Source organism: Calonectris borealis, chromosome 3 (assembly GCF_964195595.1).
Source record: "Calonectris borealis chromosome 3, bCalBor7.hap1.2, whole genome shotgun sequence".
Classification (NCBI taxonomy): domain Eukaryota; kingdom Metazoa; phylum Chordata; class Aves; order Procellariiformes; family Procellariidae; genus Calonectris; species Calonectris borealis.
The window spans coordinates 42,588,633-42,660,721 of record NC_134314.1 but is presented as its reverse complement, the minus strand read 5'-3'; the positions used below and the strand labels follow the sequence as shown (position 1 = coordinate 42,660,721).

At 38.7% G+C, this 72,089-nt stretch overlaps 1 protein-coding gene across 12 annotated transcripts; it reads left to right on the top strand.

Moving 5' to 3' along the window:
• The first annotated feature begins 23,315 nt into the window (after positions 1 to 23,315).
• Positions 23,316 to 71,678, top strand: MAP3K7 (mitogen-activated protein kinase kinase kinase 7). Of its 12 annotated transcripts, XM_075145505.1 has the most exons (18): positions 23,316 to 23,553; positions 34,496 to 34,606; positions 35,886 to 35,951; positions 36,876 to 36,921; positions 37,590 to 37,728; positions 38,862 to 38,986; positions 42,538 to 42,666; positions 44,922 to 45,052; positions 45,458 to 45,539; positions 46,747 to 46,898; positions 47,546 to 47,705; positions 50,277 to 50,357; positions 56,787 to 56,854; positions 62,497 to 62,605; positions 64,953 to 65,039; positions 65,861 to 65,922; positions 66,471 to 66,586; positions 68,612 to 71,678. In XM_075145505.1, the coding sequence occupies exons 1-18, from the start codon at positions 23,464 to 23,466 to the stop codon at positions 68,790 to 68,792; spliced, it is 1,935 nt and encodes a 644-aa protein (XP_075001606.1). In that variant the 5' UTR covers positions 23,316 to 23,463; the 3' UTR covers positions 68,793 to 71,678. The 12 variants fall into 12 exon arrangements, with proteins under 12 accessions (XP_075001606.1, XP_075001601.1, XP_075001597.1 ...); XM_075145494.1 differs by lacking the exon at positions 64,953 to 65,039 and having other exon boundaries at positions 23,318 to 23,553; positions 56,790 to 56,854; XM_075145493.1 differs by lacking the exon at positions 64,953 to 65,039 and having other exon boundaries at positions 23,318 to 23,553.
• The last annotated feature ends 411 nt before the right edge of the window (positions 71,679 to 72,089 follow it).

Sequence of the window (72,089 nt, the reverse complement as noted above, 5' to 3'; positions counted from 1 at the left end):
CAGATGTGAAGACCAAGCAGGAAAGGCAGGATTTGCGTGAGCCTTGCCAGGCATTTGAGCTGAGCTTTGTTACAGGGTTGAAGATTTTGTGTTCCCCGTATGGTGATAAGCTCACACAAGCAGCAGTGAAGGCACTGGAATATATCTGCTCTTCTTGTTTCCTTGATACTATATGTCCCTTCCCATTAGACATGAGAGGATCCCACTTCCAGCTTAGGATGCATGAGTGAGAACAAGGACAGAAAGATAAGAGAATTGTGCAAAGCCTCATGCCTCTGGTTTTTATTACCCTTGTCATCTATCAAGAGACTGACTGCTTCTCTTGCTTTTGCTTTTTTTTTTTTTTCCCCCCCTCCAGCATATTTGTAAATGTTATTTACTTATTGTCACTAGCTCCTTTGGGCTGTCTACTTTAATTTTATATCACAAATTGTGACCGGCAGCATTTTGTTGCTGCTGCTTTCTTTATTAATTTGTATCTTACTGCTCCAGCAACAATAAACAGTCTTCAGCCCTCCCATAATTTGTGCTCCATTTTGGACCAAAATCTCACAGGAATATTTATAGTATTCCAACCCCAGCAGGGTTAGAAAGAAGGAACTGTGGATGTCACTATGGCATACCCATACTTCCGATTCACATCCTGGTCCCTTTTACATATAGGAAAAAATTATGCAAGAATATCGTTATCAGCACTACCACATTTCTCTTTGCATCACTAAGCATCACCATTGGCCTGTTACTAAAAGATACTTACATTTTGCTAGCATTTAGAGTCTCCAGATATACAATAAAAATAATGCTTCACCCTTAAAGCACTTTAGACCCAAATTTTTTTCTGAGTCTTGAGCAGTTCAGAAAGTCTTTCTTGAGACAATTTTGCATACAAAATTTCTGCCATCAGAGTTAATATTCTACTCATGTGGATGGTCTCGCCAAGTTTCCCTAGAGTCAACGTGTCAGTGTTTTATGTGCCACTGAATTTGCTACTTTTTATCTGTGAGTATTGTAATGGAATTAGAGGCTTGACTCTTTCCTCGTCTATTTAATACTCCCTTTCTGACAGTCATCATTCTCAATTCTCTTAATTTGGACCATCACACTGTCTCCAACCAGACTGTAAACCTGAATGTGATGGTCTGATTATTAAAAATTTTTGAAATCGTCTTCTCTTCCACACTTGATCTTCTTTAAATACCCATGTCTCGCCATAAATAAAATTTGTAAAAACAATTCTTAGTCCAGTCTTTGTGCAATAATGCTAATAAAAGCAATAAAAAGTATTTCTTCTGTCACGACAAACTTGTTTGTGCGTGCAGCGTAGGTATTTAACTACATTACGGGACATTTAATCCTGTTTCTTACTAGGGATGATGCAGAAGCTATATCCTATGAAGGGAAGTTCTCCAGACAGATTTGGCTATGGGGATCCCCAGAAGCCACATGGTATTGCAGCAGTTCTGGGTTTCTATTCTTTTTCACTAGCATCAATTGCGACTGCTGCCTCTACAGTACAATATATTACATTAAAATGTAAAACAGATATAACTGATATAACCGAGGGGAATAAGAGGAAGGAAGAAAGGCCAGAAATCTCTGATATTTACCAGGATGCATTAACTTGTTTTCAAATGTGTTTAATTCCTATAGGCTTGAGTTACCATGTTTTAAAGCACCACTCGTTTTCTTAAAGGTATTAGTCAGGGTACAGGAGCTGTGAGATAAAAATAAGGTTGGATAAATCTATGTCTGTGTCTCAGATCAACATCCATTACGCAAGAAGCTGCCTGTCATTGTGCCATCACTGTTGATCCCCGAGTGCAAGGATTCATGGCATTATCACAGCTTCCTTCTCTAGACCTAAATGCTGGCTTCACCACCATTTGTTTTTTTATTATTATATAGTAGGAAAATTGAATGACTCACACTGCCCACACACACTGGCTCATGCATTTGTACGCAGCGGTCAGTGCCAAGGGTTGTCTAAACGATACACAGAGCAATGCTTTGAAAATTCACATTCAAATAAGATCCTCCTCTCATTTCTAAATTACTGTTCTTCCTACTTGCAAATGCATATGAGGCATCCACACTAGGAAATAAGCTTTTTTGCTATACCAGGTCTGATTGTTCAAGTGAGGACTTTTTTTTCCCCATCACATCATCAATTTAAAGAGAAATATATGCCTCTCTGTAGGATTTGTTGCTCTAGAAATATATAGTGAAAACATCATAAAAAGGCTATTAATGATTATTGTTTAATTCTTAAGGGTTTTAGAGTAATTTCTGTAAAACGCTATTACATTTTTATTGAACTTGTTCAGGATTTTTAATAGATTTTAAGGCTAGAAGGAACTACTGAATCATTTAATCTGACCTCCTGTATTGCTCATAAAATAGCATCCAGTTAGTCCTGTCTTGAGCCCATTGCATTTGAGTAACACACATCATTCAGTTTCAGCTCATTCATTCTAAGGGATCCCTGGGTAGAGTTGCCTTTCAAAAAATATGGATGGAAGTCACATTTGAATTGGAAAGAAAGAAATCCTGGCTCTCCTCTCCCAAAGAGAAAAAAATAAAAAGATGAGAAACAAAATTCCTGTAAAGTACTGCAAAATGGGGGAATATTGATTACTGAGATTCCTCTTAATAATAATAAATAAAGCTATAAATAGTCATCTGTTGTCCCCTAAGCCTAAACAGCCTGTCCCCTGGCCTGGACTAATTTTAGTGACCTAATTAAGTCACTAATTTTGAAACTTCCAGGTCTCAATACCTCTTGTATGTTTGAGGTATCTACTTTGGTATAAAACAAATTGCATCCCAGAAGTGCCTAGTTTTCTTCATTAATTAATGAAGGAAGGTGATTAGCTCAGCTACAGACAGCTGCATTTGGGCAGATGTGTCTCATTCACAATGGCTTGGTATTTAGTTGTCAAAAGAAACAAAAATTAGAAGACCATTACGTAGCATTTCTCTGCTTCACATAAAGCTTGGAGGATCTTCAATATAGCGAGTATGAGATCCTGGGGTAAGATGCAAATGTAACCTGTTAAAGGGTCTGACAGGTATTGCTGTCCTGCCTAGAAGAGAAAGTCATCATGAGGAATAGGCTAAAATAGTTGCTTATTTCAGGGTTAGAAGCACCTAACAAGTACTAACGAGAAAAACGCTTGTCCGTCAACAGACTTCTTAAAAACAGAGTTCTGCAAGAAACAATTCTCTCTCAAGGCCTTGTCAGCATCTACGTGCAGCCACGAAATGGTGGGATCAGACGATATGGACTAAAAAGCCAACAATCCAGGGACGACACGCAACATGCCCAGCCTTCATTATCCCCCACTTTTGCTCAAATCACAGCTGCTCGAGTGATGGCTGAGCCCACTGACTGTATCCCCAAACTGGTAATGAGCCACACATCACCGTAAAGTATAAAAGATGCCATACGTGGCCACACCTTTGCTATTGTTAAGGAAAAAGCTGGGGAGAAGGGGAGGGTGAATATACTGGCACCATCACATGAGCCAAAAGTAGCTCATATTTGAAAAATGACTGGACAACCTGGAACTTGAGAGACACAGAGGTTATGCTGGAGGCTCTGCAGCACACTTCAAAAAGTTTGTAGTCACTGTGCAACATCCTTTCTTTGACACTGCATGCCCACAGTGTTTAATTTAGGTTTGGATTTCTCACTCACACCAAGCTCCCGAGGAGCCGTATCCATCGATAATGCTTTCTTTTATCTCTGATTGGTTAAAAGACTCCATCCTAAGTCCATCTTAGTTATATATGCCATCATTAACTCCCATCTGGATTGTAACAGTGCATTTTATTTGAACATGAAGCAACCAGAGCTTCAGAAACACCTACTAGCTGATTACAGTGAACAAATCATATTACCTTCTCCACTGACTCCGCAAAATATTGAATTAAGCTCAAGATTGCAGTGTTTATATCCAAAGTACTCCCCAGACTTCAGAAAGTTCTGTCACAATGGAGCCTCACAGTGTAAAAAGAAAAGTTATTTGACGGAGAAAGAACTGTCTTGTGGTCTAATCTGTGGCTACTGAATCCCACAGAGCATCTCACCGCCTCCTCCAAGGTGCATTTTATACCTATGTAAAAAATTAAAGATTCTACAAAAAACAAAGCTCATGAGCACTCACCCCTCTTCTCCAGGGTGAACTGGGAAAACAAACCCCAAGTAACAAACATTACTCATGGCAGTAAATACAGAGCACCCAAACATTAAGGTTTTAATGTTACTACAGTGGACACATTCTAGCCATCTCTGATAAAAATCATCATGTTCAGATGGATTAATAATCTTAGAAATTACAATAATTCTTATGCTTTTGCTACATATTATTCAGCTATTCTTTTCCTGACTTTTATTGCAGTTCTAGCTATGGGATGGACCAGAGAAAGCATACGCAAAGTAATCCCTTCTTCCCATAATGAAATAAAAAGGCAATATATACGAACTTGCTTCTATCAAATGTCATAATTCTTCAGGCAGACACATGAAGGGCAGGTTTTGCCCAGTTTACCTCTGCTCAGGAAGGACTCACCTCTCCCCTTTCTCTGCCCAACCACTCCTGAGGTTTATTACTAACTGAAAGGTTGTATCTGTAACAATATTATTTTTCTACAAGGTAGTGCCCACCAGGAATTACAGATTAAATAGTGTTCTAGCTTAGACAATTGTTAACGCACACCACATGAATTCCTTCCTACCAGCTTCAATGATTCTGCCCGAGTGTTTACAGAGCCTGTTTCACAAAAGCATTTACTTGCTTTGCAAGACTTTTGCATATAGGCAACTGAGGCGGGGGGCGGGGGGGGAAAGAGAGAGAAAAAATAATTTGCCCCACACAGAAGGATGAATAAAGACGTAAAAATTTTACTGTCTGTAGGGGACTGGTACTAGTTGTGAATAGCGGCTTTTGGGAGATGTCAGGGATTTGCAGGATCCTTTCCCCCAAAACAGATTCTATGCTCTCCTCTTGTATTTTGACCACCTTTAGGAGAGCATTAGCTCCGAAGACTGGATTTCACATTGGTGAGCGACGAGAGTCAAGGCAGAGCTCTCTGAGTGACTCTCCGATGGGGAGGGGGAAAGGGGGACCCGACACCCCTCAGAGCACAGCAGCCATTAACAGCGCTTCGCAAGGAGCCGTGGCAGGGGAAGAGCAAGCACTGCTCCTGAAACTAAATACATCAATGTCGGTGTCGTCCTTGCTAGCTCAGATGCATAGCTTTCAGCTGGTATATTTATTATTAATTATTATTAAATTTATTTATTTAAGTGTGCTTTGCATAGATAGACACATTGTCAGTCACCAAGGACTTAATATCTAAATTAGTTAGGACAAACAAACACAAGATGAAACAACACTGTAGCAAAGAGCGTGTGAGGGGATTACTAATGAAGATAGAAAGAGAGAAGTAATTGTTTCAAGTGGTGGGTTATTTAAGTGAGTCTTTAAAGAAGAACCCATGGATTTTAAAACCAGCCAACACAATCATTACGATAGTCTAGGCCAATCATTTCATACAATGCAAAAAGCAGGCTGTAATGTAAAAATGGACATTCACTGAAATATTTCAACCTAGGTCTTGAACCCACCTCACAGGTGGGACTCAATTCCAAGTCTTACCGCCTATTTCCCTGATTTTTTTGCTTCCTGATGAATGGAAAAAAACATTCAGAAAATGAGGACAAAGAGGTTTTCCTGATACAGGAGCCGAAGGGATGCAGATAGTGAAGAAGCAAGGAGAAGGGAGAAGGCAAGGGCACAAACAGAGCAAGAAGGGGACGGCCCAAATGGGCCATTCAGAGGGAATCGCAGTATGCGCACTTGGGTGAGAAACGTGCAGGTTGTTCCTAGGGTATATAGCCTCAAGGATTTTAGTGAGCTTACTATTAAAAGGGCTGGAGGAAGAAAGCCAGTTGCAGAATTAATAATATATGTTTAGAGCAGCTGAAAAGGATAATAACTGTATCAGCAAAGCACCACTAGATAAAGAGAGGAGGAATGAGTAGGGCATGAAAGCCAAATGAGATCTAAAATGTCTTTGGCTCTTTAATAAAGTAAGTCTTTTATCTGAGGTCTTTTTCATTTCTTTTGTCCAGATAGAACAGACCAGCAATTTATATCATTTATTAGATAAACCAGAATCCATTCTTCAGTTGGTGACTAGAATATATGTTTGAATTCTTCCAAAAAATGATAAAGCAGTAGAGGAGGAAAATACACGGACTTCCAAGCTTTGAGGGTCAGGTACTTCACACTAGAGCATCATGTAGACATACCTGGCAAAATTAACTGACAAAGAAATTACAGGAGAATAAGAGACTTTCCAAAGGTCATTTTCTTGGATCTATTACATCTTAAGAGCATTCTTAAAAGATTTCTTACAATCCTGATCCTGCAGTCCCCTTTGGTGGTCATCTCAAATTGGCAACCCTTAATTTTCTTTCCATAACACCAAAGCGGTGCTTCAGTACAGGTTCCCTAAAGACCAAAAGGGCTCATAAAACACTGGGGTTTCTGGTTGCTTTACATCAGAGTGAGCAGATGTTTCAGAGTGCATGTGAGCTAAGTCTGGCCTGTGAAGGGGTGAGTCCAGCTTAACAGTTTTCTTAGGCTTCAGAGAAGGAGCATTTAGGAACAGAAACCAAAGCTGGAAGCCACAGGGCAAATATGTTCAGTGTCTGCTACTCTTTGTGTGATATTCCTCTGCTTTCAGAAGTATGATTCTTCAAATTGTCTTGTTTGGCTTCAATTCAATCTCTGAAGTGCATTTTTATAACAAAGAAATACTGTTACCGGGATCCAGTGTCATGGGAAACAAGATTCCCAGTTTATAGGGCATACACTCACCTCCCTTTCCTGCTTGTAGCACATAGCTCACTTTTCCCCCTGCAAAGATGACTTGTGGCACCGACAGCAAATTCTGACATGGAAAAATGATGTTGGAGAAGTGTTTAATCTCCTTTCACCTGTTTTTTATGAACTCTAAGTCCTGGAAACAAGAACCATACCCATGTTACTAAATATCCCTACCAGCAATCCTATCTACGTACTCCTGGCAAACCACTTCAGTGTGATTCCTTCAAGCGTATTTCTCCCATCCTGCAGTCTCAAGAGCCTGCCTAAGACACATGCTTATTCTTCTTTGTTAGATCTCACGCAAACACATTTGAGACATTGGTCCCAGGTCCAGAACACTTCCCCAGGGCATTGGATATATTTTTCTCTCAGGTAGAATTAATACTCTTAATTATCTCCATCAAGAAAAAATGGAAATCTAAAAGAACCCACAGAAAGCATTATTTTAAGCATGCACATTCGCAGGAAAGTCCCAGGATTCAGGGGACTTCTTTGTAATGGGGGAAAATAGTAGGAAGAAAGAAGCCTTTATCAACAATAATAGATGGAAATTGTCCAAAAGCAGAGCCAAAAGCTGAAGATGCTGTTAGGTCATTTTCCAGGTAGGGTGTACAGGCATTTAATAGACCATAGCTTTATGCTTTGAGAAGATGTAATCATAGAGAAATTCTCTGCTCGGGATCTGATGCCCAAATAAAAGGTTCCCATTTGTAGTGTGTACAGAATGTCTGAGTAGAAGTGTCTAGTGTCGCTCTTCCTATGCCGCTCTCATGCTACCTCCAGCATAATAATATGACCATAATAGTGACAACAGACCCCAGAGATCTCCTTTGCAAACATTACTTGCCAGGGGACTAGTAGCCCTTCAGCTCTTCTTTCAGTCCCTGTCTGCTGTTCCCATACCTCCCGCTTCCTCACCTCAGTGTCAGGAAGTCACGTATTCCTAAAAAGAGGAGTATCTTCTGTCCTGTTTTCACCTCAGCAGGACCAGCTCTATCCTCTGACCTAGAAGCCATGAAGGGCAGGCTGTGGACCTTGGCAAACAAGGCCTGCTAGACTGCTCGTGGACTCAAGGCATTCACTCTGCCTCAATAAAGGATTGTGTGGTGCCACATGGAGGCACCCCCTTAATTCCGGACCTGCCTGGAGTCTCTATCACTTGCCTGAAGCATGTTGTAGTCCCTGGCCCACCATGAAGCACAAGAACCTGGAGTGGGATGCTATTTGAAAGGAAGGTTTGAAAGATAATAGCCACACTCAGCTCTCAAATGTATTTCTTCCACTCACAAAAAATATATAGAAATCCCATAGAAAACTAAATACCTTATTTTTGAAAAAACTATTAGGTGTCACTAAATAAGGCACAAATCACTGTTTCTAATATCATATTTTTTAAAATAACAGTCAAATGCGAGCCTCCAAATGCAGTAAAAAGCTTCATTTTATATAACTGGACACCGTTTTGATGTCCCCCCCTGCTTTTAACTATAGATTGTGCATGATGCTTCATACTTGTACGACCAGCATCTGTAGAGTAACTGCTTTTTCAAGGTGTATCCATGTACATCAGGTGAATAGAAACAGACCACACACAGAAAAATAATATATGTAAAAGCTAGATCATAAAAGTAGGAGTTCACATTTCTGAAACTGAGCAGCCCCAAACCTGCCTGAGTGGATGCTCATCTTGGAGCACAAGCATGACTCCGTGGATCCTAGTGGCTACATTGATACTGGTGAATAAAGTGGACCAGAGCCTGTTCTCTGGTCTTGAGACCTATAATTATTGCACGGCACATACCAATATAGCTTAACTCTCTTCCCCGTAAAGCACAGGCTACAGTCAAACCCTGATAATCTCTGTCTAGGGGAGTACTTGCTATCCTGGCTCAAAGCCCTGCCAAGGACTATGCTGACCATTTAACAGCATGCAGACCCCCAAACTAGTGCTCAGGCCTCTGCCCTAGCCTTATTCCATTTTCTAAAATAAGGTATAAACTACAGTAGTGTAGTAGTACAGACACGACCACAGAAATTGTGCAAGTTCTCAAATGCAATGGTGGATGTGCAAAACCATGGAGCTGTTCACGATAGATCTTACAGACATCCACAAGCAACTGGAAGAACCCCATGTACTGCCAGAGAGGTTGATTTAAGCAATCAGTTATGTTTTGTTTTGGTGCTTGATAGTGTTAGGTCTGTTTTCAGGGGGAAAACTGCATTCTCCTGAATATTTAATGTTTTTCATTTCTTTTCATTTCTGTAATTAATTGCAGGTGCCTCTTTACTTACATGTAACCAAAGGAAAAAAAAAAAGATATTAATTTCTGAATAAACTTACAAGAGCTATTGTTTTAGTTTGAAAAAAAGGGAGTCTGAAATAGACTGATTAGGTTTTAAAAATGCAATAAAAGGTGAAAAAGTCCAAACAGCAAAAATGGAGTTTTTCTGACAATCTCAACTTGCAATAAAATCTATTCTTAATGAGACAAAAAGTTAGGAAAAGAAAGCACACCAAGAAAGAGTCCTAAGACCATTCTGCTAAGAAATTTGATTCTAACACTGAAACTGTCTTCTTCACAGACAAAAATCTGTCTTTAAAACATCTGCAGAAGGGTTACAGAAATAAATCAGCTACAGCCAAATCAAGAGTTCTATAGTCAGTACCACAGTACCACCTTGTGGGGAAATAAAAATGGCCTCAGTATTGACTTCTTCCACTGCACAGTTTCAGGAAATAGCCATCATATAAACATAAAATTCTAAGATAAATCAAACAGACTCAGGCACCAGCAACGTATGCGATGCATGATTTCTCCCAGTGTCAAATTACTTTTTTTGAAGAATCCATGTTCCAGTCAAAATCTTTCAGAAGTCTAATGTAAAAACTTCCTGGAAGAAAAATGTCTCCTTTTACATTTGCTTGCATTCCTTTCTTGACTCCCATTTGCTGCAAATTTATTTCTCTAGCTACACTGAATCAAGAGAACAATTGCAGCAGGCATGTCAAATTCCACCCCCACAAAATGCTTCATAAAGTTAAAGGCTACGACATAAACAAACTAATGCCAGGATCTTTGAGATTACTTTTTTTATTGCTTTTCTGTAACTGATGTAGAGATTAGAGACAGTAATATTCCTGAGTACATTTGAAGAAATAAGGTTATCAAATCCTCAGATGCCCAAAGGGAACTATCACCTGCTTTTCTCCATTTCTTTCACATAGTGAAAGAAATTTGGATGATTAAGTAATTGCTGGCTGTCAGAAGAAACAGTCGCCCAGTCGTCATATTTTAAGAGCTCTATTAAATGTAATTTTCACACTTTCAGATATAACTTCTTAGAGGCACCTCTGAATTTAACACCCCTAATAAAGCAGAGCAACTGGTTCTTTCTTTCCTAAATGGTTTCAGCGTTGGCCGAAACAACAGGCAGGCTTCCCTCTGCATTTTACCAATGGGCACCACTCTTAACATCAGCTCTTCCTGACATTTCATTTTGGGGTATTCTTTGCTGGAGACCAATAGTTGGGTCAAGTTGGGATAAACTGTGCCAAAGCATGTGTAATAGTCTTTAATATAATGTTGTTGAGGGAGAGGGGTGGGGATGAAAGTATTCTTTTGGGGCATTTTTTTTTGGTTGGTTTTTATTTTTTTCCAATATAAAGTTTAAACCTGGTTGCATTCATGGTTTGGAAAACCTCCCATTAATGGAAACAGTGCAGGATCAAACTCACAAGAAACAAAACAAAATTATATTCAGGTTTATGCTTCACACAAAGCTAGGCTGTGAATTTAGATGTCTAGAGTTTGGGGGCTGACCCACCTGCAGCTATATTCTACTGAGAGACCGACACTGGCTTTAGCTGGGTTGGTGTCAGATCCCGATGGTGGGATTCCTCTCACCTCACTTTAAGTAAACAGAAATTAGGCAATCAGTCCAGTTGCCCATACATACCTACCTAGCGTCATCTCAGATTCCTCTGGAAATGCTTCCTGGACCTTCAGCTCATGACCTACATCACATTTGCCAGCCCCATGTGGAAGTCTTAGAAATCTTTGGAGACCTCCAAAGTCACTAGATGGCTATGGGTGGGAAGATGAATCAAGCCCTAAGTGTCTAATTGAAGTTTGTCATACAGGCTCCATCTACAGTCAGTAGAGAAAGTCATCTCCAAACAGTAATTCATCACATCCTAACATACATGTCTATGACAGATGGGAAGAAATACCCCCTGAAGATGCCTATTTCTTCTTACTGACCAAAGAAGGCACTTGGAAACCAGATGCCTAACTTCGAGGTGATCACATTCTGCTGAGATTAATCTGAAACCTAATACAACAGATTATAGACTTTCTCCCTATTTTTGCACCCTGATAACACACTCCAGGTTGCACATTGTACGTACAATTTGGATAATGTGATCTGAACTATCAGGTATACATTGTGCCACAAGCCTCAGAGGAAGGATACTAAACAGTCAGCTCAGGTCCCATCATGAGTGGTGGCAGTGAGTGTGGCCTTAATCAGCAGCAGTAGCAGCAACTGATCGCCAGGCAGTGTTCATATGCAGGAGCAATGCTTCTGCACCCACCTGCTCTTTCAGGATCCCATGCTCTACGGACCCACTTTCCCTGCTCTCTTCCCAACGCAGGCAGCACCTCTCTTCTCCAAACATGCATTTCAGTTGGCAGAAAGACTTCAAAACCAATGCCTGCTGTGTTCCTCCCTCCTCATGCCCTCCACCTCTACAAACCAACACCTCAAAGTCTTGGCCTCCCCCAAATCCCCATGGTTCGATCCCACACCCCCAGTCTCCATCGGGGTGATGGATCTGTCACACATCTCAGGAGTAGGTATCATTCTACAAAATGCAGAACTATGGCTGCTGCCATCACCTGGCACACTTACCTCGGAGTGCCTGCTGTGCCACTAGCCATATATGCCCCACAGTCTGGGAGGTCAAGAGACTTTCTCAGCGAAAAAATATGCAAGTCTCAAAGTTACCGTTTCAGGCTGGCTGTGAATCTAGACATCAGCTATGTTTGGAGTTTTCCGCCACAATCATGAGATATCTATTTATTTAATTTTGTTACAAAAGTTCATATCCCTTCCTCTTCACAAGTAGGGACCAACTGACACAGATTTACATTCCCAAGATGGCATAGGCCTCCATGTCTCATCAAAGTAAATGAACTAGATATAAGGAAGAAATATTTTACAATTTTTACAAATTTTTTACAGTGAAACACTGGAACAGGTTGCCCAGAGAGGTGGTAGTTGCCCCATCCCTGGAAACATTCAAGGTCAAGTTGGACGGGGCTTTGAGCAACCTGATCTAGTTGAAGATGTTCCTGCTCATTGCAGAGGGGTTGGACTAGATGACCTTTAAAGGTCCCTTCCAACCCAAACCATTCTATGACGATTCTGTGACGATTCCATGAATTAGACAATGAAATGCCTTTGAGAATTCGATCCACCTGACCCCAGAAGGAAGGGATGTGGGCAGTGGTACTGCTTTGCATTTCAGTGCAGACTCAAACTAGATGCAAGAGGAGAACAGCTGCAGAGTGCCACGTACCCACAGCAGTGGCGAAGGGGCTTTGCAGCTGCACCTCTGCTCCCCTATCATACGACGAGGCAGTACAAGCTTCTCAACTTGACAAATTAGCCACAACATTTGCATGCTATGTTATTTTCAGCTTTTTAATTGTTCATCTTTAACGTTCTGGTTTAGGACTTTTGCAAGAAAATCAAACCAAACTTTGTGCTGGACTGACTGATGGGAGAGAAGCAAGTATCACTGTTACGAGCACTTCTTCCCTAATAGTTCAGTTGCTGTGCAACAGACCACCCTTCAAATCCTTCCTCTGCCTGAGGGGATTCAAACATTCATCAAACATTCATCTCCCAAAGATGTCATCAAATACCATTTTTAGGGCACTATGAATTGAGCATTCTTCATCCTGTCTTATTCCACTTTGCACAAAACACTTAAAAATCAATTGAGTCAAGGAGCAACAACGCATTCTTTGGACTCCTTCCCTTGCTCCAATAAACAGCAGATCACACGGGGTCGAAGAGCATCAAGGGGAGTGACTGAGAGCACCTCCCACGTAAAACATTCAGCATCTTTGAGGATGGATTCCCCACTAGAAAGCAGCATCTATAGGTTAAAATTATCTCAATTTTAAAGAAATTGAGACTTGTTGCAGGGAGTAAATTTATGAACAAGTAGGTATAAAAGAGAATAATGATTTTACATTCAGAAGCTTGACCTATGCTGAGAAGAAACTCTCTCAAGTGTCATTAACATCTAACCTACTGGTTAGAGATAGATATATTTATGCTCACTGAAGAATTATATGCTTAAATACTAGAACTTGTTGAGGTTATGCCAAAAATTAGGCCTTAGCAAGTTAATTGGCTCAGCACTTCTATTACATTGATCTGGGTGTTGAAGTAATGGCTACAGTAATGGCCTGAAGAACCACTGCTTTTATGAAACACACAGTCACTGACAGTGGTCAAGTACCACCTGACTGAAAGTTTCTAAGGGGACAGAAAAATTTCTGGTGATTTGCCACTTCCAGTTTTACTGTGACTTTTGCTCCTATCGGATCTCATTTATTTGGGAGCATCATGTGTCTTGTGCTCCCAGTAAATCAGAAGACAATGTCCATATTTCATTACCAAACAAGTGATACAAACCGCTTACCTCCTTCTTCTGTGATTGTATTTGCTTTATTCTTCCACTAGTGAGAACGTGTTATCTTGATTACATATTATTTTGACTGACCATTTTTTAAGATACCTTCTAGAAAGATATACCATCCTAATGACGTATGGCAAAGCACGTTAACAAGTACCTCTCTAAAAAGAGCCAGATCTTTGTGGTTTTTATTGTACATTACAAAACACTGACTTTCAGCATATTGGTTATATAACATGTGAATCAGGTATCAATTAGAAATATGACTATTTGGTGGCATCTTTGAGTCCTCCACATGCATACACAGGCTGTTAGCCAAACACACATCCGCAAGCGACCAGAAGGCAGAGCCATGCGCAAGACACTCTGGCACATGGAACCAGGCTGGAGCTGCAGGTCTGTTTTTGGCACTCACACTGCTGGCTATTGCGAACCGCACAAGAATCAGGCTGCCTTCTGCAGCACTGTTTCTAGCCTGCTAGCATATTTCCTAGAAACATAGAACAGCCCAGGGTTGGAAGGGACCTCGAAAGATCATCTGGTCCAACCTTGTGTGGGAAAGGAAGGCTAGATGAGATTATCTAGCACGCCCTGTCCAGCCGCGTCTTGAAAACTTCCAGTGATGGGGACTCTGCCATGCCCCTGGCGAGGTTGTTCCAGTCAATGGTTGTTCTCACTGTAAAAAATTTCTTTCTTATATCAAGATGAAACCTCTCTGGTGCAACTTGTACCCATTGCCCCTTGTGTTCTCCATGCGGCTCTTTATAAAGAGAGAGCATCCATCCTCTTTGTAGCCTCCCTTTAAGTACTGGAATACTGTGATGAGGTCCTTTCCTGATCCTTCTCTTCTCCAGGGAGAAAAAACCTAACTCCTTCAGACCTTCCTCATAGAGCAGGTTCTCCATTTGACCTACAGCTCTATATGTTCCTTGCTTCTATCAGTTCTAGCTGGTATGAAACCAGAAACTAACCACACAGAGCATCTATTCCTGTTTCTCATTTAAATAGCGGAATAGATCTTCTGGAATGGAAAGATTTTGAAGACAACTTCCTCATTCACAGAAGCCTCAGTGCACATGCACTCACGCTACATTAGTCTTTATCCTCATTCCCTGATGAAAGTCATAAACAGTCTCTCCTCCTACTTCCAGTCCACTGCTCCAGTGCTTTGTAGTACTCTACCCACTTGTGTGTCTTGTGTAAAACATACAAGGCTGACATCTCCCTTTTCTAATATTGCTTAAAAAGCATACCTGCAAGAATCCCTCCTCTTGCTCTGACTCATGAGTGTGAAGCTTTAAAAGATGAAAAAGATTGATATTCCTTCTCCAAGAAATAGAAAAATAAAAATCCCCCCTCCCTCCAAACTTCACCTCGTACTGCAGAACAAGGCCTTACTCACGTACTTCTACCAATATAATTTTTACTTCATCTTAAGAACGTACCAGTTCATTTCAATGTATACTCAGCTAAAGACAGACCATGATAAGAATTCATTATATTATTTACACTTTTAATAGCACTTGTTTGGCCAACATATGATTGGAAGAGACCTCCTTAGGCAATGAATACAGTACTCTGCACAGATAGTTATGACAAATAAATGAGTGCACTGATCAGGCATCACCCAGTGAAGCAACTTTTGCCCTGACGGCAAGAAACCTTTTCCAGGTTTCCAATCTGCATGCATTAACATGATTCTTGTGCCAAAAGAAGTTTCCCTTTGCTTGAACATCACTTTTCCATCAGTACTGTTTACTTCCCCAATATCATTATCTTTCCAATCTCTCTAAAAAGAGGTTTTGCAGGATTAAACATGCCAAGTTGTTTTATTTTCCCTTCTGTGGTAAGCCCTCTCTTATCTTGACTATCTTTGTATCTTTTCTCTGCAAGTAGTTAGGTCTCAATTCATTTTTCTTGGAAAGCAGATAACCAATACTGTAGAGTCTTTCAGATGAGATCTGCATAACCCTGTATAGCTTTATTGGATATATCATATAGGATATATAAGCTTGCACTTTTTTCTAGGTACATTATCTACAAGACTTATAGTCCTCCTAAAACTAGTTAAAACATGCAAGCTGTATCCTTCTTCCTCTCTTCCCAATAGGTCTGTTATAGAATAACAAGTTGTTATGAGTTCTCAAATTAATTCATAAATTTGCACTCTAATATTTTAAATATTAGCCACTTTATTTCTCTTGTCCTTGGAGTCATCTAATTTTTCCCATTTGATATTCTTATCCTCCTCTCCATTAATTATGCTGTCTAAGCTTGTGTCACCAGAATCACTGTCACTCTCCTAATTCTCTTACCAACATCATTAAAGAAATTATTAAGATTAGCAAGGTTGCTCTCAAAATTGAATCTTAAGAAAAAAAAAATCTATTAGTAACTTCATTCCAATACTTCCCTTTTGATAGTCCCCATTGTCTTCTGACTACTCCCCTACGCTCCTTACCCACTTTCAGTTCTTTTAAGGATTCTTATCATGTCCAGCTTAATTAATAATGTCCCACAAGGCAATATATCAAATACAATCAGGATAGAATAGTTCTATCCATTCCCTTTGCCTAAAAATACCACAGAATTTATCAAAAATGATCTTTTGTTAATCCGAGATAATCTACCTTTGATTAAAAAGATGTGACATTTCATTCCATTTACCTCCATGCTAGAGAGAGCAGACCAACACATACTTAGACGCCTGGATCATTTTTGCACCTTTCTAAAATACCTTTGCTACTTTACAGTTACCTGGTAACATTTCTGCCTTTCTCTAACACATCTTCTATCAGAAATTTCACATACCATGTCTTTCAGACCTCTCAGTTGAAGATCAGGCAGTCTATTGCCATCTCTCTCCTTCTTCTCTATGTGCTAACTTTTTTAGTATCTTTTTCCCACTAGCCACTTAGTCAGCCAACCCCAGCTGCTGATAGCTGCAACAGGGGAAACACATTAGTTTGGTTTCAGGACTGCATCTAGATCATCTCTCACCTTTACTTTGCCCTTACTGCACAGTGGCTGCATTAGACCTCTTTCCTAGTTCTCTTGGTGGTTTAGGCTGCTGGAAAACTTTGAGAGATCTAACATGCCTCAGATCAGGAGGCAAAATAAGATTCAGAAACAACTGTGATCATCTGAGTTCCTGTAACATTCATACAAGAGAAATTCTTTTTCCTTTTACCGAAGTGAATACGGTTCCTTGTTGTGTTTGGTATTTAGCAAAGCAGCTCATGCATTTATTTTGCAAGGCTTTTTTTTTTTTTTTTAAATATATGCATTTTATTACAAATGATAAGGCACACCACAACTGAAGGAATTTAGAGCTTTTTAGAAGACTTTACATAGTGTGGGGAAGTCTTCCCAGAAAGGGAAAGAAGTAGTAAGAAAACACGAAGAGTGTTGGGACTGCTAGCTCAGTGTATTTGACAGAAGACATCCTTGTGCTGCTTTGCAAGAGTTTGCAAAGCACTAATGCAAGACAGAGTTGGGGAAATCATTGAGATTCATAGTGAAATCTTACACACAAAATGTTGCAACCTGCTTTTGGGAAATCTTAACACAAGAGCCGAAGGAGCTACATGAGAAGAGTGGATTAGGCAACAACTCTGCCATGCTGAGCAACAGAAATCTGTCAATATCATCATGGTCATTTGTCCTCATGAGTTATTTTCACTCCACCTGCACTGGAACAAGAAGTGGGCTTCTCAGGGGTCCCTCCCAGCTGGGGCCTGAATTTGTACAGCACATGTTTTCATGGTGTGCTCCATCCTACCGGTCACCAGGGACCCGCTCTGGCCTCACACTTGCAAGGCAATGCACAAGACAGTTCATCCACCAGTTCTTGTCACTCAGTCATTCACGCTAATTCCCGTCCTTTTAATTCCTGCAGGTTTCCTATCAATAGCGTGCATCCAGACACTTTCCAACACACGGGTAAGATGAGGCTGATGACTCGCCATCAGTTCTACAGCTGGTGTCAAGGTCTTTAATCACACAGGGTTCCCACAAACTGAAATGACATAACTTCGTATTTACAAGACAATATTTAACAAGAAAAAAATAGTCAGTCTTGTCAGAAACCTGAACTATTCTGGTGTTTAAAGCTAGAAGGGAACCTTTCTTGCTGTAGGTATGCCACTTGTTGAGACTACCCAACACCTTCCACCACTGCTTTCTAGTATCATTCTTCCATTGCTTCAAGTGAGGTATTTTAACCAACTGAAAAAAAATTTGCATATACTGAAAATACGACACAAGTTGAAATCTTCTGAAAGAAGACATCACTTAGCTTTTTCCTAAATTAAGTTAGAGAAAAATAACGCTGGTTTGCTTTTCTTGTAACTCTTACAATTGTTACATGGAGTAATTTTAAGGGGTAGACTTTACCCTGGACAGAGGGTAGCCATGATAGTATACCTGTGCCTTTGTCTGTACTCATGAAAATGTGCCCAAATTCTAAGCTGTAAGATTCTGTATATGTTGGATAAATTTTAGCTAAGATATGCAGATGTTAGGGCTAAGTTTCAGGTCTGTTAAGCTGGCCATGTAGACTTACTTTACATTTTGCATAAGACCTTCTGCCTCATCTTTTGAAAAAATACAGCCCTTAAACCTGCTCTATGACAGAAGCTACAAACAGCTCCACAGCAGTTATCTCAGCTTTGAATCACAGAATCATTAAGGTTGGAAAAGACCTCTAAGATCATCGTGTCCAACCGCCAACCCAACACACCATGCCCACTACACCATGTCCCTAAGCACCTCATCTACACTTCTTTTAAATACTTCCAGGGATGGTGACTCCACCACTTCCCTGGGCAGCCTGTTCCAAGGCCTGACCACTCTTTCAGTAAAGAAATTGCTCCTAATGTCCAATCTAAACCTCCCTTGGCGCAACTTGAGGCCATTTCCTCTCGTCCTATCGCTAGTTACTTGGCAGAAGAGACCAACCCCCACCTCACTACAACCTCCTTTCAGGTAGCTGTAGAGCGCGATGAGGTCTCCCCTCAACCTCCTCTTCTCCAGGCTAAACAGTCCCAGTTCCCTCAGCCACTCCTCATAAGGCTTGTGCTCCAGGCCCTTCACCAGCTTTGTTGCCCTCCTCTGGACACGCTCCAGCACCTCCATGTCCTTCTTGTAGTGAGGGGCCCAAAACTGAACACAGGATTCGAGGTGCGGCCTCACCAGTGCCGAGTACAGGGGCACGATCACCTCCCTAGTCCTGCTGGCCACACTATGTCTGATACAGGCCAGGATGCCATTGGCCTTCTTGGCCACCTGGGCACACTGCCGGCTCATGTTCAGCCGGCTGTCAATCAGCACCCCCAGGTCCTTTTCCTCTGGGCAGCTTTCCAGACACTCTTCCCCAAGCCTGTAGCATTGCCTGGGGTGGTTGTGGCCGAAGTGCAGGACCCGGCACTTGGCCTTGTTGAACCTCATACAGTTGGCCTCGGCCCATTGATCCAGCCTGTCCAGGTCCCTCTGCAGAGCCTTCCTACCCTCCAGCAGATCAACACTCCCGCCCAACTTGGTGTCAACTGCAAACTTACTGAGGGAGCACTCCATCCCCTCATCCAGATCGTTGATAAAGATATTGAACAGGACCGGCCCCAGTACTGAGCCCTGGGGAACACCGCTCGTGACCGGCCGCCAACTGGATTTAACTCCGTTCACCACAACTCTCTGGGCTCGGCCGTCCAGCCAGTTTTTTACCTAGCGAAGAGTGTACCTGTCTAAGCCGTGAGCCGCCAGCTTCTCTAGAATGCTGTGGGAGACAGTGTCAAAGGCTTTACTGAAGTCCAGGTAGACCACATCCACAGCCTTTCCCTCATCCACTAGGCAGGTCACCTGCTCATAGAAGGAGATCAGGTTGGTCAAGCAGGACCTGCCTTCCATGAACCCGTGCTGGCTGGGCCTGATCCCCTGGTTGTCCCGGACATGGCTCGTGAGCACCCTCAAGACGAACCGCTCCATGATCTTCCCCGGCACCGAGGTCAGGCTGACCGGCCTGTAGTTCCCCGGATCCTCCTTCTGGCCCTTCTTGTAGATGGGCGTCACATTGGCAAGCCTCCAGTCGTCCGGGACCTCCCCAGTTAACCAGGACTGCTGGTAAATGATGGAGAGCGGCTCGGCAAGCTCCTCCGCCAGCTCCCTCAGTACCCTCGGGTGGATCCCATCTGGCCCCATAGACTTGTGGACGTCCAGGTGGCATAGCAGGTCGTTAACTTCTTCCTCTTGGATTATGGGGGGTTTATCCTGCTCGCCGTCCCTGTCTTCCAGCTCAGGGGGCTGAGTACCCTGAGGATAACTGCTCTGACTATTAAAGACTGAGGCAAAGAAGGCGTTGAGTACCTCAGCCTTATCCTCACCCTTGGTGGCAACGTTCCCCCCTGCATCCAATAGAGGATGGAGATTCTCCTTGGCTCTCCTTTTGTCATTAACATACTTGTAAAAGCATTTTTTGTTGTCTCTCACGACAGTGGCCAGGTTGAGTTCTAGCCGGGCTTTTGCCTTTCTAATTTCCTCTCTGCACGACCTAACGAGATCCCTGTACTCTTCTTGAGTTGCCTGACCCTTCCTCCACAAGGGGAAGAGCACTTGTGCGCGCTTTGACCATAGTATCCTGAAACTTCCAACAATCTTACCTGCAGTGTAACCTCCTTCTGCTGTTAGAGACAGCCCACCCAGAACGAGGGCTTCCCACATTCCAGGTTTTTCTTCTAAACACAAGAGCAGTGTTTCTCTGAGATAAACACAGCCTGTGGCGGATGCAGCTTTTCTTTTCCTTCACCCTTTAAATGTGTTTGTTGAATAAATATTTAAAATATTCTATTTTGGAGGTGTACAAGTTATACCCAGTCCCCAACACAGCTAATTAAGACTGTGTCAGTCAGAAAACAAAAAGAAGTAATATCAAAATTACCGCATCCTTAAAACCCTACCTGATCTTCATGACAGTGACATTTTGATAATGATGATGACTCTGCCTTCACAAAGAGAGAGCTCATTATTTTTGAGATACATATTTTTACATCAATTTCTGAAAGGAAATGAACTTTACAAGCAGATGTAATTGGAATGCTCTCCTCTGTGCTCTTAATTCCCATCAACAAAAAAAATAAAGGTAACAGAAAAATCTCACCACTGAAATATAAAAGACTGCAACTGTCAGTTGCCTGATATATAACCTCAAGAGAGGTCTGTGAAACATAACAAAAAGCCAAATATTCAGTTACTTTTATTAGAGATCACCAACTGCCACCTAAAGTACCACCACCCATCTGGCCATCTTTCCAGAAAACAGATGTAGCTCACTTTCCCCAATGCATAACATACATGTCCAAAAAAAAAAACAAAAAGAAAAGTTTTAAGTTCAGAATTCTGCCTGACACCACACTCAGGATTGCAACTAGGTATCAAGACCAGCAGCCACAGATTTACACACATCCTTTTTTTTTTTTCATTCACCCCTGTTCCTTGGCTTCAGTTGACTTTATGTGTTGGCTGCCTTGATATGCTTTCCTTTAAGAAGTCGTCAGGTCCAGGTACAAACGTGGCTCTTTACGACTCCATGTCACAGTATGATCAAGATGTGTACTAACGGTGGCTTTCATGAAAGCAAAACTCAAATACACCTCTGAGTATAAGCGGTGCTAGATCCGAATCATCCACAGACTACGTATCTGGAGAGCACCAGGGTCAATACGAACATCCAAACCTACATACAGCCTCTGAGAAACTAGGGGCTCTGAATAATCCCATTGCTGGATGAAGCAGATATTAGCCAGATTTTGTGGTACCTGGAACATTCCCATGTCTAACAGAAACCTCTTTAGATCCTTCTAGACCAAATCATATCAGAAAATCAAAAAGCAACAGGAACTCAACACATTCAGAGTCTGCTCCCCACGCACACACAGATCGCTTGCGCGATGTAATTGCACTGACCCAGCCTGTTCTGGAGACTAGTTTCATCTTGCAGTCTACTGGTACACATGGGACTTCTGGATTGCTAGGCATCTGGAAATCCTGGACAAATTACTAAAGCTGACAGAAATAGGCAAGAGGGGAGCAAACAACCCAAAATGACAGTCTGTCCTTGATCTTCTCTTTCTTAGCTAATTGCTTAAGTGGCTTTCTCAGGCTAGCTCTGTAAACCAGCTCTATCTCCCATTTACAAGACTTCACTGTGAGGTACAGACATTCACTAGCATTTTAGTGGAGTAAGATCTAGGAAAGCTCACTAGATCTACTAAAATTACGTACTATTAATAGTATTGTACAATAACATATCTTTTTATATATAGCCCCAGGCTAAACAGATCAAAATGAAGCACAGCTGTTTCACTGAAACACAGCAGCTATATCCACTCATCCCACACTGATTTCATACCGTGGGTCACCGTGAAGCCTCAGCCTGGGAGATTTATCACCAGAAACACTGATGTGTTGCTCCAGCCAAAAGTCAAAGCCGGCACTAACTGCTGGAAGAGTGGGTCGAGATTCTCATTAGCTGGGAACCGGAGAAGGAGCGGTTAAGGCATACGTTCCTTCTCGAGTCCTATTCCCTTATTGCTATGTGTTTACATAATTCGCTTAATTACTCTCCGCTCCCCAGCTACCCTCCTACACACACCCTTCCCCCCGAGAAAGACCCGCTCAAGAGCGCAGGCCACCCAACGCTGCCCTGTGCTTCCACCTTCAGAGACAGCGCGCCCCGCGACGCATGCCCCCCGCACGTACATCTCTTCCCCTGGGGAAATATATATATATATATATTAGGAAGAGGCATATTCAGCACCGGAGGCGCGCTGCCCCGCACTCGCACGGCGGGCGGCTGCCTCGGCCCCGCCGGGGCCCTCTCCCCGCGCCGGCCTCCCGCAGAGCAGAGGCACCGTGCGGCCGCGGGAAGCGGGCGGGGCCGCGGGTCGCGCCGTGCCTGGCACCTGCCTGCAGCCCGGGAAGGCCTGCCTGCGCCTGCCCCTGCCCCTGCAGCCCCGGCCGAGACCCGCCGCCGAGACGGCGACGTCCTTCCTGCCTCGGGGGCAGCCAGCGCTGCCCGCCGCCGCCGCTGCGCTGCTCCACCGGTCACCGGCACCCGGCCCGCCCCTGCGGCGCCAGCGGAGGCGGCAGGAAGAGGAAGCGGGGCCGGGGCCGGGGCCGGCGCTGGGGCTGCTCCCCCTGGCGGAGGCGGGCAGCGGGGCGGGGCGCGGCGGGGGCGGAGTCGCCGCCGCCAGGCCGTGGCCCCGCCGCGGCCGCCTGAGTAGCAGCCGCTGCCGGCGCGTTTCCCCTTCCCGCCCCCTGCCTCGGCGCTCCCTCCCCCGCCTCCCCGGCCGGGGCAGCAGGAAGCGGCTCTGATGTCAGCGGCGGCGGCCGCGACGCGGCTCTGAGCGGCTCCCCTACTCCCGCCGCGGCCCCCTCGCCCCGCTGCTGCTGCCGCCGGGGCTGGCGGAGGCGGCCAGCTTCGGCCCCCGGGGTGCCCCCTTCTCTCCGCCGGGGACGCGCGGCCGAGGCGGTTCCCAGGCTCCGCGGAGGCCGCGGCCTAGGGCAGCCGGCGCGGCGCTTGGCGGGGGTGCGGGAGGGCGCGGGATGCGGAGCGACGCCGCCGTCGCTGCCGGGGTCTCCGCCCGCCGCCACTGAGGCCCGCGGCCGCCGCGGATGCGGCCTCGCCCCGCGCGGCGGCCCAGGCGGCGCCTCGGCCAGGCCCTCCCCGACGTGCGCCCGCGCGGAGGGCAGGAGCCGCCGCCGCGCCCCGCGTAGCCCCGGCCCAGGCCCTCGGCTGCCCCGCGCCGAGCCCTCCGCCCCCGGCCTGCCCTGGCCTCTCCTCCCCCAGGTGAAAGAGGAGGGATGTCCGCTGCCGCCTCCGCTGAAATGATTGAAACCCCCCCGGTCCTCAACTTCGAAGAAATCGACTACAAAGAGATCGAGGTGGAAGAGGTGAGTGAGGGCCCCGCCGCCGGGCGGCCTTCCCGCACACACCCCCCGCTCCCCGGCCGCGGCCTGCAGGCGGGCCGGAGGGGCCAGCCTGGCCCCCGCCGCGGCGCCTGCCCCCGCGGGTCCCCGGGGTTGCCCTCCCCGGCGGCGTCCCCCCCGCTGGCGGAACGGGCCGCGGAGGCTTCCTGGGTGCGCGGGGCTGCCGGGACATCCCCCGACCCCCCTCGTGCGGTTTCCTTCTCCGCTGGATGCTGCAGAGGTTGGCACCGGAGAACAAAGGCGGTATGGCTGGGAGCGGAGGTGCCAGTTTACTTACACCAACCCTGATGCTGGGTGCTGTACTGTGGGGTTTTATTTAAGCGGGATAGATTTATTCAGGACTTTAAAGTTTCGCCGCCCATTTTGCCACCCACTTTAGTATGGGTGGCAAACACAGTTGTCAAACGCTGTCACAAGAGGGAACTGTTAATTCTGATGTTTCTTTCGGATCTCTATTTCTGTATGCCCCTGCTTTCTCCTGCCACCTAACTGAACCATTGTATATATAATCATTGTACCGGTGTTAATTATTTGCTAAATTTATAGCTCTGTTAGCTGTAAGGGCGTACAGATCTCTTTTTATTATTTTTTCTTAACATAGGCTAGTGATGTTGCACTCATGGATCTGTAACATTTCACTTGTGGCCTGTGCATGTTACCCGGGAAGTGACATTCAGTTATCATATAACATAGTTGGAAGCAAGTATTTCTTCTTCTTCTGTGGAAAGTTTCATACTAAAATTATTGCCTTAAATTCTTTGAGGCCGGAATGGGATGCATAAAGTACAAAATTTCGTATGTACCTTTCATCTGTCTGGATATCCTGTGAAAGTAGGATGGGTGTGATCTAGGATAGCTTACATGTTCTACTAAAGGGCTCAGTAGTATGTATATACCACAATGTTGTTTAAGGGTCACACAAAAATATTGCTGCTTTTGGATTTTTTTCTTCCTCCCCTGCTAATGTCTCTCCAGGAATGAAGTTGGTTCATGCAGATCCATACTTGGACCTAACAGATACCCAAGACTGCTGAAGCAGTCTTTGTGCTTGTATTTGTAGATTAAATTCTTTCTCTTTCAGTAATAATTACCCTCTTTTGGTTAAAAAGTTTCTGTGGAATCCAATTTAGTTTTGTGCAGTAGCTTTTATAGATATGACAACCAGCATCTCATGTTTTTAAAGTGGTTTGCTAGATACTGGTTTGTTCATAATTACTATGCTGGGCTTGTGTGGCCTAGGAGAGTTCACAGAACGTAAAATCTGCAATGTTTTCATAGAATACCAGGGCACTTTCTGCAGTATTCAGGTAGTGTCATGGTATCTTTGGCTTTCACCATAGCAGACACTGGAAATTCTCAGAAGATATCTTCCAAAAGATTGCCTTTTCCCCGTTCTATGAATATGGCAATCATGAAGATTTTTGTCTCTGTAAGTCTAATTCTTCCTCTTCCATTTATGCATTTAACTGTTCTGAAGTGAGAAAATTTTATGGTGTTTGGGAACTGAAAGCATTGGATAATATGCTGACATTTTTGCAACACTTGCTAATGGACAGGGATCAAATCACATGCTTTGGGAGAAATTTGGCTTTTCTCACCCAAAGAAGAAAATAAAGGTGATAGGAATTTAGCCATCATAAAAAGGTGTCCTGTGGTGGCTCATAGAAGTGAGTAGCACATCTAATATGTTGCACATAGCACTTTGAATGGATAAAATGCTGTACAAATCGTAAATCCTCACGACACCCTTGGGAAGGCTGTTAGCAAGGATTATATTGCTATTTTACATGTAGGAAATGTGAAGCTGCATAGTGTGTAATTGGTGTAACTAGAATTTATCATTCTAAGGTTTACTGTTCAGAGCTTGTCTGTGTCCTACATACCTGCCTAGCACCCGCTGAGACAGGACTATATGCACAAAAATGTATGTAGAGACGATGCCTAAGCAGTAATTTGTGCTTTATTTAATGTGATTGTTGCATTATCCTCAAAGTAGTATCTCTATTGGAGATGACAAAACTCATGTGATATAAGCTGGGGAGCTCTGATAAAGCGTTCTCTCCATGAGAAAATCTGATGACAGCTGGTGTAGCATTTTGAGTTACGCTCAGTGTACCTGTCCTATCAGAAATTCTTATAGGCAATGGGGATACCATAGTGCTGAACACAGTCCAAACGTCATTGCGCAGAGGAAGAAATAAGATCTACTTTACAATAAAATAGGTGGATTAGAGACAATACTTAGGCCTTGCTTTTCTCAACTGTGGGTGTTGACCTCTCACTCATGATGCAGTTTCAGCACAAATAGTCAACTTTGCAGTCATAACAAAACATATGTCATTACTGTCAGGATTTTCAGTGCTCTCACTTCAGACTTGGAAGTTCTCAAGGATTTTTAAATGGCTGTAAGGACTCAAAATGGTCAGTTTTTAATACGGTTGGCAAACTTCAGATGTTTCAAAATGGAATGTCAACAGATCTACACTGGGAACTCAAATGAATGCTTGTATAATCATAGCTTTGTTGTTGTATTATCAAGGCTGTCTTGTCAGCAGATAGCAGTCCCACTCTGCCACCGGTTTATTAATAGATATTGAAGTTCTGGAATACTTGCAGGCCCTGAGTCCTTCCTAATAAATGTGAGATCTATAAGTGGGCTTTCATTTAGGTTTGGCTGAACTCTACTGGATAATACCAAGAATATACCATATTTTGTTTTAGCTACCATGCACATGACTAACCGTACTGTAGTGTTACTTCCCACCAGTCAAACGTGTCTCCAGCTTCAAGCTGCCTTTTCATTATTTAAAGTGCTTAGATTGAAGTAAAATATAGAGATAATTATTATTAATGAGTTGTAGTCAAATCAAGATTGATGTGACACAGTGGGAGCATCTTCAAAACTAGAAGGGGAAAAACAACGTAAAACTTGGGTTCAACAGAAGTGTTCCCTACTTTACCATGCAAACTTTTGACTGTGAGAATATCCTCTCTTAAGTTTTCAGGTATTAGATAGGCAAATCATTAGAAACTGAATAAATAAAACTATAGAATTTATCTGAAAACTTAATATAACTGAAATCAAGTTAACAATAAAAAGCCTAATACCCTATTTTAAAATCTCATATTTAAATCTAGCCTAAATAGTGCTGTCTCTTCTTCCCAGAGGAGCTTTCACATCTACGCAATGAACAGACTTTGGTTTTGAATTGTTCTGGCAACCTGCTCCCTGCCACTCTTTCCTGAAAATCCCACAGCCCTTCCTCTGTCATGTAACTCGATAACAGTCCCATACATGACCAAAACGCAGACCTCTTTATCACATGATGTGTATATGCCTTGGATCGCACAGCCAAAAGATGCATGTCTGGTCATGTATGCTGTGGCCCTGCCCAGTCACTGTCTGATGTAGCCAGGTTGAAAACCATTGCCATATTTGCGTACTTGCAAGTTACTTTTGAACAGTCTGAAAGTGTAAATTATTTGAAAACTGTTGTTTAATGCTCTGCTGGTATACTGTAGTGTACACTGAACTTCATCTTCAACAATCTATTTGGGCAACAGTAGCTAATTCTAAGGGGATTTAGGATAATGTTTTCTTTAAGATGAACAGGTAAGCCTTCTAAATATTTGTTTTAGAAAACCTACTTAAGGTGCCAGCAACTAAGGAGATGTAATTTATGGCGTCTAACCATACACCATAAAAAACCTACCTTAGACATTTTTTAAACAGTTGAATAATTTCATTAACTGCCAGAGAAGTGTGCTGAGAACTGCATGTGTTCCTTGCAATTATGAAGCAGAGCAGTTCAGAGACGAGAGAATGAGGAATACAGTGAGACAACTGGTTTTTGCTTCCCTTTATAGTAGTTAACTTTTAAAAATTTAATGAGATGCAGTGACCGTTACACTACAAGGTAAAGCGGATTTGTGTAAGCTGCTGCTGAACATGGACTTGTTACTACCTCCATTGTTTTTATGTCCTGGGGGATTGTGTCCAGTTGTAAAATACCAATCTGCAAAATTGGAAGAAGTTTGGACGAGAACCACAGGTGTGATTTGAGATCTGAACAATATTCTTGGATATCTGACATGAGTACAAAAGGCTTGGTTCTCAAGAGCCAAGGGTGGTAGTTAGGAATCCGTTTGAAGTCAGTCGCATCTACAATTTCTCAGCCTTTTTCAGAAAGTAAGCCTTCAAGGTGCCAAGTTGGGCATTCAGAAGCAAAGGCAAAAAATTAGTACATGGTGAAAACGTATGCCAGAATTTTCTGTGATTTTACTCTAAATACATTTCTGATTTAATTCAAATCACTATTTAAATTTTGTTTAGTTATATCAGTGGAAGATTCTCTTCATTCATCTACATAAGAAAATAGCTAAAGTGTCAGCTGGAGTGTGAATTTATAGCGGAAGTTACACAATACCTATTTCATGTGGTGAAATTTAGTGCGCAGTAAGTGTTAGAAGATGGCTAATAAGCTGAACTGTTAATGTAAGACTTTACACTTATTTCGACACTTGCAGATTTATTCAATGAATCAGTTTGCATCTTGTAAAATAAACTTGTATCTTACTCTCATAAAGAATACGTGGGAAAGAAATCTCACATGCTCTTCTATTCCAGTGACGAAAGCAAGATGCGTATTTATGAGATAATCATGAAGTTCCATGTCTAATACAGCAGCTAAGGTCACAACTGAGTGACAGTGTAACTGCTATCAGAAATTGGGGGCGGGGGGGAGGCCTTTCCCTAAGAAAAAAAACTAAAAAACAGAACAAACTTCACGTGTCCCTTATTTATCCCACCCAGTGGATCCTAGCAGTGTTTTACTGACTGCAGAATGATTATTTGTTTTTCAAACACCAGTAATTTTAGACTGTGCCAGCCCAGCAAGCCCAACTTATGTTGGAGACCTTCACCCCGAGTACCTCATTACCCAGGATTTTGTGTCTAAAACTAAAATCTCCTGTCTGGGCTGCTATAACAGAACAAATTGATTCATACTAGAACATCAGACAAGTAACTGTAACAGTACAGTTACAGTACCAGTAACCAAAGGGACATAGATATTAAAGGTAATTTAGAGACTGCTGTCTGTTTGGAAGCACAGGTTTTGTTGGTTTTGTGTTGAGTTTCTTTAACTGCTTGTCTTGCTTCCCAAAATCGTAAACAAACACGTCATGTAGATACTGCAAATTATGAAGACAATTCTCCAAAGAATACCACATCTGCTAATCAGGGAGCTATTATATTTTATTGCTGTCTTATATATCCAGCAAGGTTTTTTTTAGAAAGAAAAGCACTAGGTATCCAGCGTGCAGAGCTAACTAACATGGAAATTTCATGGGTAGAGATGAAAACTTTGTATCTTTATAGTTTTGAGTGAATAGAAAACCTGTGCAGTTATTGCAAAGTTGAAATTAATTCTTCCGAAGTTTTGACACTTGATAGTGGAGTAGGGTGCATCTCAATAAACAAAGGTGCGGGGGCGGGGGGTGGAGTGGAATTATTGGTCACATTCCTTAGGACAAAATACATCCTTGGGGGCTTAACGTATCTGCAGTCTCTATTTCCTGCATGATTTCTAGTTTACATACTTACCAGTCAGTATAGTCTACATACTTATAAGTCAGTATCATGTATCTTTGTTTATGTACAGCATTTGATACTATTTGTACACAGAGGCAGAGGTAATGTTTGTTCCAGGGATCTTGTATGGTTCATATTCTTTAAATAAGACTCCAAATACATTATCTGGAAAACATGCAAACGGCACTTTCTTTCACCATGTCACTTTGTCGCACAGTAAAACATAACTTTTTACTGGTATGAATTTTATAGGGAGAGGAATACATTTGTATATACTCTTTAAAGCTCTTTAAGCATTTCTGCCAGTTTAAAATGTGTCTGTGTCATGTATTAACCGAGTGGTTCTTGACAAACTTAATTCTATTCTGTGGAAAAGTAGAAGCACTAGTGTTCTATTTCTAAACATGTCATCTGCCCTTTATTTTCTGTTTTTTCTCCTAGAAGATATTTAGAGGGATAAAATCTTTTACCAAAAGAATGTGTTTATTTTTAGATCATTTTCCAAACATACACAGTGCTACAGATCAACTTCTGTTTATTGATTTGTTGTGTCAATAATTCCATTAACTGTGCTTCATATAATTCAGAATATGCACTACTGCCCAAACATATGGTGTGGCACCAACAGCAGGGGACAAGAAGGAATGAGCATGAAGAAACTAAAGTTCAGGCAGCGCCTCCCTCCTGTGCTATTAAGTTACTTAGTTCCAGCACACGGTGTTGAAGGAAACTACGTAGTGTTTCAACTGTTCTGACAAATTCTAAGACTTACTCCTTTAAAGAATAAGTTCAGTGAAAGCTTAAAGGAAGAAAATTAAATGTAAGTGGAATCCACCACAAGCTCCATTCTGTCGATTATGAAGAATGTTTTTACAATGAGTAAGATACTTTTTCCAGATTAAGCAGGAAAGACATACTGGGCTTTCACATATGGTAAACTTCAAGTTTGTATCAGATCCGTCATTGCTTCTGACTGTTGCTCCTTTCGTATGCTGTCCAAGAGGCTGAGCTGCTTTAATGGAGGATTGGCTCTTCTCTGTTTTCCCTGTATCCTAGGTAAATATTCAGTGCATTCGTGTCCTCTTCTCAAGTTCAATCCTCTGCCTAGGCAGGCACCAAGTCACTGATAAATTGTTATGAAACCTTGACTGCATAGTCATTTATCAAACTCTTCTCATCAACCATGAAATTTATATATCTGATGGTCTCTCACAGCCTTCTGTTACGTAATTAAGATCTAGATTGCCTGGTAAGCTCTTCCTGTTGGTGCATGACACTGGTTTTTTGTTTTTTTTTTTTTTTCTTCTCTCCTTTCCCCCCCAGTCATCAGCAGGACTTCGTAAAGTGCATCTGATTCTTACATCACATTGGGTGGTACACTCATTTATCTTAGCTTCTTCATTGAATAGAAATGTTATTTAAAAATACGGCAAAATTGAAAAATAATGGTTTCTCTAGTATGTGAACTGGAAATACGTGTACCAGTTCTTGGTAAACTTATTGCTAAACTTGCAAATAGTCATGGATTTCTTTTCAGGGGAACAGTATGCAGTTGTATTGGCTTATGGGCTGAATTTGACCATGTGGAATCAAATGCAAGAGATACTTGGGCTTGTTTTTTTTTGTTATACCTGTAATTTTATTTTTATATATATGTGAAAAATAAATATATTTAATATGTAAAAATATAGGTAGTATATATTACATAGTCATAATATTAAAATTGTATCCGTAATACATATATTTGTACATATGGACATATACAAGTCTTTTCAGCAAGGAAAGACTAGCCAAAAAAAGTAAGCCTGATCTGTCACAAACAGTTGTAAATGATTCAGGCTAAGTAAAAAAAAAAAAAAAAATTCAAATTGCTTCATTAAATGTTATCAGATGTATCTGAGATCAATCTTTTAACTGACGAATATGCACTGTTTTCAAATAGCAATTTTTTTTCCATGTCACTGAATTAAATGTAACAGAGCCAAAGTCAAAAACTGTGAAAGAGTGTGAGAAAAGGTACATTTAGAAAAGGAGCCTTCTGAAAGGAGCCTCACTCAGCCTTGTGCCATAGGGCCAATTGTATCCAGCTAGAAGAAATCATTATATGCACACCTCCTTTTCCCTAAGTGGAGGGAAGAGTTCTTCCCAGTTACTTGACCAGTTTGGGTTCCTCTATACCGTAGGGGAGCAGCGGACCTTGAATTGCAGTTCATCCTGCCTGGGTTGCTCTGTGGCATGCTCCTCTCGTTAACTGTCTGTCCTTAGTACTTCTCAGGTGTGAGCAGGCTGCTATCTGCGTTACGTGTGCTTGCACAGTGGATGATTTCCATGTGCTCAGTAAATCAGCACTTCTGTGAGATGCAGACTTACAGCACAACACACAGACTGATGAGATTTTTCTTAAACTGTAGGCCTGGTCATGCACTGTGCGAGGTGGGTAGAGGGGTTGTAATGGACAACTCTCTTGTGCCAGCAGAAGAAGGTGGGGGGCCTGCCAACCCCAAGAAATTGGGCAATTTTACTCGAAACGTGGTCTGAGGGAGAAGAGGAAATACCAGGGGAGACTATTTGGGACTTTTAGGTGTTCTGTTTAGGACTCATTGTTTCCAAATTGTTTATATGCACTATTTTCATAGGCTGCTTGACTATCATTCATATGGGTTGGTGTTTCCAGTCTCAGTTGTGGACTGTAAGAAAATAGTTGGTGTGTGTTATATCAAGGGAAGAGTCAAGGCACTATGCTGTAGCTGGGGGAGGAGGTTACAATCAATCCCTTTTTACATGGGGCAGAATGGGGCACGTTCTGTGGATCTGCTGTGGATATCTTGTGGTAGACTCAGTCTGTGAACCACTGTTGTGGAGGGTGAGAAGCAAGGAGGTCCTGGAAGGCTAAGCACGTGCTGTAATGTAAAAGAGAAAAATACTTCTTTGTGTGTATTAAGGAAACCAGAGGAGGAAAATAACCATTGATCACCATTCCTGGGCAGCCGTCTCTCATATCCGTATGTAACCTTACAAAAATATTGAGCATACTTCCCCTTTTCTCATCTGTCTTAATGCAAAATCTTGATTTTTTTTTTTTTTAATTTATATTTTTTCCCTCTTCAAATTGGGCCCTTGTTTGCAGACTTTCTCATACTCAGCGTGAAAGTTTAGCAGGTCTTGAGCTATGCACCTGCAGCCTTATCTCAGGGGAAATCAGCTTCACTATTTATTTATTTATTAGGAAAGCATGTAGCAAGAACCTAACCCAAGCATGGTTTACATACATGATAGTTTGCTGTGACGTGGAGCCTTGACAAGTACAGTCTGGTGCTTGTACATTCCTGGCTACCAAGTTGCCTTCTCTGGGTCAGCGCTCTTAATTTACGTTCCTGATTATTACTGTATCGGGGGGCATCACAAAAAAAGAGGTAAAATTATTAAATATTATTTCCTCAAAGGATGAGCATTCAGGCAGCAGGCAGTTTGCATTGTTTCAGCATTGGGAATGTGTGGTTATTCACTGATCTACAAATCACACTTTTCTTTTAAGATACCATCCTGTTAAGGAATGAATTCACTAGTGAACTCATAAGAATTGGTGTACTGATTATAATATGGATGCAATATTATGTTTGAACCTTTTGTGGGTCCTTTAATTATCTTGCATCTCTATATTTTAATTTTGAATATTCCTACACACACACACCCTGAATCTTTCCCCTTTTTTTATTGGATAAAGTCATAAATAACTATGACTTTCTAGTGAAGAGCTTTGTAATTTTGGGAAGTGTGTTTTTGCATCTAAAATAATACTCATGTGTGTGCATTATCCATTTAAGGAAGACAGTAAAATTAAATTTTGCCATAATAAACTGCTATGGTAATCACATTTGTAAATGCTTCCACTCCACCCTCTCCCTACTCCCCTTCCTTTCCCTTCTTTTCTTGCTCACCTCCCGAAAAAGTGTTTATTTCATTAGAAGTGTCTGCTTTGTTCCTCAGGATACATACAATATTACTTGAAATCAAGGACTAGGAACACGAGCACAAAATGCTGTTAAAACCAATGGCGAAGAAAGGCTGCTAGGGCCAAATACAGAATCCCAGACCAGCCCACCTAGCCCCTGGTCCATTTCTTCCCCCTTCCGCCCCCATCCTTCTCATCTGCCCTGCCTTGCATTTTTTGGAGTTGGAGGAGCTCTTATCCCTTATCATAAGAGCTCTTACACTTCTGTGCCTTTGTGTACCTTCCATTTCTTACTCCTCTTCTCTCTGCCTTTGTTTTGGGCATACACGTAACAACTTGCTTGTCTGTGCTTTCCTGTAGCAGCTAGAGTCACTGTTTTGGTGACACTCTAGTTTCAACTTTACATTGCATATGCATGTTTTTGTTGTTATTTCTGTGTGTTGCCATTTTTCCCCTGAAGAACACAATTAAAAGAAGCGAAATTTCAATTTACGGCAGTTTATAATTCACCAGTAACTGAAAGTGACCTCAGAGAAAAAGGACATTTCTCTCTGTCCTGCTTTCATTTTTGTTCTTGGTTTCAAAGAACTACTCCAAATAGTGGGGGTGTTAGAGCTTCTTCACAGCAAACGTTAAAGGATTCTTGAATAATGTAGTATGCAGAAGCTGTTTCTGTGAAGTTACAGTGAAGAGTTATGACTCTTGTCTGGTTTTGTATATTTTTAGGCAATGTTAATTCCAAATAAACTAGAAAGCAGATATCAACAAAAATAGAGAAAGCATAGTTTATACAGACACTGTGCTTATTTGGAGGACTCTCAGGAGAATTTACTGTTCTTACACTGTTGAGGCATCTATAAGAAAATGGAAGGATAATTTTGAGCACATTGAACACCTCATCCAGACTTCAGCATAGTCCTGTGCAATTGTTTGCATAAGCATTTAAATTTCAGAATTTTGAATTCCTATTACTAGCAAGCGTAAGTGAATACAGCAGATAAATATAATTTCACTGGTCAAATCTATAACAATAAATTTGCCGTCATTCCCCTAATTTTCTTCGAACAGATCTTGTTCGAAATAATTAAGATCATGGTTTTTCTGAAATACTGTTTCTGCATGTTAATAATAAAATGTTTTGTGTGTGTGTTTTCCTGTTTCTTCTGTAAATGATCTCTGGAGGAATCTTAGCTAAGCTCCAGTTATGCTATAACAGCATAATATTAAATTGCTGCTGCAAAACACGCTTCTGTGCGTCTTCAGTTCTCTAAGGTAAATTTCTTTTCTGTTTGTGAAGTCCAGCACAGCAAATGAAACCATTTCAAGTTTTAACTCAAGTGTTTCATATTATCTTGTTCTAGGTTGTTGGAAGAGGAGCCTTTGGTGTGGTCTGCAAGGCAAAATGGCGAGCTAAAGATGTAGCCATTAAACAAATAGAAAGTGAATCTGAAAGAAAAGCCTTTATTGTAGAGGTACAGTAAGTTTGCTGGAAAAAGTGGGGTTTGGTAGAGCTTGTTTTCTTAAATTCATGGCTGTAATTAGTTTACTAAAAGCTATGTCTGTATTACAAGGTAAATGCAGCCTGTGGTACCGAGTACAGGCCTGAACCCCTTGTCATGCAGAACAGGACACTTGTCAGAGCACGTCACAGCTCCTTTAGTTCGCTTTGCATGAAAACTGGAAGGCAAGGGGAGAGAGAGGAGGGCACGCAGGTCGGGGAAACACCAGTTCCTGGATTGTGTCCCGGTGTGGAGTCAGGGTGCAGCTGAAATACCTACCAAAATCCTGGAGCTGATGAACACCTCCAGGGGCTACAGCACAGGTTCTTCATACAATCAGGCCCATACTTGAAACGGTTTCTTAGTTTTTTCAGCAGTTCTAATCATTTTGTTATTTTTTTCTTACATATAAGTTTATTAATACATGTAACTCACTCTTCCCGTTCAATGTCTACTTCTTCAGAAAGATCTGAGTAGTTCAGATATACCAATAAACTTCCCAAGATACATAACATTTTCTAGAATCCAAAGTTAGCCATGTAATTTAAATGAGATATATTGTGACGTGCTGCTTAGTATTTAGACAGTAAGAATCTAGCATGTTCAAGATATACAAAATATGTTAAGAACAAATCTCTTAATTTTGGAACTAAAAATGTAACACACTGAAGGGTTAAAGGAACCATATTTGTAGTAGACCTCTCTGTGTAAATATTTATATGTCATTCATTACCATGGGAAGTTAATCTGAGTCTAATTTAATAGTGAGTAGATCTGACCAGTCTCTTAGCATTTTTGTGTTCTAAAGAGATCTGAGAAGATAAAACCAGAAATACTTTGGTAATTACTGGGATTCAGGAAACCCTACAAAGTGCAAGCATCAGTTGTGATACTCCATTCTGGTTTTTTAGAACTGCTGAAGTATACAGAAAAAATAATATGACCTATAGAGGTCATAGTTGCCCAGTGTTTATGACTGGAGTGATTTTACTACACTATGAAAAAAATACTTTCTTTAAATTTAATTTCTTTAAAATTTCTTTTAAATGCAGTTCTAGTTAAACACAAACCTAATTACATAAATTAAAATGCAAACAGGTATATCAGTGTTGTAATTCCTAAAATCACCATCTAGGGTTATGCAGATACATAAAACTGTAATTGCTGTTCTGGTGTATGAATTATAGATGTGAAAATAAAGCATTAGCCTTTTTTCCCCATGGTTTGAAATGAAGTGTGATTTGTATTGCAGCTTCGACAACTGTCACGAGTAAACCACCCAAATATTGTCAAGTTATATGGAGCCTGTCTAAACCCAGTAAGTTATAGCTTTGTCAGTATGACAAAAGGTGACTAGCTTAACATATGCAAGCATCAATGCACAAAATGTGTATTTTATATACAAAAATGTATATTTTATATATATTTTGTATGTTTTAGCCATAATAAGGAAATACACAGATATGTAGGTTCGTTGATATTTTCAGGTTTTTTCTTTCCCCTGCTATGAGAAATAAATTCTTTCAAGAAAACTCCAAATGCTGTTTCTAAACACCAATTATATTTCAATTAGTCAGAACAGCATCTGGTGTATTACATACGTAGTGTCATTTATTTCTACAGTCCTATTAATTGCAAATCAGCAATAGGAAAAAGACAATACATTAGCAATACATGATTCATAGCATGTCAGTCAGTTCCTATTCTCGTATATGCAGTTTTCAGGATTTGCTTGCTTTCTGCCACAGCTGCAAACAGTCCCACAAACTCTTAAAGCCGAAAAGCGAGTACTGTGACAGACAGATATATCCTTAGCTAATTTTAGTATGGGCTATTTAATTGGTTAAAATAATGCTGCATCCCTTTTTCCTTAGTACTAGTGAAATTCTTTTGACGTGATGTTTAAATTTTTTTGTAAGCTACTAAAAAAAAAAGTAAAGGCAAATGACTTGCAGTTTGAAGATAGCATTTGCTTTTCAAGATTTGCGGGGGGGGGGCATTCTCTTCTTTCTTAACTTACAGTGGGAACTTAAGTACTTAAGAACTTAAGAACTGATTTCTGTTTCTTATACGTAAATACGTACCATTCAAACTGACTTTTTAGCTCGTACATAAATTTTCCATTAGCTTAGGTATGGAGATGTTGCAGTTCTATTCAAAGAACTTTCCTTTCAGTTTACAAAAGCTGTTTTCCGCCCCTACATTTAAAACATCCCTATTTTTTGTCCCCTCCCCCCCAAAGGTGTGTCTTGTTATGGAGTATGCTGAAGGAGGTTCTCTGTACAATGGTGAGTATCATTTCAACATAGTGTCTTCCTGGAGCTGAAGTGCTAGTGTTAGGGCAAACATGAACTAAAATATAAAGTTGTTTCATACATATGTTTCTATCCTTGGAGATACTGAGAAGCCACTTGGACACAGTCCTGGGCAACTGGCTCTAGGTGGCCTGCTTGACCCTGCTTGGTGGACTTCCAGAGTTCCCTTCCAACCCCAATCATTTTGTGGTTTTTTGAAAGTCTTAAAATAATTTTAAGGAGAAAGGAGTGTGCTTTTAAAAACCACTTTTCAGTCCACTGGTTTATTTCTTGATACCAGTTTGTTATATTTTATACAAGTCATTTAAGGTTTTCCAGTGGAACATCTGAAAAGGTTCTTCCTTAACTTGTAAATTCCCTGAGCATTTGTTTAATATAGACTTTACCAGGGATGGCTGAGAACAAGCAACACCTTTCATATTGAATTTTAAGATCAAAAATTATGAAAAACATACAAAAAATGGAAAATACTGTGACATTTCCATTATTTTAACAGTCTGCAGAATATTTTCAGTTGCAGTGATGAGGCATTGATAATTACTTAGATTCCATAGAGCTTTCTGACTGGTATGTTGTTAACTCCATTGTATCTGTTGTAATATGCAATAAAGTTCTTTTTAGTTTGTGCCTTTGTTTTGCAGTGCTGCATGGTGCTGAACCTCTGCCTCATTATACTGCTGCACATGCCATGAGTTGGTGTTTACAGTGTTCCCAAGGAGTGGCGTACCTCCACAGTATGAAACCAAAGGCTCTAATCCACAGAGACCTGAAACCACCAAAGTAGGTTTATGGCTCATGTTTCGTATTTTCTTACAATTGGAATTCAAGATAATTTATAATAATTTCATTGCATTTGAAAGAAATACCTTTAATTGATACTAACTTTATTGGATATACTATATTCTAAATGAAAGCTGTGCATTTGAAACTTCAGTTACAGAATGATGTGCATGGTACAGGACATATACTGTACTCGGTTACTTTCTGTTAAACTAGAAAAATATCCTGCTCCTGCCCTGCATTATGGAAGAGGATTTTGATAGGGATAGGCCTTCTAATCAGAGGCATTTAAAATGGCCCAGTTTTACAAAGGGTTGTGGTGTTCAGTAAGAGAACGTTGGCGGGGCGGGGTTGTTTGTTTGTTTGGTTTTAACATCATATTTAATCTGATATATTAGAGCTCTTTCCCCCCGTGGCCATCCTCCTCTATCCTCTCGTTCTGCCTGTTCGACAACCCCTGCCAGAATCCCCCATCACTTTCCTGAAACAAAAATGAATGGTTTTCTGCCCAGTCAGTTTGTTGATCTGACTTATTTTACAGTTTCAGATCTGGCTCAACAGATTAGGTGGAAACAGAGATTTGGGGATCAGCAGGATCACCCCCTTTCGGAGGTAGCCTGCAGTTATTACCAGATAAAATTATAACATGAAGCCCCACTTTAAATCTTGAATTCTTTCTTGTATCTCCAGTTTTGATTTAGAGAGCTGTTAACATGTAATTTCAAGTGCTTTCATTTAAATAAATAGCTACGTTGACTGACATTAATGGGAGTCTTGATCGTTCTTTTGGTAAAATTGTTACAGCACTTGTTTTTCAGCCTCTGGCATCTGAAAGACTAATTTTGTCAATATATGCTTAGTGGTTTACTATGGCTAAAGATATTTAAAATCTAGCATGTAGAAATATTAATAAATTACAATATATATTTGATTATTTTAAAATATTTCATATGTTCAGATTAGGCACAAGTGACCTTAATTATTTTTTAAATTATAAAACTAAAGCACTGAGAAGCAAAGCCTTAGATATTCCACTCTATTAGAATGATAGTTGTTGGGATAAAAAAATCAGTGGTTTATTACCAGACTATTTCATCCTACAATTTTAATTTGTTTTTTTTGTTCTTTGACAGTTTGCTCTTGGTAGCTGGGGGGACAGTTCTAAAAATCTGTGATTTTGGTACAGCCTGTGATATTCAAACACACATGACCAACAATAAGGGAAGTGCTGCTTGGATGGCACCTGAAGTTTTTGAAGGTAACAATAATTTACAGTGTCAATATTATGTGTTCTTTCTAGGGATGCAACTGTGAATGAATTTGATATAGGAAAAAGAGCATCATGTAATCTTAATTTTTTTCAATCAGTGTACTGAAATTTGAGGTAACAGCTGAAAGAGTCTTGGCAGAAGTCTAACATTTATTTAAAAATCTGTATGATTGTATATTGCCAAATAATTATGCAGAGTTTCAAAGAGCAGCACTGAATTGACTCTATCATATTAGTATTAGTTAATTACATGAAAATGTGGAACCCTTACTTGTGTCATTGCTGAGATTTACATAAGAAGTACCTTTAGACAGCTGCTGTTTCTTATTTTATAAGCAAGTAGAACACAATCAGAGGGCTATTTCCCCAGGATTGTGCTGTTTTCGAGATTCTTAAGTCATTTCAGACTCTTCTGACATTTAAATACACTGTCATTACTTTCACTCCCTATTCTGATCAGCTTTTATCTTTAGAATTTCCCTGTTAGTGTCTCTAAATTGAACATAATTGCCTCCATTTTCATTCCCCCGCTTTCTTGTAACTCCATCTTTGTCTGCTTTTTATGTAATCTAGAGATTTGATGTACTTCCTCTTTCCTACATGCTGAGGAACTTGTTATTAACAGTTAATTTAGTTAAGTAGGAAAACAAGCTATTTCTTGGAGTGTAGCTGGGGAAGACTGATGACACTTGATAATTAGATAGGTATAATTGCTGCATGATTATCAGAGAAATAATCCAGTCAATATTAGATTGCAAATTAAACACCTTTTAGCCAATCAGTACTTAAATTATCACTGGGATTAGCAGAGTGGTGTGGAGAAGTCATCTTCCTGCTTTAGGAGGCAAGTGTCCTCGTTTTGATATATTTGGCAAGTGCCTATGTGCAGCAGTGGTTTCCCAGATTCTGGATCCAAGGGGCTTCTTTTCTTTTGCTGTCCTTATTCCAGAGAGAAGCAGCAAATTATATATGTCCATATACGTTTTTAGGAAGTGTTTCCTCCTGAACACCACCTTTGGAGCTTTTGTTTGGAAGGTACCCTTTTCTCCCGCGTATTGCTTAAAGGACCCACCCAAGGATGATCTGTTTCATTCTGGTGCCTAAAAATTTTCCATTATGTCACTTTATATTGAGGCACCTACTCTATTTCTTTAACTCTAGCTAGGAATGCTTCTTTTCTTAACATCTGTTTACTATTAAATGAAATTGTATAAATAAGAGAGAATTTTTTCTCTTAGAAATAATCAATTGTACAATCCGTGTTAAAACTAGATTTTTTTGAGTGAAAAATCTTGATCTAAATCAGATTTTGAAATAAGTATATTGTAGTATGGATTTACAGTGCATAGCCTAATTCCTCCTGTGTTCAGTAAGGCAGAACAAAGAAATCTTGTATTGCAAATTTGTTGTTGGACAGCAGCAAAAGCCTTCAGTTTACGGTTGGTTTTATGTACTTTTATCTGAAAGCATTTACTGATAATGACACAAATCTTTATACAAGTATCAAGGAGAGAAATGAATCTAGTAGCTTCTATGATGCAGCATATCAAGTTACTCTTGAAAGAGTCATTAAGCTACTAAAATTATGTCAAATGTCAAAATTGTTAAAAGTTTGTTTGCTTATGCTACTGCATCAGAATTCAACAATGGAATAAATTCTAATATTATTTTAGTACTGTTCTAGTACTAACGTTTTTAGATGAGGACCACAAAGGTGCAAGAAGTCTCTGTTTTGATGGCAGAGTGCTCATTGAAGTGATTGCCCTAATATTAAGACTTTTCCCCCCATTTTAAATATTAGGGCACCTAAAGCCTTGTACAGATCAAACAATCTAGATTAAAACAATATCATTTAGATGAGGATAAAGTGAAAGAGAGCAAGTGCTCTAATCTCAGAACTCCCTTTAGAAGAAATTATTTTAAAATTGCTTTGGGATAATCGGATAAATCGAGGAATGATTGTGTCTATCTGTTATCCTACCTTGGTCTGTTACATAATGAAACAATACAGAATACTCTCTCACTTCTTTTGGACTCTCCGTTTTCAGAATTAGTCCAAGACTTCTCAGCCACAAAATAGAATTTCCTTGCTCAAGAGGAGAATAACACTACTTCCCTGTCAAGGCTGTTCCACGAAGTGCTGTGGCTGCATAGAGAAGAGGGACTGTTTTGCTTCCCTTAGCAATCTGCCATTGTTAACAGATACCTTTTTTCCCAGCACCTTTGAAAAAAGGCTGACTGATAAAACTGACTTTGCTATTCCCCTTCAGTAACTCTTGAACTTGTTAGCCATATTCAGCTACTTTGATACAGGTGTAAAGAGTTTTGGAGATGCCAAGTTCTTAAAGAGTTTAATAAAATCAGTAGCTGGGAGAAGTCCAAATTCATGCCATCACTTAGAGAGAGGACTTGTGGTTCATGCTGCAGCGTGTCTCTCCTGTCTGCCTTGCAAAATGGCTGGTCTGGAGGAACTGGCATGAGAACATGCTGCTTTCCTTGCACAGTTTGTCAGAGGTATGGGGGCAGAGAAAGATGGCTCATAGGTAGAGTCGAGCCTGTTGCAACTGCATGCTGTATGATGGGTATCCACATGAAACTAGGCTTCTTTAGTTCCACTGTTTATGAAATGATTTGTCTCAATGATGCTGTCTTATTACGTATTAACAAAAAAATCTCTTGGCCACTCTATGCCAATTTTGATCCTTGTTTGAAGACAGATGAGCAAATCGGCCACTCTATGCCAATTTTGATCCTTGTTTGAAGACAGATGAGCAAATCTCTATCATTTAAATTCATGCATTTATTATCATGTCATTAGCCATTCACATTTCTTTTTAGTATTTGCAAGAGTTACGGTAACAGAGCATACGTTCTTCCTTTGCGGTTTCTGAACATTCTTATTCATTATTCTGTATCACCGACGTGTCTTCTGCACCTTTAACAGGAGTCTTAGAAATATTGAACTTATGGTCAAAGAACTTTAATTAAGTAATGACATGACAAAAAGAGTAAGAATAATAAACAGAGTGGAAATAATATGGTGAGGAATTGAGGAATCTGCTGACTTGTTCATATGGTAACTTACTAGTTCTGCTAAAGACCTGTGATTAATAAAGAGCAACGGATATGCCAGAGATGTTATTGGCTGGCATATTGTGACTAACATGAAAGAAGTGAGTTGAAGAATATTATTCAGAGGAAGCAAGCATAGTCAGTTAAATCCTGAATGCAAGAGATCTTTGAAACTTAATAAATTGTGTTTTATATTATATAAGAAAACTGACGCATTCTATCATTTCAGGATGACTCCAAGTGAAAAGGATTGATTTCCAGAGAGAGGCATTCTTAACGATCTTACTGTCAAATGATTTCAGACTTAAGTTAGCGTGAATCAGCCAGCTTTAGAAAACTGTTTTTTTCTCAGAAAAACAAATGTGAAGTGAAAGGAAGCATATAGAGCTATTTATCAGCTCAAACTGTACTTCTTTTTAATGTGTTATATAGAAAAGAAACAAATTGTATTGATGGCTTTCTTCCAGGTAGCAATTACAGTGAAAAATGTGACGTTTTCAGTTGGGGTATTATTCTCTGGGAGGTAATCACCCGTAGGAAACCTTTTGATGAGATTGGTGGTCCAGCTTTCCGCATAATGTGGGCAGTTCACAACGGTGAGTTGAAAATACTTTATTGCATTTGAAGTTGTGTATTTGACCTATAAATTTGCTGAACACTCTTAACTGTACAGTTTTAAATGACTAGTTTTTCCGTTTTATACTTCATTAAATATGCATTTTTGTCATAAAGACTTAATAGTTAGAGACTGCCACTTTTGTGTCAGTGTGGGTTTTGTGTTACTGGGCTGCTACAGTGCTTGCATTTCCTGCTACATGTAAGTAGCGTATGAACAAAGGAAAAGAGCCATGTTCGTTTTGTTACGACACTCTCTTTTAAAAGTGATCTGAATCATGTGCTACAAAAAACCCCACAACCTCTCTGTCTGGATGAATGATGATTTTATTAGCCAAGTTGTTTGTCTTTTTTTTTTTTTATTGGGCATCTATAGTAAATGTGTAAGTAACTTTACCTGTCTTCAGAAATGCTAGAAACTGTCAAACTCCTGCAGGACCATTAGGCATTAAAAGTGTTACTTTGTTTTTCATCTGTTGGGTTTTTTTGTGTTGTTGGTTTTTTTTTTTTTTTTCCTTTTTGTTCTGCTGTTTGAATTGTTTTACCTTAATATCTAGGTACCTGCAGTCATGGAGCAGGACTTTACTGTGCTAGGTATTATACAGAACAGATTCTCAGGAGCTTAGAATATAAACAGGAGACAGTAGTTGGATTCAAATGGACAAAAGAAAGCAGTGGTACAACATTGGTCAGAATAATAGCCTGTAGTATCTTCATGCTAGTGGTGTAACTTTTTTAACAGTGTGTTTTTAGGTACCATGGCAAAGCAGAGTTTTAAGAAGAATAAAGTAATGATAGTGAAGTAGTTCTGTGAATGTCTGCAAAGAGTTTCTGCCATTTGTGAAAGACAACATCAAAGAAAGCACGAACTTGTTTGGAAGATGTAATTAACGAACAAGCAATGAAGGCCGGTACTCTGCCTGAGTGTCATTGCTTCAGTACTAAATGATAGAAGCTTAAGGTGAGCACAGGCATCCTAGTCAATGAAGAAGAGAAAGGGGCAGACAGTGTTAGGATGGATAAGCATTATAGTCATAATAATGCACAAAGATAGATGTTTGTAAATGGCATTTTTGGATGAAGAAAGAGATTCTCCATTTCAGTTTTTCAAGGACACGAGTCGTTGAGATTAGGAGTGATGAGTGCCTTGCATAAAAGCATTAACTGTAAAAGTAAGCGTAAATGTAATAGTCAAAAATCAGAAAGCCTTGGTAAGGTGCAGGAGTATCCTTTAGGGGAAGATAAATTCCCTATCTGTCCCTACTTTTGCTTTAAAAACTTCTCTCTCTTTTTTTCTTTTTCTTTCTTTCCCCCTGCCCCCCCACTTTTTTTCCTTCTGAAGAAAGAAGTGTTAGTGTGCTTCATCTCATTGTGGCACTCTTTCTTTCTGTTAATACATTTTTAAATACTTGCTGCTGTCTATGCAAAATGTCACTGCATCTCATGTATTAAACACAACTGGATGCCATTAATTGTACTCATTGTTGAAATAGTAAAAAGAGTAGAAACTTGAACCAAAAAAGAGCTGAATAGTTATACAACAGTTGAAGTAAAATATGTAATTGAAAATATGTATAGGCCATGAAAAAGTCACCCAAAATTGGTACTTCCAGTGCTTAATAATTTTTTGGGAAGTTAAGAGCAAAATCAGCCCTCAAAAATACTTTTTTCCTTTTTTGTGGTTTTGTTTTGGTTTGGTTTGGTTTGGTTTGGTTTTGTTTTGGTTTTGTTTTGTTTTGGTTTTGTTTTGTTTTGGTTTTGTTTTGGTTTTGTTTTGTTTTGTTTTGTTTTGTTTTGTTTTGTTTTGTTTTGTTTTGTTTTGTTTTGTTTGTTTCTTGTGAGTACAGCATTAGGAACCAAAGACTGATACTACTTGCTTGCTAGTTTGGTCTAGAGCTTTATTCTTCAGCAACTGGTAACATATTCATTAGCCATTGTAATATGTTGTATTTGGTCAGTCAGTGAATTTATTCAAACCACTACTGAAGGAAAATTTTAATTTTCTTTCTACTTATTTGTATGTAATTGTAACTTGTATGTAGTGCAAAGGAACTTTTTTTTTTGTCAGTTTTTGTTTGTAAGAGAGAAAATTAAGTATAGGCCAGTTCTTTCAGACTGCAATTAACTATATGTTTTCCTGTATTTATTTAGCACAATACCGGAGAGAGATTAGTCACAGTCAATTGTCTTATAGTCTGTTTAACAAATTAAGGGGTTTTTCTAATCTCAATTATAGGTACTCGGCCACCACTGATCAAAAACTTACCAAAACCAATTGAGAGTTTAATGACCCGTTGCTGGTCCAAGGATCCCTCACAACGGCCATCCATGGAGGAAATTGTCAAAATAATGACACATTTGATGCGGGTATAAAAATTTATTTTAGTATCTTAATCATTCCTTAACCTTTTAAGTTGGGAAATTGAATTATAAAAGGTATGCCTTTTATCACACTCTAAAGGCGGGCTTGCATGTTTTCTCCCTCCTTCTCTCTCTTTTTGATAAAAATTGTCAAATTATTACAGTAGAGAAGGGAATCATTCCTCTCCTTGTGGAATAACTCATAACAGATTTGGGGAAATTAATAAAAATAGTCATAGATGTATTTTAATGTATTACTAAAAAGAATTGCATTTATTTCTCTTCTAAATAAATTATTATAAACATAAGATATAATTTATATTTAGAAGTTATTTTATGAGGTACTACTTAAATAATTTTTAAACAATTGTTAATTACTTTTTTTATCGAATCATTGCTGTTTTTTCACAGTACTTTCCAGGAGCTGATGAACCTCTGCAGTATCCTTGCCAGTATTCAGATGAAGGCCAAAGCAACTCTGCCACTAGTACAGGTACTCTTGTATAAATAAGAGAAAAGAACAGCAACATGAAATGATGCAGACGGATTATAAAGCACATTCTCATATTGATTTTGAGCTCAAATTGGGAAAAGTAACCTTTCCAAAATCTTAAGCATTGGCAGAAATCTATTTTTTTGTTAAGACCTCATACCACATCATATTTGGTGTTCTCAGCCAAATGGTTTTGCTGAGAGCGTACCTTTAAGGTACCTTACATAAGTTACCTACATTAAAGGTGTACCTTTAATGGAGAACAAGCATATAATAAATCTGGACATTCGGAGACAGCTTTTAAGGTCTCCTCCTTCTTTCCCCATGAAGGTTGCTAGCAATTGACACTCCTTCACTCGTGTGTAATGTCTAGGAGTTGGCATTTTTAAATTTTTGACTGTTTCTTGAAAGCTGCACCTGCTCTCAGTTACAATCTCTACAATTTAAACGTGCAGTTGTTTTATGTTAAGATGCAGTAAATGCAGTAATTTAAATTAAGTGCAAGGAAGAACAAAATGTGGGCTAGGCTTTCAGGTAGTCTTGCCCTCAGAGAAATCCTTTAATAATAGAAAATAAGGATCATTCGGTCTTCTCATGTTTTAGAGTACAGTTTTCCCAGTTCAGTTGTTTTTAACCTTAGATGTCTTCACCTTCCACTGCTTGGTTGACTTGTTTTCTGTCTCCAAACAAATTGCTGTTTTTTGGATAAAGTTTCCTTGGCTACTTTGCAACTTAGTGACCTGTATGTTACAAAATCTTTTCAGCTGTAGCATTGTACTGACTTTACTAGCTGTTCTCTACCCCTCAGCACATGATTTTAAGATATGATTTATCACTTTAAACTGTGAATGTATATTGTCTGTTATTTTTCAGGTGTTTGTGCTTCTCTATGGTTAATGATGGACTTTGCCATTAATTGTGAATGAGGTTGCTGGTTGTGTTGTTAATGTAGCATCTACCCTAACAATTTCAGAGCAAGCTAAAGATTGACTTCAGAATGTCATCATAGTACTTACTCGTGTATTCTGTCTTTTTCCCTCCTTTTACTTTTCACATTAATGGATCTTGCAGCTTGCCTTTCATTAAAAGTTTTCAAAAGTGTTGCTTTAAAGCAAAGTTAGGCTTCTGAGAATGCTCAAGTGAAGAGATGCACTTTAGTATTTTTAATGAAAATTCTCAAATGTTTTTCCTTGTTACTGATTTCTAGGTTCATTCATGGACATCACTTCTACAAACACAAGTAACAAGAGTGATGCTAACATGGAACCAAGTGACTTCCAAGGAGCTTCTACCAATGACACTATTAAACGTTTAGAGTCAAAATTGGCGCAGCAAATGAAAAATACAGCCAAGCAGCCGGTAAGCCAACGCATGCAATTTTGAACCATAACAACAAAATGGACAAAGATGGACAGAAGTGTTGTAACTGCTACGAAACGCTAGTGTCTTCTTTCAAAAATAGTACAGAATTGGAGCCAGTTAGTTACAGGAAAAGAACACGAAAGGGGATGGAAAAATAATGAATGATTCCAAAAAGGTAAACCGGAAGGCTTTGATAAGATCTCCAATGAAATAAAAAAGTAGTTCATTTTATTTAAAGGGATTCATTAGGTTAAAAAAAAATTATATTTGAAAATTGCTGCCTTAACTTAGAACCAAAATATTAGTATGACATTCAAGGATTAAACATTTATGTGAATTTTGGAAATGCTATGTTTTATTTCAAGTAGGACGAAAAAATACAGAGATTCTCTTGTGACAATATTGGCCTAATTCTACTCAATTTTTATCTGCCTAAAGTTAGATTCTTTTGAAAGTTACAGATATTTGGTTCTTGTATGCCAATAATAGCTAAATTATTACCATTTATTGAATTGTAAATTTTAAATCTTGTCACTGTTAAAATGCACATTATAGAAATATATTTTAACCTACATAATGTGCATATCATGGAGGGGCTTCTGCAACGTTTTTTTTTCTTTTTAAAAATGTGACTGTTGAAACAGGGTGATCCTGGCCGTTTGAGTTTACCCCCATCTCGTGGGAGCAGTGTGGAGAGCTTGTCAGATGTTCGCGCACGACCACAGTCAGCCCTTGTTTCAGGAGAAGCCAAAAGGATGAGTGCTGACATGTCTGAAATAGAAGCAAGAATAGCTTCCATCACAGGTAAAATTAAAGGATGTTTGGGGGATAGACTAAGGAATTGGAAGGAAGGAAAGGAGGAAGGAAGATGTAAAACATGCATAGCCTTACAGAAGGTTAATACCATTAGCCGTATGAAAATACTTTTAACTTTTCATGTAGTCTTTATTGTCCTTTATTAAATGTGGGGGAAAATGGCTTCATTCACAGTTGTACACTCAACGAGGTAGAGTATTTTAATTGGGTACTTTTAAGGTTGCGGAAGAGATTACTTTTGTTGAATTAGACTTTTATCTTTTTAAAAAAATCATTACTTCTAAATATCAGTCCTATTCCAAATGCCCAACTTTCTCCTTTGCATTTGAAATAACATTATTCCATCTCTGCTAGCATAATTATTTCTAAAATAACATTTCCTTCAAGGTTATTCCTATAATATTTTGAAATTAAGAGGTGGGTTTAAAGTTCAGCATGTTCCCAAATAGGTTTTAGAATCCACTTTGACAGATTTCAGAAAGAGAAACATAGTTAGATTTTATTCATCAGATTAATAAAGCATTGGTATCTTTTATTTTAAAAAAAAAAAAAGCTACAGGTGTTTTGCCAGGTTTGCTTCGGGTAAAAACTGTTGTGTCTAAACATTGAATCCTTGAGTGAATTGGAATTTATGGTGTAAGTATAAATACATAATTTTATGGTGAAAGCAATCTTTATTCTTCTTAGAAGAGCGAATTAATAAAAATGTGTATACTTGGCAAACACTTTCTTGTCTCTTTTCTTCATCAAAGATATTGTTTGTTAATCTATGCAAACTTCAGGTTTTAAGTTTCATATGTGAAACTTTTTTTTGTTATGGTGTATAACCATAGATTTAAATAATCAGACAAAATTACTTTGGTTAGTCCAGGGTTGTTTAGCTATTCTAGTATTTTTCTACCAATCTGAAAATTAGGGTAATCAAGTAGCTGTAATTAATAAGGAAATATGCATCATATTCTGGCTTTCTTGTGCACCATGACTATTTCATTTTTGTTCTTCATTGTATTACGATTACTCCAGGATCTTGTTTTACTAAATACTGAAGTTACTCATGAAATAATATTTATCTTGCCCTAAACACTTTTTACTTTTATGTTCTTATTTTAAAGCCTTATTCCAAGATTTGTCTTTTTGTATTGTCAGTCTTTGACTGGATGATTGTGTAGCACATCTCACCCTGAGTATCTCTAAAGGTTTCCTAACACAGAAGGCAGCTGTGTACTTACCTGATAATAATAACATGCTGGTTTTATTTCAAAATAAGTCAGGACTCACTTTGGTCACTGACACTCTAAAGTCAATGTAAGTTTTTTACATTAGTGGAGATAACCTGGCCCTCCTTTGTGTGAGTTTTTAATTTTCCTGGTTTGTCTTCCTTAAGTACATTGCTCTGAATAGTAATTATTATTTCAGAATATTCTAAGATTTTTTTGTTGTTGTTATGACTGTAGGGTTTCTTTTTCTTGAAACAAAAGTATATGTTGAACATAGTAGTTATTTTTTTTTTAAGAAGTCACTTCAGGCAGTAGTGGACTACTAGAAATGAGGTCAAACCCATCTGACCGTAACTCTTTCAAAAAGAGCTGAAACAGCACTGTATTGGTTTTGCTTTGTTTTTTAATCTTGTTAACTGTGTGACAGAAATAATATGCTGTGAACCTGAAAGAAATTGTATGTCTGGGTGAGAATTGGGCTGTTGTTAAGAGTAAATCAGGTCAAGAATTATTTAATCTTCTTGTTCCATCTATCGCTAGATTAAGTGTAAGAGTAAATCACATAATGCACATCACTATTAATTATTGAGATGGATATGCTGCCATGTTCTACCTTTGGGAGATGTATTCAGACTTTTCCCTAAATGGGAACTATTTATCTTAAACTACACAAGCAGTAAAATAAAAATAAAAAATGTATAATTAGATTTTATTCCGAAGTATATAATGTTTCTCGAACATCATTCAAAAATGAAAAGGTTGACAGTGATACCCAGTTTACAAAACAAAAAATCTTCACTAATAAGACAAAGTAATGGAAGGCAGAATGATTGTCAAATGTAATGAGAGTAAGCATTTTTTCAGAGACAGATGAGATTTCCTTTAAAAGGAGGTGATTTAAAGAAACAGAAGTACCCAACTATTAATCTTGTTATAAAATAGTTTGTACCCAACACTAAAGCGAAAATGTTATCTAAGTTCAGGCAATCAAGAATTTATTCTGAATATACAGGTGATCTGGAATAATTTAATTTGGATAATTACATTTGGCTTTTCCTTTCTTGTTGCCATGCTGCTTTCTGTGTTTGACTTTTGTGTTGCTAACTATAACTAATTACACGGTGTTGTAATGACGGCTAGTTCTGCTATTTTTGCTTTTTAACAGTTGCTTTACTATGTGTAAGCATGAGTGGAAGGCAATGCAGTTTATTCTGCATGACACATTTTTGCATGAACTATAGTTTTAACCAAGTTTATGAAAAATGCAATATTAGGAATTTAATAATTTTGCTATTGCCATTTTAGTGTTTTGCATGTGTATTGTATATGTGTATTTTTTCAGCCTATTCCAAGCCTAAACGAGGCCATCGTAAAACTGCTTCATTTGGCAACATTCTGGATGTCCCTGAGATCATCATACCAGGTATCGCAGACCAGGTGAACGGGTCAATTGGTTAAGATGCCGGAATAATGATCAGACTGCTAAAAATACTTCTTGCTCCAGTTACTCTAGGACAGAACTAGAAATTATCCCAATAATTTTTTCATGATGCTTCTGTAAAGAGGAGGATGATATTTTAGTACAAACTTACTTTTATTAGTAAAGGATTCGATCTTCTAGTTTGAATTTACTTTTATTGATAAAGGATTTTTTCCTTTATGATCTTGATGTTAAGAGTTGTCTTATAGAGCAAAACTATATATGCAGTCTTCTATTACAATACCTCATTTGGTGGAAATGGACTTAAGAGGAGAAATTCCTGTCTAGGTAATTATCTTGGCCTGATCTTTGTTGTGTTTGAGCACCCATTTTTAATCTAATCAATTATTAATAGAACAAAAAACTTAAATACATTACATACAGAACTTAAAATCCACGTGATGCTTGGGATTAAAAAAAATTAACACTTAATCTATGTAATTCTCATATTTGACTACACTTTTCTAGAACTAAAATGTGTCTGCATGAGGTATTTCTGTTGTGTTTAAGTTAATGCAAACTAAAATTATTAGGAGAGGCTTCTGACAGGAGGAAAATCACTATAATCAGGCACCATAGCTGATAATTTCAGTTGGGACTTCAATGAATAATTGTCATCTATCCCAAGTCTATATTTAGTTAACAGCATATCGTTTGCCTTTCCCATTCCTTTTTTTGCAATCAAAGTGAATTTCTTTCTTTCATTTTATATTTCTCAAAGCCTAAAAATAAGTATAATCAATCCCAAACTGTGATAGGTATACCATTAGCGGTATGCAAGTCACTTCTAAATGATTTGTCAGAGGCAGGAGATGCAAATAATAGTACCTACTGCTAATCTAGAGATCCATTAAAAACTGTGGACCCCCTACTCTAAATTTGTGTTATCTGAGGAAGTTTCCTTGTAAATCTTGACATTGTTTGGTATTTTCAAGTCGAATGCAAAAGATGATTTTGTACAAAAGTTTCTTTCGAATAACTTTATTGAAGTTTACATATAAAAACACAGAATGTCAAAAAGTAGGTTCCAAAGAACAATAGCCAAAACCAGGACAACTAGCCATGAAAAGAAAACCTATTTGGCATTGAGGCTAACAAACTGTCAAGAAAGTTTACTAGTGTAGCTTTCCACTGTAATTTTCACATGGTCCTGGCCTGCCATAACATAAATGAAATCCTGAGAGAGCAAGGAAAGAAAAAGTGAAGAGATCTGTCAAGTTTTGCAGTGTCAACACATGAGGAGAGCCTGGTAAATAAGCTCTAGAAGCTAACTGAGTGTCTCTTGTCTGTGCACGCTGTCTGCATGTAAGAGCACCGAGGCTTCCAAGAAACCTGGAAACTTTTAGAGAATAATTAAAAAGTTAGTGAAATAGAATGCCATGTTGTTTTCACAAAATAGATTGTATCAGTCTATTGGTTTTACTTATTTAGGCAGAGGAAGTCAATTAGATATTCTTCACCTGGACTATTTCAGTTAATCTTAACAGTGAATTTGGAATAGATAGGAGAGAAATAGCAACCTGTAGAAATGAAAGAAGGTATAGGATTGGAGCAAGCATATTAATGAATTTTCTCAAAATTTACTCTTAGGGTATTTAAGTTTTAAATAAGCGATAATGATACTCACTGTTAATGCTTTATCAGAAGTGACTATTCATAAAGAGGAGGATTAGAGTATCACATAGGGTGAATTTTGTTGTGACTGGAGAGAAAAAAAAAAAGAAATAGGGTAAAATCCAGGGTCATGCCCTGTGGGTCATACTCAGGACCATAGCAGATGCATGCAGATTAATCCCAGGTAAAAAAAAGAAATAGAGTAAAATCCAGGGTCATGCCCTGTGGGTCATACTCAGGACCATAGCAGATGCATGCAGATTAATCCCAGGTAGTATAAGCCACTAATGTAATGCAGTTGTGAAAAACTCTGAAACCTTAGGGTTCATTTCCAGGAAAGATAAGGAAGCTCTAACACTATTTACAGGCCCTTGTTGAGGTTTAATCAGGAATTCAACATAGCTGGGCAGACATATAAAAGAAACATACATGCTCTCTGAAATAATAGCAAGAAGAGCTGGTAGGATGGTATGGAGACTATAAAGAAGAATCTGAAAGCATGGCTTTTTTAGCCCACAAAATGAAAGCTGAGAAATGAATAATTATTTTCTATAGATGAATCTGCAGCTAAAGACTAGAAACAGAGAACTACTTAAGCTAAAAGACAGTATTGGCACTACGGAAAAAAGATGTAAATTGTCTGCAAATAAGTCTGGGCTGTATATTAAAAGTTTTCTGATTGTGAGAACAGCTTTCCAGTTAGAATCCCAAGGCCATGAATAAAAGAGATTAATCATTATATGACAGGGCTGTGATCATCTGTCCAGTAAACTAATTATATTTATCTGTATACTTAAAGCAATCATTCAAAAGTACCTTGCTCGGTTATTCTTTTAAAGACAATATAACATGGCCTATTTCTCACCTCTTTCCTTTCCTTACTCTCTCAGCACAAGGCTTTCTGTCCTGGTCTCTTAACACGCTTTTCCCCTTCTAGTTATACTTCCCAGACCCCCAAACTGGCACCTCCATCTCGACCCCACCCCATCACGTTCCTTAGCACTTCTGCCACATACCCAGCTCCTCTGAACCTCCCTGGGCATGTCCGTCGGCGGGGTGAGCAGCCCGTCTCCATCCTCGGGGCAGTGCGAGCGCTGACCCAGTCCGTGCTGCTGCCTGAAGTTCTGCTGAGCACAGGGTGAAGCAGCTGCTTCCCGCAGAGGGGAGGCACCAGGCAGGCATGTTACCGTGAGTCAGCTGCTTTGGGGCAGGGCTATTTTAGAAGTATGAGTACTACATCTGCTATCATTGGGGGTTTTCGTAATGTGTTGCCTCAGCTGCTTTTCATCCATGAACTGATTATGCTGCCGAGGTCGTAAAATGCAAGTTTTTATCGGTTGAAGATAAAATGTTGGCAGAAGTGGAGGTTTTTAATATATATTTGCTCTTCTTTCTAAATAGGTTTAAATAAGGGTGAACAGAAATTTCTTTCATTTAAGATGCTATTTTGTGTTACTAGCTTACAAAACTTAGAAACTGAAAAATGGATCAACTAATTCTTTTTTGTGTAACAAATTGGAAAATGAGTTTTCAGTGGTGGTATCCTGCAACCAGATAGCCAAGTGAAGTATCGATATTTTTTTTTTATATATATATACACTATATAATATATAGTATAGATAATAAGCACCAACATTTTATTTTTTTATATATATATATATGAAAAATAAAAACCCTAGTAAGTACAAAAGGCTTACTTAGCTACATGTTTAAAGAAAAAAAAAATCTAAGTATAGTTCGTAATATGATCAAGAAAAATAATCAGAACACTTTTTCAATAAAAACTAGTCAAACAGCATCTAGCAAATATACCTTCAAGTACAGCCTTTTCTTCACTGGCAACATTAGACATCTCATGCATATAGCATGCATGCATTTGGCTTTGTAATTTTGTCATCTGAAACTGTGCCACAGCGTTAAGATTTTTATAGCATTGACACTGCATAAATGATTACTCAGGGTAGACACGTTTTGTTGAGTGTCTTTAGAAAGTGGGTACGAATTATAGGTGCTTTAGGTCTGTAATTTTTCCATCTACTTTTAAAATCAATATAAGCCAGAAATCCCACCCTTGTCTCTCCAGATCACTTCATTGTTCTGGAATTCAGATCAATGTTTTAACTTCTTTAAAATGTCTTCTAGCACTGTTACATTCACTCATCATCCTGCACTGTGAGAGAGGTTTGGGTCTTGTAGGTGTGTAAGGAAGAGAGATTACTGTGCGCAAATAAGAAAGTGTAAAAGGAGACGCAAGTATCTGCTAAAGGGCAGGGAGAAGAGTTCATAGCTGGTCTGGATATTTGGCAGGGCGGGGGGGGTGATCAAAAGCCTTAATAAGTTGTAGAATTTGTTTTTGCTGCAGTATGTGGGGCAGCACACAATGGAAGTATTTCATTTTAAAAAATAAACAACAGTGTGTGAAATGGTTTTTTTGAGGCCAGGAGGTATGTTTGTGATGTTTGATTTTTAATCTTAAAATCCTGTAAACCACTGAAATCTTGACATAGTGCATCAAGCTACTGTATATTAACTTCTGTTGCATTTACAAATCTCTTACTTTTTATAATGACAAAAAATTAGTTTTAAGTGGACATAGAGGTAAGAACAAGATCAAAACTGTGAGAGGAAAGGATAGAGAGGTAGCAGTGATCATTTCAAATAAAGATTATATGTTGTATATTTTTCAATTTAAATTTGTCTTGAATCTGGAGCAATAAGTATTTCTTGATTCGTAGTCTGTTTCTGCTTTGTCTAAGCTATTTGCCAGATGTCTGCAGTAGTTACACTAATTAAAATGGCATTGCCTATTAGAGCTTGCTCTTCCCTCATGCTACTAACTTGAAGATATTTCATTTAAAGGTGTTCACTTATTACAACACAGTAGTTTTGGCCCCTCTTTCTCCCCCCGAGGCATTTTCTTTTCTTTCTTGCACCCCACCCTGATTATTTTAACATTTTGGCAGCCATGTTCTAATATTTCAGCAACACATGTGCCGGGTTCTTTAAATTCACAAATGTTGCTAATCTGAAATGAGAATTTCAGATATTTTTGCAAGCCTGTTTCAGCTGAGCTAATTTTATAACAGTGTTGTTGAATGAAACGTGCACATAATTTTGTATCAGTCGTGGGTGGATCGCCCATATCTTGAATATTGAGATGAGCTGTGGCAGCCAGATGAAATATCCACAGCACAGAATTCTATTAAATGTATAATCTTGTTTGTTAAATGATTAGGTAGTGAAAAAATTCACTGCAAATGAACAAGTTCAGAAATTTTGACATAGATTTGTCATTCACACGATCTCTAATATCGAAGTATTAAACAACATATAGCCATTGTTGCTTAGGTAAGTATATACTTTCCCTGAATTTTCAGAAGCAAAAGGTCAAAACCAGAAAAGTTGCAATTCGAATTCATTTGTAGCCAGAGCAAAGAATATATTCCCATTCTAGAATCCTTCTTGATTTTCTTATATGCTTGTTTCTCATAGTACTTTCTATAAATTTTAGACTATAAAATGTCATGACAATTTGGTAAAGTGATACTGAGAATTTTGTATTGCTGTTTTGTGGTAATGTGTTCCTACATGTAATAGTACCTATATTTAAAAATTTAAAGTATGATACCATTAAATGTATTGATTAATATTACACAGTCTTACGTTTTTGTAGTAACTGTTGCAAATCAAAACACTGTCAAGATAGGCTGTGGAGTCATACGGAAATGATGCTGAATAAGAAGTATCTAAAAGCTTAAAAATGCGGTGCCTGTCAGAGGGCTTTGAGTGAGCTGGGTTGGCTGTTGCGTGCGGGGCCGCTGGGCGAGGGGCTGCCGCGGCCGCAGGACGTGTTTCAGATGCTCCCCTCCGCTAGAAAAGTTACGTAATGCAGAGCTGAGAGCAAGAATTTTGAGCATTGTCAGCTGTTACTCAGGACGTTTTGGTGTTTCCTTTTGGACAGCTGACCTGCTCTCAAGAGGCAATATAAACAATCACCGTAATAAAAATCAAAGTAGCCAGGGAGATTCCGTTGCATAATCTCCTTTTATTTTTAAGGAGACTTTGTTTCCTGGAAATGCCTTTGATTGCGTGTCAGTGTTAAAATTTAAACTGTTTTATGTAGCTGTCACTGGTGGATAATTGCTAACAGGTGGAAGGAGAAGAGGAAAAGATTACAGCATTGTGCTCAGTAGGTTGATGGTGAGATGTGATTTAGCTGAGCAGTCCGCTTTTCACACTTCCCGGAGCATGAGAATAGGACATAGTTCCGTTCATCTGAAGGAGACAAAGACCAGAAGGAAGCGCTTTCGCTTCTTAATTTTCATGAGGGGAGCGGCACGCGGGCAGAAGTCCTTGCTGTGTTCCTTGAGCACGCCAAAGAGCAACAGGTTAAAGCTGGCAGCCTGTTATCTTCGCGGTCTAGCTTTTAGAAATCCCCATAACGTAACGCACTTGAAATAGATGTCGTCATCAGCTCCTGCCCCGAGTACTAAGCCTGACCAAATACATGTGACAGAAGATGGTGGAGTAGAGTGCAGCAGCTATTCATGGGGTAGGAGTGGTTATTGTATTAGGGTATACTTTTTGTTGACAGGCCAGCATGTTTTGAGTTAAAATTCTGCAGCTGTCTCTCTCTCCCTCTCTCACTTTCTCTCTGTGGATTTGTACAAATTCCAAGCTCCTCTGCAACAGTCGCACCCTTCTTATTTTGTTCTGAATAGATTTCACTGGTTTGTTTTTGTTTTGTTTTTTTCCCAGCAGGAAACGGACAGCAGAGGCGCAGATCCATTCAAGATCTTAGTGTTGCTGGAACAGAGTCCAGTCAGGTAACGTCTTTCTCGTCTCTTCTTTATCTTTCAATAAAGTCGACACCAAATCTGTACAGGGAAACTGGTCTGGAAGTCTTCACCTTTGATGCTTTCGTAGAAATGATGTGGAAGCTTGGCAGACTATAGTGTCTTTTGTATTGCATTTAAATGAGATTCTATGAGGCTAATCTATGAATGAGCTCTAGATGAGAAGTGCTTTCTGTATAGCTCATGCAGCATTTATCATTTTTATGTACACATAGTTTTTGTGTACCACTTAATTTGGCTGAGGGCAGATGTTATGCAGGAAAGCCTTTTCACCTCTCTATTTGTAGAAAACAATTGTAATTACTACTTACGATTGTCTGAAGCAGTTATACATACATTAGACTCACTTTTTGCATAAAAATAAAAAGCATGTGCATCAGTATCATAAATGTATTTAGTATCGGTCTCGGAACCCTGTAGAGTGACTTACAGTAGTATCTCTCCATTTGTTGGGAAAGGTTTACAGGAGGGTGCTGTCACAAAGTTTTGTTTAAAAAAAGACTGTCTCAATAAGATATTTTATAATGACATAGCTTCTTATCTGGTATCGTAAGTGCCATGGTAACAGACATAGTGGTATGCTATATAAAATTGAAATTAAACTAAAAAGAAATTAAACTAAGAACATGTTAAATGAGAAAAGTGCAGCTAATGCTTCATTCAGCTGTGTTTATTTTGTGGTTTTAATTGCTTTGTTGTCTGTTTCAGAAATTCACAGAGGCTATTTGGTTGTTAGTGTGAATTCGCAATTTTGAGATCCCTGCTATTATTTGGATGTGGGAAACTGGAGCTTAGCATATTCATCAGGTTAATCAGGTTCCATATTAAAAAACCTACTGCAATAATCTAAAATAGGTGGTAATTTTGGGGGTGTGTAGTTATCAGGGAGATCAACATTTGATCCTTCATTAATTTCATGGAGTGTGATAGCCACACAAACCTCATCAATCCCCCAGGTATTATTAGTAGAATTTACTATATACATCTATCAGAAAATAACAAATGAGTCTTAAATATATTTTAATATCTTCAGAGAAGACAAGTTTGTTAGAAAGAAATGAATCTGCAAAATTTAGTAAAGGAATAGATTAGCCTATTCAGTTAATCGTAGAACTAAAATTACTTGGGGGAAGAAAATTAAGTGACAGTACATCAGTTATACCAAATTGCACTGATTGATGTATGAATATATTTATAGCTTTTTTTTATTTCAAATTTTTTATTCTGTTCATTTTAATGAATGGTTAATATTTAAAAATATAGAATTTCATCGTTTACTTCATATCTTAAAAACTATTATAATAGTCTGTCTTTGAAAGCTGTTCTGTAGCTTGTATGGATGTTCTAGCTGGATTGTCCTTGTGACCAGGAGGATACAGAAAAGTTTTTTTGTTTACCTCACCAATTTCTGATGCGGGTCTATAGAAGTACCAGAATCACATTTCTTGCTTCTGATAGTGTACATATTGGAAATCTAAGTGGAAGAATTATAATTATCTGCTTCTATCTTGCAGTTTTTGGAAACGTTATGATAAAATCTGGAAAACGTGATATTTTAACAGGCATGAAAAGTGCACTTTGAAAGAAATTTTTGCACTGTCCATATCAACAAATAATGAATTTTCATCCCCTTTTTGGTGTGAGAAGAGATAGAAAAGTCTGCTGAAACTAATGTGAACTGTTGACATACATATGTTTGTATATTTAAAAAAAAAAAAAATCGGAAAACAATGAAGAAAGCAAGCACAATGTAATTATGGCAAAAGACTTAATGTTATTCTTTATGGGTTTCTATAGTTCTGGACCTCACTGCCTTGGGATTTTTATTAAAAATCTTGAACGGCTATCCATATAAGCAATCTACTAGCCAAAGCAGAAGAAACACCTGTGACTAGCGTAGCTCTGGTCAGTTTTGGGGAGGTCATATCTCCCCGTATGCACCATACCATATATAGGTTATCCTTTCTAATATGAAAATCCCCTTCCCCCTCCCTCCCTTCATTGCAAACATCCTTCTTCCCTGCATTCCATTCTCCTTTACACCCACCCTGCGGTGCAGCCTTCTTCACCGAGCTGCCATGGCACTGCGTGCCTCCACACCCAGCCCTTGTAAACCCCTGTCCTGCTCAAAATTGAAGGATTGCCACAGTGCCGCTTTTCTTTTTTTTAACTATTTGACTGACACACTAAAGGTGATCAGAAATCTTTCTGTTAAACGTGTTTTTCCTGAAAATTGCCGCTGTGTCAATAGAAAATTATTCTAACTATTTTTTTAATCAAGAAGGTTTTTCCAATTCAGAATGAAATTTTTGTTAAGCTGGAGGAAAACACTGGACTTGATAATAATAAATATACCAAAGTTTGGGGTGCTTACCTGAAAGGGTAGACCAAGACTCTTGTCTCCCTGCTTAATTGCTGGTCTGTTTTAATCTGACCTTCTTGTGTGTTTTATGATTGTATGTATATTTTATTTCTGTGTACTGTTAGAAGAAATTTTTATGTGGTTTGTATGGCTGATGATTGCTATTTTTATGTTGTTGAGGCACTTAATGCATTTTCCAGTATTGTTCTTATTGATGTTATCAACAGCAGGCAGTAATAGCGCTTTGCAGATGATTTTACTACTCAACTGACCCTTTTACATCAACAGTTTAGATGATAGGAAAATATGCTAAGCCAAAGGTGTTCCATCATTGGATCAGCTGTTGGAGTGGATCAGTGTTGAGAACATGTGTTTAAGTCTGATTTTTCACAGATTTCTCTAGTGCTTGGTGACTTTAGACTGGACCTTACTCCAAGTGACATGAGCAACACTGATGCAACCCTCTCTGTACAGTCAAATGCTACATTTCCGTTTGTTTCCATCCATATATTGTGATGCTCTATTCATTTTTCTGCATAATTTTTTTTTTCACTGAACTGTTTCTTCTGCCTTTCCATTTCCGTTTTAAAACATTGTATTGTACTGTCTGTCCAGCACTACTGCCCTTGCTGAAACACCTTTGTAACATAGAAACAGGTGTGCAGACTCTGAACTGCAGCCATAAAAACTTTCAGGGGCTTGAAGGAACACAGCAAACCTGCTATTTACACTGGATAGAATCTTTACAGAATTTGATACTTTATACAGATATTGAGAAACATATTTAGTATAATCACTCAAGAACTGCAGGTTGTGATCAGATGCCTAGTAAGGTATCCATGTCCTTGCCTGTGTATCTTTTATTGGGTTGGTTGTTTTGGTACATCATTCTTCACAGTGGTATTGTAATATCAAAACTACCTCTTCTAAATATTTTTTTTTTTTAATAACTGTTGCTGGGCCTTCATAACACTTCCAGTTTACTTTGAAGTGGAAAAACAAATTAATATATTAAAGAAAACCAGGTACTGTATTGAACAGTTGAGAAGCAAGGTCAGAATGTACATGCCCACATGCATGCAACTAAGTGTGATAATTTGGGGGATCTGATATTATACAGATGAATCATTCTGTCCCTGAGATTGTGAAATTAGTCACAGATACACTTCTTTTTTTTCCCCTCCCCTTTCACAGCAAGATCCACAGATGAGGAGACAGGGCTAGTAATGATGATTTCTTTAAATTGGGTTGCGCGTTTAAATTAAACTTGAGGCGGGGATTATTCCTCAGAGCGCGCCAGCTTTTCAAGACTGCAGGTCTTTGAGAAATGAAAGCTAAAAAGCTAACAATGCCATGTGGGTTTGGCCACCTGGCAAAGATGATTTGAGAGTAACCTGATAACAAGCCTGTTGAGCGTACTGAGATACCTGGAGGAAGCAAGGATGAAAGGATACCTGTGAAAGGGTAGCAGAAACCGATTGCTAAAGAACAGTCACTAGCTTACCTGTCAGAGGGGCTGGCATCCAGGAGGCCTAAAGCATCTCACTCAACACGCACTCAGATGCCGTAATCTAACAGGTGTTCAGTTTTGGGAACTTCCCTTCAACTTTGCAGTGCTTTTTAGATATGCTTCAGATACGAATCCTTCATTTCTATTTCTAGTAATTTTGTCTGAATAATGTTACCAAGGAAACGGTTTTTTTCTGTTGATGGATCAAAACAATCTGGTACAGCAAGCAATCTAGTACAGCATTGAGAAGTTACTGTAACTAGAGTAGTTCTCAGGTGCCTTTTGCTATCAACTGTAGATACTCAACAAAGAAGTATCTTTTTATCCTTGCTTAAAGGACTTACACGCTGTTAAAAGTGCTTGCTCTGTCTTCTGACCTTGCACATCAGCAGAGTGTGTTTATCATTCATATCTGAGGACACTGACAGTAAGAAGCAAGCTCGGCAACTTAAACCTTGCTTAATGTCAACAAAGACTCCAACACAAAAGCTTTCTCAAAATGATCTTGTCATCCTGATATCATCCATCGGATTATTTCTACAACAGTTTATTGCCCTGTTTCTGGCTACTAACATAAAACACTAGATGGTTAATAAAAATTACAGGAGAAACGTAACGTAGTTGAAATAATGGATATTTCAGTGTGTAGAATCTTGTTACTCTTTGGATTGTTACTTGACTGAAATCCTGGCTTTTAAAAATTAAATTAAGATAGGATATTTGGAAATAAAAGTCATAAAGAAATACAGTTTCCAGATAATGTATATTTGAGTGCTTCTTTTGAAAAATAGGGACATTTAATTAATCATTTCATGATAAATACAGCATATTGAAAACAGTTGTATTTTAGTAGCATCTATTCTTTTTACTTCATTTTTTTCCTGCAACACTCGCTGGGGTTTATAGTCTTAAGTCCTATACTGCGTTAATTTTATGTTAATGAGGGGGTATATGAAATACAAGAATATGCATTGTAAATAATTCTTAAAAAGAAGCTCAGTAGAATAATGAGGTCGGTATTATGTTTTTGCGCTTTGGTAAGCAAAAGGATTGGAGGAGTAAAGCTGTATATAAAGGAACTTCCTACAGAATTTTGTTTTAGTTCTTACTTTGCTTTGTGAGAGAGAATGTACTCAATTGCTTTGCTTTAATTGATTGATCCTTTTTGATTAAATACTTTTTTCATGTTTTCTGAAGACAAATCCCATGTTAACTTCTGAGTTAACATAAGAACCATAAGAAAACTGTAGATTAATACACCGCAGTCTAGTGCAATTACTAAGCTGCATTCCTTTAGTTGAATGTAGTTCCATTCATTGATTAAACATTGGAAACAAATCTTTATTTCTTCCTTATGTTATGGAGCTGGTAGATTTCACTGAATGGTGATGTGAAAATTACTAGACATAATGTCACACTTTTATATAAAGATCTTGAACACATTGTTCAGCACTGCTTTTTATTATGCTGAATAGCCAAATTATATCCATTTCTTTTTATACAGTAAAGATGGAGTAGAAATGAGGATGAAATTATCCCTGCAATGCATGTAAAGTTTATCAAACTATCTGGACAGCTTTCAGGGTAAAAGGTTGGGGAGGAGGGTATTTGGGAGGATTATAGGTTCAGGTTTCTTCACATTTATTTTTCTTTTTAATAATGTTTTTTAAAATGAACCCTTCAAAAAATCTTCTGTTAACTTTTCTTGTAACTTTTTTTTTTTTCCTGTTATCATTTCAGGAGAGTAGAAACAGCAGTAGATCATCTAGTCCTAGTGTGAGAATGATCACTACCTCGGGACCAACCTCTGAAAAGCCAACTCGTAATCCATGGACACCTGATGATGCAGGTAATCCTTTGTTCATTAGTTAACTTTTTGCCTGTAAAAATATAAAAGATTTATTTGATTATGGCGTGGGGCGTGTGCCTAGACATTAACAAAATTAAGCAATGAAAGTCACAGTCCATTTTAGTTCTGCTTAAATTAAATCATTACACTACTGCTTTGTTTTGCACACTGGCTTTAAGAACTTTTTAATATAGATTATATTAAGTTACATAAACTTGTAAGCATTTTGCTTGTAAGAAAGTATTGTACATATGCAGTGATAATAGTATTTAACGCAGATCTTTTTAGCACCAGTTTTTGACTGTAGTGTGGTTTTGGGGAATTACGGGAATAGACATCTTGGAGCATTTTAGTCTTGTGCATTTGTATTATGAGTGCACAGTTAAAGCTTTCATTGCTCTGACTTCTGGAATGAAATACTATGTAGGTGAGTATCAGCTGGAATACATTCATTCTATTTTTTATCTATGTTGTAATTTTGCGTATGCAGAATGTACACGTGCACACAATCTTACTGTTTTTAAATGAAATAACGTAAGTGTGTCTGCAGAAGTGTTGTAAATACTTCTACTGTAGCATCACTGTTCTTTTATTATGAAATAGGATTAAGAATGAACATAATTTAATAGTTGAATTCCATTTTAAACGTTATAATGCACTTCATTATGAAAAGAACCAGTAGTGGGCTGCATGAAAACAATGGATCCCCACAAATTCCTTTTTAGAATATAAATAAGAGTTACTTTTTTGTACCAAAATGTACATGTTGAATCTTAAACTTAGTCTCAAGCTGGTATCTCATAGTGCCTCAAATTCTGCAATCTTTTTCTTGTGATCCTTTTCATCTTTGGCTGATCAGACTTTCATTCTTTTCCTGTAACCAGCTGCAAAATGGAAACTCACATGTGGACTGACTCCTGCCTAAGCATATCTATATATATATGCGTGTATACATATATATGCACACTTGTATTTTACCAAATATAAGGTGATTCTGTATGCAAGATGTGTACTTTCCTTCCTTCCCCCCCGCCCCGCCATTTTAGTGGGAGAGGGCAACATGCTTTTGTATTTTGCTTCTGTGCTTTCTTCTTTCTGTCCATTGTCACTTCGCCTGATCATAGAATCATAGATTCATTAAGGTTGGAAAAGACCTCTAAGATCACCGAGTCCAACCGTCAACTCAACACCACCGTGCCCACTACACCATGTCCCTAAGGGCCTCATCTACACGTCTTTTAAATACTTCCAGGGATGGTGACTCAACCACTTCCCTGGGCAGCCTGGCTTGACCACTCTTTCAGTAAAGAAACTTTTCCTAATGTCCAATCTAAACCTCCGCTGGTGCAACTTGAGGCCATTTCCTCTCATCCTATTGCTAGTTACTTGGGAGAAGAGACCAACACCCACCTGGCTACAACCTCCTTTCAGGTAGTTGTAGAGCGCGATGAGGTCTCCCCTCAGCCTCCTCTTCTCCAGGCTAAACAGTCCCAGTTCCCTCAGCCGCTCCTCGTAAGACTTGTGCTCCAGACCCTTCACACTCTATGCTTTGTCACTCATAATTTCCCAAAGCCCTTGCCCACTGCCACAGCCCACCCTGTGCCCTCTTTTGTGTAGCATGGGTCCTGACTTGCTTTAGGCAGTGAGCAGGAATTGCTGCCTCACACGGAAGCAAGCTCTTACCCATTCAATAGTTCATTGGGAACGGAAAGTTGCTGATCATATGCCAGTGCAAAGGCAGTTTGCCTGAAGTCTTTGGCCTTAAATGCAGCACAACACTAGAGCTAAAAGTCGGGTCTGTTTTCTGGCCCACAGAAATCCCTCACCTTATACTCAGGTAAATATAGAATGTACCACATGTTTTGTGTGGTTTGGTTTGGGTTTTTTTGTTGTTAGGTTTATGCAGTCTGTGAACTAAGAATTGTTTGAATTTCGAAAGAGAAATAATTTTAGTTTTCTGTAAAAGAGGGTACGTTTTGAAGTTAATGAGGCAAAATGATAAAATGAGGATGCAGCTGAATCTGGTCAATCACAGGAAAAGTTACAGTTCTGTGACACAGTGATGAAATGCTCCGAAATGTAATCTGTTTTGCATGTATTGATGTATTTGAAACATTGCAATAATTCTTTTGCTGTAGCAGTACTCCATATATGCCAATAGTCTAATGTAGGGAAGGACTTTTTATATTGTTCTCATTTAAGATACTGTGGTGATTAAGTCTCTGGTTTTAGGGTTGTTTTATTTTTCTTTCTCTTTTTTTTTTTACCACCTTCCAGTTTCCTTACAAGCATACACTTAACCACTTTTTCTCCATTCCCACCCTCTTATTTCTGTTTCCTTTTGAAGCTGCTCTTGGAGATAGCATAGTCTTTGAGGGCAACACCTTAGTTTCTCTACCACGACTACTCTGTGGCAGGTGCTTTTGGGGTATGGGTAAGCAGCCCCTTTTTTTTCCCACCTACCCTCCTCCATATTATCCTCTAGTAGTAATAATGCAGCTATGAAATTAGTAGTTTCTCCATGTGTCTTTACTCCTATGTCTCTTAAAGCTTAATAGTAATCTTGTGATCCCCAGATTGTGGGCTACCAAAAGGTAGGATCTATAAGAATTCAATGTTAAATCTGGAATGAAAGCACTAGAGAAATCCAGAGTAACCGCAGTGTAAGAAGAGAGCAGCCAGGCCCAAGAGATAAAACTGGTTATTGGGTTCCTTGCTACCCACAAAGTATCTCTACAGAGCAGAGAAGATGCCCTAGAGCATGTTGTGAGGAAGATACTTACAGACCTCACTGGGAGCAGGTTTCAAAACTGAGCAGGAGGTTGTGCTTATTTTATTTTGGCAGAGCTGGTTTGCACAGCTTCTAATTTTAAAATCATTAGATGCATGGGCTGGCTGGCTGATCCTTCATAAACAAGAATGAAATGGCAGTTTTTTTATAAATAGAGAATGCGATTGCAAACTGTACAAAAATAGTGTTTTTAAAATCTGTGTACTGTACATGGCTTCTAGAAGTGTAGGATGATAACCTTAATCCTTATTTCTTCTTGGTGTGATAGACCATACTTTTGAAGTTCTAAACTTTATCAGAAAAACAAAATGATTCATCTGCCTTGGGATTGGAACGCTGCTATTTCCATTTGCCTTTCCACATTCAGATTGTGTATTGTGAAATGATTTAGAATTCTTGTTTTTGTCCTATAAGAGTAGAATTAACTCTGAAAATACATTAAAATTTTCTTGGTATTGTTACAGAGACCAATGGGTCAGATAACTCCATCCCAATGGCATATCTTACATTAGATCATCAGTTACAGGTAATAAATATATGCTTTATTAGATTCTTTATCTTGCATTTCGTTCTAATGTGTGAATTTGGGGCTGCAAAACATAGTGCTGCATATTTACCTGTGTTTATATTCTGTCTAACTTTTGACCAAGGCTAAAAAAATATATTATGTAATCTGAGATTGGTTGACTCAGATTTGATCAAGCTATTAAAAACAAGCCCTGGGAAACATGATCCCTAAAACCAAATGTAAGCTGAGTTTGACTGTCTAAATAAGACATTATTTGCTTGAATGTTACTGAATTAAATTGTTGTATTCACTTTATTTTTTGGGGGGGGGATTAGACACTACTGTGATTTTTGTGACAGAGAGTATCAGATTAGTAACTGCAGATTTGAGGTTTGAGTCAACTTTGACATCAGTGCAGTAACATTTTCCAGGGCATGGTTTAACACTTATTTTTAAAAGCTCACTGGTTTTTAAAAGACGTTATAAATACACTGCAGAGACATTCTAACACACTATATTCGAAGATACCAGTTCATTAGCTTTTAACATGTCTGATTTATTTTCAGCCTCTAGCACCGTGCCCAAACTCCAAAGAATCTATGGCTGTGTTTGAACAGCACTGCAAAATGGCACAAGAATATATGAAAGTTCAGACAGAAATTGCATTGCTGTTGCAGAGGAAGTAAGTGAAATGTGTTTAACGTTTTCTGTTCTTCTGTATGTTTCTTTTACACAAAGTCTGTTATCTGTATGAAGTAACGTTTCATAGGGCATAATTATTTTCCAGCCTTAATCTCAGAAATACTGAGCTGCTCAGTACAGGTGAGATATTTAGAGCAGGTAATTGAAAGTTTTAATCAATATCAAGACTCTTCTTCTGGACAAGTCCTACTTTAAAGTGTGTGACACATCTGTATATGTAACATATTAGTAATGTTTGTCTGTATCATCTCAAATGAAAGACCTGGACTATTGAGGACCCTTGGAATTTTATTTTCAACGCTGTCCAGTAAAAGATTTTCAATTGTAATTTGTAGATAATCACTTGGATAATGGATTACAGAATTTTGAGTAATACGTCTATGTTACTCATTTTGCAGTTAGTTTTTATCTTATATCTGACTTTTGTCAATCACCGCATTTACAACAGTATTATTAACACACATCTTGTGTTTTTCTACCAGGAGTTTAGGACCTAATACTTAAATGCCATTATGTACCTTCTTACCCGTGTGCACTAGAAATAAACTCTTTCACATTGTGTATACATAATAAGTGAAGCAACTGCATGTGTTGTTGGATTAGGGCCAAAGTTATTGCCGATTCAGAACTTCACTTTGCAATACATTCTGGTGTGTTCTGCTTCTCATCATTTCTGTTTCCTGACACTGGGGAGCAGTTCTGAGAAGTCATATATACTCCCATGCTAGACCAAGTAACCACCTTGTTACCCACCAGTGTCGGAGCCACTGCAGGCAAGCGGTTGTTAATGAGGAGCTTTCCTTGGTGTTTGTGGAATAGCTGATGAGAAAAATGTGTATATAAACCTCTTGTACATTAGAAACAGCATACAGAACGGGGAGGAAAGCTTCTGTAAATTGACCTCCTATCATCTATTCACTTTTGGCTTAGCATCCTGAGAACAATTTTTTTTCAAGTGCAACTAGAATTTTTAGACTTCATGAGGAGATAGCATGAAGTTCTTAATTTTGGTTTTATTTCTGTTGTCCCCAAGGGTCAATAAATTATATAAAAATGTGTTTCTGCTTCAAAACTGTTAATTTTGTACCTTTAGATTCCTCCTTTATCTTTTTTTCTAGGAAGCCTGCGCACACATTTTTCCCAAACTGTTTTTTCTTAATCAGAACATAATTGCCCATAGGTATTGTGATAGATGAATTTAATGCTGGTTAAGGTAGTTATTAGTTCAACCTTTATAGAACGATTAAGTTTTCTTTAACTGTAATTATAAACCATATGGCAACAATTAATTAACATGAACTTTCTCCTCTACTATTTTGTTGCTAAAATATTGCTGGCAGCTTGCCTTCTTGTCACCTCATAAACAAATAGTAAAACAAACTGCTGCATCAGTTTTGCAGGATAATTTATAACAAGTTTATCAGTGTGTTTGTTCCTTTAAAACTGTTGCTAAAAACATATTGAACACTTACAGCATAAATTAAGTGAAGTGACAGTTACAAAAACAATTTGCTTGATTCTGCTTTTCCACTGCTTTAAGAAGTTCAAGTCCAAATAGAAAACAGCACTTCACTAAAAAGTAACCAAAATTATTGCAATTTTGTCTTTTAAGTTGCCTTTTGAGTTCTTAAATGTACATATAGTTAAGCAAAATTAGAGTTGAATGTATGAAATCCTGTGTGGATCCTTCAATGTTTTACTCTGACCTGTAGAACTACGTCTGAAAGACATTATATAAAGGACAATTTTAGAGATTGAGGCTATGGCTTGCAGCTATTTTGAAGTTTAAATGTGGATTTGATTTGGAAGAGGATTCTTCCCCAGACTACAGTAAATAATAAGATTTTTTTTTTTTTTGGTCAATTCCCACCCCCCTCTCCCCCCCCCCAAAACATCACCAGCCATGAGATCAGACGGCTAATCAAATACTGATTTTAAACGTATGAAGTCATCTAGATACAAATAGAAGTAGATTCTAAATGACAATTACTTTTTTTTATTTTAGACAAGAACTAATAGCAGAACTGGATCAGGATGAAAAAGACCAGCAAAACACATCCCGTCTGGTACAAGAACATAAAAAGCTGTTAGATGAAAACAAAAGTCTCTCAACTTACTATCAGCAATGCAAAAAACAATTAGAGGTCATCAGAAATCAGCAACAGAAACGGCCAGGAACATCATGATTTCCTGGGACCTTTCAAATGAAAAACATGCACAGAAAAGACTGATTTTTTTTTTCTATTGTTATTATTATCCCTTATTATGACAACTCATGAGTGTTAGCTTCGTGGTGTGATCTGTATTTGTCTGCTACACTTAACATCATTTAATTTTCTTTTTCCTATGGTGGACATCCAGTTCAACAGGTTAATCGAATAAGGTGAGAAAACAGTGACTTGAATTAACCAACAGCCCTCAATTTACAGTAAGAACAGTGGCTGTATGCATGCTCCTTGTGTGAAGGCTAGCCTAACAAGTGTTAAAGTGGCTGCTAAATTATAAGATCTTGTTTTTAGTTTTTGGTGTTACCTCGATAAGAGCAAAACAAAAACTTTCCTGTTTAAGAATGGTTTTGTTCCAGTGTCTCATCTCAAACTATTAATATGATGGTTATTTTCAGGACTTAAACATGCACCAAGCTGGAGAGGTGATGTTGGCTGACCAGAGTAATTCATGATGCATTAGTGATGCCTTTTACCTGTAGACTTAGTGTATTTTTTCCACATGCAAAATGGTAGGCAAACTGATGCCAGCATCCTTGGTTCAGTGCTTGATAGCCCTGCATTTTGACTAATATATTTCTTGTAATCTTGCATTCATAAAATATTTGAAGTAAAAGGCTGTATTTTCTTTACTTTCTTGGGGGGAATGACATGCAGTTTCATTTAGTTACTGGGCAAAAGTTATGAAGGTGATTCACTGGGCAAAGTTGGACCCTTGCATAAAAGAGAGAAAGAATCAAAAATGTGTGAGAGTGTGTTTTAAACCTTTAAAGCTTTTGTCCCTGTAGCATCTTTGGAAGGAAATTCAAAAAGCAAACTAATACAGAAGTTTAAATCCTTTCTGCCTTTATACCACTTATTGATTTTTTTTTTTCCTTACAACTTACTTGCTGAAAAGCATTTATCATAAATGTAAATAAGTTTGTTTTAGATAGAGAGAGGAGAGTTTGGGGAAATGAATTTATTTTAAATAGCAAATTATGAAATGGAGTTGAGTATGCAAATAGCGGAAGCTATTAAGAAAATGAGGGAAATGGCTTAGATCTCCTTCAGGAATCTCAGTTATTCCACTCATTTGAACAGAGTTCAAAGGAAGTCCATCACAGAATGCCTGCTGCCTTTGTGACTGAAGAATTGCATTTAATGAACTCAAGCAGAATATGTAATGATCAGTGTCATTATTTACCATTATTACATGGGGGGAAATAACTACTTGTTTACATTGCAGATTGATTATTTGGATTATGAATTAACTTTTAACCGTACAAAAATGAGGCACTTCTAAATATAATGAGAAGTTATTCCTTACCTAAGCTTTTGCTGTACTTAGTTGCGGGCAGGGTTTTAATAACACTCTTTTGCAAAAGGAAAATAGAAAATTGAAGTTTAACAGCTGCTGAGCCCTCAGAATATAAGAGAAGTAATCTGAAATTTGACTTACGCTTATTTCAAACGAATAATTATTTGTAAAGCCCATGAGCGGAACTTGGAAAAACATTAAGGGTAAAAACCTCACAGTGTTTTCTCTTCCCCTTCCTGCCTACCTGATAAAAAACATTAATACTTATCTGTGAACAACAAAGATGACAAACAGCTTACTGAACAGTGTCATCCTGTCTTGAAAATCAATCTATTGTTGGCAAACCTTTGGGAGTTAGAAACCCTTCCCTCATTTTATTTAAGTAAAGGAAGGGTTATCATTCCCAAAACCTTAGCAGATAATTTGATTAGTTAGCTGAAACTGATATTGGGATCAACTTAAGGGCACACATATTTATAGCAAAATGTAATTGGCAGAGAAAATAACTGTAGTATTAGGAATAGCACAAGTTATCCAAAGCATTGCTGTTCACATACATCTGTCCATCTACCAAAATGGACACACTCGGTGATCAGCAGCTTACTTAACATATGCTGAAGCATGAAGTAGAGCAGCATAAATACTAATGCTCAACTTCAGGTGCATGGTTGATAATTACATACACAAAATCATTTCCCAGGACAGTTTTTACGGTTTGCCTTGTCATAAAACAGATACACTTAAGGTAAATCAGCATTGTATATGAAAAGTCACTTTATGGCAAAGTTTGAATAATGAAAGTGAATGCAATGCTATCTTAATGGTACATAATACAAAAATCTGTTCTAATAGTTGCTTATGACTTTTCAGGGTTTACATTTAAAAGGGTCTAGGATTGTAAAATAAGTATTGTGCTACCATGCACTGTTGAACTCTGCTCCATTCAATAGTTAGGTTATATTGCTCTTGTAATTTTCAAAGGGAATTTGGAGTTTGACCTTTTGCCTTCAAATTGTCCTGTTCTTAAATTCCACCAAAAACTTAAAAAGTATTTGCCCAGATTACTCAGTGAAGTGTTCTGTGTGGCAAAATCTGTGTATCATTAAAAAAAAAAAAACTAAAAGGGTAGAATATAACAGTTTGGGCTAAGAGGAGTTTAACAGCTTAACTTTCAATGACCTTTATGATTTTCATAAGACTCTTGTTTTAAAATTGTTTACAAATGCACTTTTGTTTTTCTGTTAAACTATCTGGAGTGTTCAGGAATTTTTTCATGTACTATTTTGTCCAGTTAAAGCTGTTCCTCTAATAACGGAGGTGAAACATCTAGTTTTGTCTGGGCACTGCTTTCTCAGAAAAGGTAACAGGCTCTGCTTTTTGTCACAGTATGTCTTCTGTAAGATATTGTGTAATTGAAAGTATGCTTCTGTACGCTGTGCAGTTCTGCCAAAAATGCTTTTTTTAGGCTTTTTGGTTTTTTTTTCTGATGAGAAGTTGAAGATTGTAATACAAAACTTGTACATAAAATGGTGAATGATTTCATATGATTCAGGAATGAGCAGTGTGGCTTTCTGCTATGGGGTTTTATGGCGTTGTCAGGAATCTAATTAATAAAAGCTGAGAGACTTCCACAAACATGTAGTAATGCCCCAACGCTTGCCAGGGCATCCTTCATCTCCGATGGAATCCCACACAGGGTGGGGGATAATCATCACGCAGTTGTTCCCACCGCCGAAAGAAAATTCTTCTGCTGTTAGCTCTTCCCTTCCTGTGTGCAGAAGTAGGGTGTAGGATGAATAGTCCTACTCATAACCAAGTATTAAGATATTTTAAGAATGCCACATCTTTCGTACGGATGTTCCGCAAAAAGATAAGCGCTCGTCTTTCGTTGTTCAGTTCAGACAAATTCCATTCCCTGGAACTTCTCTATCTTGTTCATAATGGATTTTACTGCTTGA

Bases quoted from the DNA above. Each gene is read 5' to 3' on its own strand.
- MAP3K7 (XM_075145505.1), top strand. From the start codon at position 23,464: ATGTCCGCTGCCGCCTCCGCTGAAATGATTGAAACCCCCCCGGTCCTC. The intron at 45,540-46,746 runs GTACTCTTGTAT...ACTGATTTCTAG, and splicing joins CAACTCTGCCACTAGTACAG to GTTCATTCATGGACATCACT. The intron at 46,899-47,545 runs GTAAGCCAACGC...CTGTTGAAACAG, and splicing joins AAAATACAGCCAAGCAGCCG to GGTGATCCTGGCCGTTTGAG.